Below are 72,089 nucleotides of genomic sequence, written 5' to 3' on the forward strand. Positions count from 1 at the left end.
AAGCAATTTTTAAATGTTGACTTGATATACAAGCGATGCCTTGATATACAAGTAGCGTCCTGTCACAACTGAGTATAAAAGAGAGGAGAGTCTCCTCTAAGTGTAGCAATATGGTTACATTTAATGAAGGTACAACATTTAGCAATTCACATATTTGATGATTACCACTTGCTTACTGGGCACTTAAACCGTCTTCATGCCCAGGAAAATTTTCAGCTTTCAGCGCTGTCACTCTTTGAATGACAATTGCGCGGTCATGCAACACTGTACCCAAATTAGATTTTTATCATTTTGTTCACACAAGTAGAGCTTAACTTTGGTAGTATTTAATCACTGCTGGGGTTTTTATTTTTTACAAAAAAAATATGAAAATAAGACCGAATATTTTGAAAAAAAAAAGCACTTTTATAGTTTGTTATAAAATTTTACAAACAGGTAATTTTTTTCCTTCATTGATGTGCGCTGATGGGGCTGCACTGATGGGCACTGATAGGCTGCACTGATGGGCACTGATAAGGTGGCACTGATGGACATTGATAGGTGGCACTGGTGGGCACTGATGAGACTGCACTGGTGGGCACTGTTGAGCAGTGATACAGTGGGGCAAAAAAGTATTTAGTCAGCCACCAATTGTGCAAGTTCTCCCACTTAAAAAGATGAGAGAGGCCTGTAATTGTCATCATAGGTATACCTCAACTATTACAGATAAAATGTGGAAACAAATCCAGACAATCACATTGTCTGATTTTTTTAAGAATGTATTTGCAAATTATGGTGGAAAATAAGTATTTGGTCAACATCAAAAGTTCATCTCAATACTTTGTTATATATCCTTTTTTGGCAACGACAGAGGTCAAATGTTTTCTGTAAGTCTTCACAAGGTTGTTACACACTGTTGCTGGTATGTTGGACCATTCCTCCATGCAGATCTCCTCTAGAGCAGTGATGTTTTGGGGCTGTCGCTGGGCAACACGGACTTTCAACTCTCTCCAAAGGTTTTTTATGGGGTTGAGATCTGGAGACTGGCTAGGCCACTCCAGGACCTTGAAATGCTTCTTACGAAGCCACTCTTTCATTGCAGGCGGTGTGTTTGTGATTATTGTCATGCTGAAAGACCCAGTCACGTTTCATCTTCAATGTCCTTGCTGATGGGAGGAGGTTTGCACTCAAATCAGTCGTCCTGTTCCCTTTGCAGAGAAATAGCCCCAAAGCATGATGTTGCCACCCCCATGCTTCACAGTAGGTATGTTGTCCTTTGGTTGCAACATTCTCTCTCTTACAAACATGACGACTTGTGTTTCTGCCAAACAGTTCTACTTTGGTTTCGTCTGACCATATGACATTCTCCCAATCCTCTTCTGGATCATCCAACAAACCTCAGACGGGCCCCGGACATGTACTGGTTTAAGCAAAGGGACACGTCTGGCACTGCAGGATCTGAGTCCTGATGGTAGTTTTTGTTACGTTGGTCCCAGCTCTCTGCAGGTCATTCACTAGGTCCCCCATGTGGTCCTTGGATTTTTGCTCACTGTTCTTGTGATCATTTTGACCCCACGGGGTGAGATCTTGCGTGGAGCCCCAGATCGAGGGAGATTATCAGTGGTCTTGTATGTCTTCCATTTTCTAATTATTGCTCCCACAGTTGATTTCTACACACCAAGCTGCTTGCCTATTGCAGATTCAGTCTTCCCAGCCTATAATTTGGTTTCTGGTGTCCTTTGACAGCTCTTTGGTCTTCACCATAGTGGAGTTTGGAGTGTGACTGTTTGAGGTTGTGGACATGTGTCTTTTATATTGATAACGAGTTCAAACAGTTGCCATTAATACGGGTAATGAGCCTCTTAAAGAAGAAGATACAGGTCTGTGAGAGCCAGAAATCTTGCTTGTTTCTAAGGTGACCAGATACAAATTTTCCACCATAATTTGCAAATAAATTCTTTCAAAAATCAGACAATGTGATTGTCTGGATTTGTTTCCACATTTTGTCTCTCATAGTTGAGGTATACCTATGATGACAATTACAGGCCTCTCTCATCTTTTTAAGTGGGGGAGCTTGCACAATTGGTGGCTGACTAAATACTTTTTTGCCCCACTGTAGGTGGCACTAAGAGGTGGCACTGATTGGTGGCACAGATGGGTAACACTGATGGGCAATGATGGGTGGCACTGAAGGGTACTGATAGGTGGCACTGATAGGTGCCACTGATGGGTGGCACTGATGGGCACTGCTGCATGACACTGATAGATGGCACTCATGGTGAGGCACTGATGGGCACTGATTTGCAGCATTGATAGACATTGATAGGTAGCACAGGTGGGCATTGATAGGTGGCACAGGTGGCCACTGATTGGCGGCATTGCTATTCACTGGCAGGTAGGACTGGTAGGCACTGGCAGGCGGCACTGGTGGGCACAGATACTCAGGTGATGTCTCACCCTCTTCGGACCGCTGTCCCTCTGACGCAAGTCAGTGATCGGCTTTGTTTTTCTGCTCAAGCTTTCACTTTCAGCAGAAAAAAAGCCTATTACAGATCTTTTGTTTGCATTACGTGATCAGCTGTCAGCTGATCACATGGTAAGGGGCCGAGATCGGCCCCTTACTCTGATTTGTGATCAGCCAAAACTCACTGACTCAGTGATCAGGGGGTGTGCAGGAAGCTCATGCACGGGAGGATGTCTATTGACAGCCCCCGACAAATAAGGTCCATGCTGTAGTTGTCATTCGGCTATAGTGCGGGCGAAGCGGTTAAAACAGGCACATCTAAGTATGCAGGCATCCGGGGTAAAGCTGTCCCCACAGACCATCCTCCGCACTGCCATCAACGTCGTCCTTTCCACGCTGGGCTCCACGAGCGGTTAAAGCCGCGCTTTCAGATCGCTCTACTGCTCTTTCCAGTCACAATTGCAGACTGACAGCGTTGAGAGCCGGCGTTGGAGGACAGTCTATGTGGACAGCTTTACCCCGGATGCCTGCATACTTAGATATGCTTCTTTTAATAATCAACCATGTGAGTTGCTAAATGTTGTACCTTCATTAATTGTAACCATATTGCTACACTTATTGTATACACATATACACATATTGCGCCTCTCTTCTCTTTTATACTCTGTAGCTCCTGCTGAATTTTGCTTCTAATCCCCTTGTGGAGGCTGCCATTTGTGGATGGATTTTTTATGGTTAAAAATCCTATCACATTGCTGTATTCTTTTTATATGGACTATAAACTGAAGGACTTATGAATAAATGGTTGTGGAATGAATCATTTGAGTTTCCATTATTTCTTCTGGGGAAATTCACTTTGATATACAAACGCTTTGGATTTCAAGCATGTTTCTGCAACGAATTATGCCTGCAATACAAGGTTTTACTGTACAGGATTTTTCCAAGCCCTTGCAATAGTCAACTTAGTTGCAGTAAAAAGATGCAAGGCCAATTGTTATTCCGGATGGAGCGATTTTGCAATCGGCTTATGAAGAAGGGCCTCATAAGAATCCCTTTTGATGTTGGTGTGGAATATGTAGGGAAGGGTTTATACTCTGACCCATAATCTTCATACCTTGGGACAAGACCACCAAATATGTGCAATGGTGTCGTCCTGGGAACATCCCCAGAAGCAAAGGGGAGAATAGGATGGATAAAACAAATTTTTCGGTAGTGCAGGTGTCTGTTGAAGTGTATTCCTGCTCCTGTACCCATTAAACCATGGGGTTTCAACCATCATGGATCTTTCAGGCTGTATATGCTAACTCTACAGAGCAAAACAGTTTTTATCTTTTCTTATACAGTAATGTCATAGTATGTATACAACAACATTTGTAAATGTGATGCAGCAATAGAACTTCAGGTTGAATGAGGCAGTCATAAGCTAGAGCTATCACAGCCCTGCTTGTTGAGATTTTCTGAACATGCTGCAGCTAAGGGATAATCATAAAGTATATGACATACTCTGCAACTTTTATAAAGAGGCGAGTAAAGTCTGTTTTTATCACAGCGTAATAGACGGGTCTTCAATACGGAAGATTTACAAAGTGTTGCTTTGGGACTTCCCACACAAAATATGGCAATTTGCTATAACTACGCAATTGCTATTGTAAATTATGTGCATAGGAGGGAAACAGTGCAAATTCAATTGCCAATTTCTTTCAATTGCTAGAAACAAAAGAGCAAAGCACAGTAGAAGCATGAAAAAAGCCATCAGCGTAAATATATCACTTCATTCAGCATTCCTTTATTTTTTTTCAGAATGGAGCATGTAATGAAGCAATATTCTGCAGGTATTGGAAAGATAATTAGCACAACAACACACTACATGGCTTGACTGCTGATGGGAGAAAGAGTTAAGGAAACACTGCAGTTCCCTAGCAGGGGAGGGGTTAATGCAGCACAGCTTACAGGCCCATAGTGAAGAGGGATTTTGGGGCCATGGCCTGTCATAAAATGCTTGTGGCTGGTAAATAGTTAATAAGCCTACTGCAATTCCTGGTACAGGACAAGTAATAAAGTAGGCGACTACCTGCCGAGAGACATAGGAGTAATACTCTGCATAGAAGTAATACTCTGCAAATGTCTATTAAACAATGTTCAGTCTTTCTCTCCCTCCTTCACCATCATTTCGCCCCCCCTCCCCCCTCCTCTCGCTGGCTGAGCTGGGGTGCACGCTCTGTTCTCTGTGTTTGACAAGGGAGAACCCAAAGACATAGCAACGATAGCATCCCCCGAGAGGGAAAGAGGAGAGTGAGAGGGACCCCTCCTCCACCAGGCCAGCAGAGGAAATCGTGAAGGAGAGAAGGATAGAGAAGGAGGCATGTCGCAGAGAGCTAAAGCATCCAGCACTGAATCAGCGGTGTTACAGCATCAGCACCACAGAGGAAGAGATGAGGCCTGAGCTGTGCGTCTGCTCTTGTCTTCCACAGGAGGGAGAAAGGCAGATGCAGAATAAAGGGACATTCATCCCTTCTGGAAGGTGAGGGAGATAAGAGGGGGATGTGGGGGGCAGCAAAAAAAAAAGGAAGGGATGCAAGGGGTACTGAAAATGGAAATAATATGCATATTATTAAAAAGGGGATAATGAAGTGAGGCCACACATGTATAATTGGAAGGGAGGGTTGAGTTTACATATATTGCCTTGAAATAATGGAATTAAAGCAGAGGGAATATGAAATGATCTACATTGTAGTGTTATACAGTATATCTATGCCATATGGTAGGCATATTATACATTAGTAAGCTGAAACAGTGGTAATGAGGGTGAGATTGATGGAATGTGGCCGATGATGGTAAATGATTTAATGTTAGTGGGAAGCAGACATTGCAGAGGAAAATGATATGGAAATAGCACAAGCAGATGTAACGAAAACATTAGGATATGAAAAATGGTGAAGAGGAATAGAGAAGGGCCACTGAGAAAAGAAATTACAGGAATAGCAGGAATGAAGGGACAATACCAATAATTTATCTCTCTCTAAATAGGTTGGAGGACCACATTCTCGCCGCTCTCCTCCCAGTTACACAATCAGCCCTTTCCTGTGTGGTATTTGGAACCGAAAACACAAAGACAACATCTGTTCTTCTGGTGGCCTAGTGAGGAACATCTGGGAAGAGAAAGGAAAGCTATATTAGCTTGTGCGTCTGGGATTACCTGGATGTCATTTTACGCTCGACTCAGGAGGACACTAAAGAAGGGAAGGACATTCTGTAGTTTACCACCATTCAACAACAAAGACAGACCACCCAGCTATATTAGCAGGTAAGAGGAGGTAGCAATCTGATAATCAAGACGCCTGACATGATGTGTGGAAGAGAGGGATATGGAGGATGGGGGGTGGAGGGAGAAGCAGTGTGGTTGATCGGGGAAAAGATCTAGAGCACACATGAGGAACAGAATGAGCAGGAAAAGCACACACAAGGAAATAGATGTGGAAGAAGGCCAACAGATGTCTGGAACGTGTAGCCTCAGCTTTGCATCTATATATATATATATATATATATATATATATATATATATATATATATATATATGTGTGTGTGTGTGTGTGTGTGTGTGTGTGTGTGTGTGTGTGTGTGTGTGTGTGTGTGTGTGTGTGTATATACACTGCATAGGTGTGATCTCTCCATATTAACTTCCATACTTTTAGAACTAATATATAAAATAATATAAGTAGTCAACCACCTTAAGTAAAAGAAAAATAGTAATGCATAGGTAAATGGGTAGGATAGCCAAAAATAAAATCTTCTGAGTAAAATAAATATATTAGTAAGAGAGCATCTTGCAGAGGTGATCTAAAATAGTTGAATATTTTGACAGTTATGTGATATTAGCATAGCAGTGGGAATTACCCAATACGATGCAAATTTATACCTATTATAATGAATGTCTACTTTAATTTATAATGACAATTAGTCCCTACAACCCCAATTTGTTATCTCAGTCAAAGTGCTAAATATGCTATATTGTCTAAGTTCCTCTAATGTGCCCCATGAATCTTTAACACTTGGCTCCAACAGTCACCTAACATTTTTTTGTCATGTTTGGTTGTTTCACATTTCACATATTCAGATATTGGAAAAAACATCAAAAAAGGTGTCATTGCTGATATAATTAACTCCATGAGTGACTTCAGGTTATGTGGAACCTGGGAAAAATGTTAGTATGGTGTCCCTCATGAAAAAACAGGTTTTCTTCTAACCACTGTCAGTGAAAAAAACATAAACAGTAGCATCATACATGTATCGGTATCACATATCCTTGTTCCAAAACATTCTGCATAGTGAAAAGCCAATATTATTCAACAGATGTCCAATTCAGAGCTCTTAATCTGAGATGACCAAATTTGCCATTTTGAGCCATTAATCAAAAGTTTGAATCATTGTGTGAATAATAATTTGCCATGCAAGAAGCGTAATAAACATTGCTGGCCTGTCACCATGACACTTGCCAGGCTTCTAGTTGTCAGCTTTTAAAAAACAAAAATGTCCAATATAAAAATCAGAGATGTTTGCCTAATGTATTAATGTTGTATCCATTATAATAAATTAGTTGATAGTAAAAGAAGGTGGGAACCCAAGTGTGGGGTGACACAAGATGGTATTCTATGCAGTTCCATATAGCTAAGGATACCTATTTGTATCTCTGTATGGATTTTGTAGACCCTTACTATAAAAACAGACCCCCTAGCTCCTCAGGGAAGATAAAAATTTGCTGCTGTTTAGGATGAACCTGATCTATCCAAACCTGCATAGCCAAGTACATGCGATTTTTGCATGACCTAAATCCTGTAAAACAGTCCTGCCATTTCTGAAATTAGATAATGATGATAGATCTGCAAATCTCTTTATGATAGAAGGATAATACTGAGTTTTCAAATAATGTCAAATAATGGTGAGCAGGTATGATGTTAAAAAGATACATATCTATGATTATTATTATTATAATATTTCAATTGGTTCCTCCATCAATTTATTGTAAACAGTATTGCATTTTTTTTGTCCTGGTTGACAGGCTAATATTCCTTTATGTTGTTTTTGAATGTGTATATTGTTTTTGGTAGCTTTTATTCTTTTTTCTACGGTGCCTAACATTGGATCAACACCCTATGCAGGATGAAATTAGGTAACCACAGGCACCATGAGTTATACTTCGCCCCACTGCCAGCTATAGGATGGCTCCAGGGAAGGTGCCCTTGCTTCAAACTCCTCTGTGCTTTGTTCAGCAGTACTGCATTTAACAATAGTACCCACCTGAATTATAAACAGTAGTGTCAAATGCTTTATAAGTATATAGCTTGTTGATGGATGTGGGTTCGAGGATACTGCAGTGGGACCATATCAAACCCATGTGGATTACCATGGAGTTAGTTCCTATAATGATTATTTTTTAAACCAATAAATAAAATGCCATTTTAAATCTCTTGGGTAGAATGGGGCATCAAATAATTCTATAGTCTTGTTTAAACCCTGTTGCTGCTTCATTTAAATGTGCTTTAACAGCACAAATATAATTAGTCCCAATACTCCTTTCATAGATTATCTGTCCTGTTTCTTTAGGTATTGACTCTAATCACAGAAATGCACTGCTGTCAGTATTTTTCTAAAGGTATTTTGGTAGGTTTGGTATTTTATATATTGAAATTTAATATTAACTTTGTCTATGGCAACTACCCATTAGAGTGTTCAGTGTACTCCTAAAACTGGATGAATTCATTCATTAAACGCCGGTACACATCATGTTACGCAAAAGTAAAACCCACTCCATATAGTATGGATTGTAGGAGATAGCGAGGGAACATGAATATAGTCATTTCAGTATCAGTTTTAGGATTCAACTTTGTAAAACCCCCTGCACATTGCCAATCCATTTCCTGATAGTCAGCCTTATCCATGCTGGCTAACAAATCAGATTTTCACACTAGTGATTCTTAAGTATATCTTTAAGAAAAATAACACTCTTGGTGGACTTGCAGCCCCAAGGTTTGAATAGAGATCAAGTTTGTCAGATTTTACTGCCTTTAGGGCTTGTTCACATTTGACTAAATTACTGGTGCTCAACAAACGCTCCTATAGTGTTTGTATGGCGTTAGTATGGGCATCTGACAGGCATCAATTAGCTTCAGGATGGGGTGTTTAACAAGCGTCAAACGCCCCCTAAACACCCCATGCGTGGTTTCATAGCTTTTGATGAGTGGTAAAACTGCTCCACAATAGAAAGTGACTAATTTTAACATGCTTCAACCGCACCAATACCGTGCTGAAAATGCTGGCCAGAGCGTTTGCAGAACGTTACCATAGACATCGATTTAGAGAGCAATGGAAAGGATTCAAACGTCTCCTGACTCGACATGAGGGTACAATTGTGGAGCGACGCAACGCTAATGCTTAGTGTGAACAGCACAATGTGCTGTCTATTATATCTTGTGCATAGGTGTTTGAGGGGTGTTTTAATGCCTCTCAAACGCCTGCTTTTAATGCCAGTGTGAACTAAGCCTTACTAGGCCTCAGGTATACTATTCTTCACTATACAAAATATATATTTTTTAAATGTCCTTCTTTACTTTTCTTGAACTTTACTTTTCCTGAATCTACAGTATCTCACAAACGTGAGTACACCCCTCACATTTTTGCAAATATTTTATTATACCTTTTCATGTGACAACACTGGATAAATTACACTTTGCTACTTTGCTTTAAAGTAGTGAGTGTATAGCTTGTATAACAGTGTAAATTTGCTGTCCCCTCAAAATAACTCAACACACAGCCATTAATGTCTAAACCTCTGGCAACAAAAGTTAGTAAAATGTCCAAACTGGGACCAAAATGTCAATATTTTGTGTGGCCACCATTATTTTCCAGCGCTGACTTAACCCTCTTGGGCATGGAGTTCACCAGAGCTTCACAGGTTGCCACTGGAGTCCTCTTCCACTCCTCCATGACGACATCACAGAGCTGGTGGATGTTGGATACCTTGCACTCCTCCACCTTCCTTTTGAGGATGCCCCACAGATGCTCAATAGGGTTTGGTCTGGAGACATGCTTGGCCAGTCCATCACCTTTACCCTCAGTTTCTTTAACAAGGCAGTGGTCATCTTGGAGGTGTGTTTGGACTTGTTATCATGTTGGAATACTGCCCTACAGCCCAGTCTCTGAAGGGTGGGGATCATGCTTTGCTTCAGTATGTCATAGTACATGTTGGCATTCACGGTTCCCTTAATGAACTGTAGCACTCCAGTGCCGGCAGCACTCATGCAGCCCAAGACCATAACAATCCCACGCCATGCTTGACTGTAGGCAAGACACACTTGTCTTTGTACTCCTCACCTGGTTGCCACCACACGCTTGACACAATCCAAACCAAATAAGTTCATTTTGGTCTCATCAGACCATAGAACATGGTTCCAGTAATCCATGTCCTTAGTCTGCTTGTCTTCAACAAACTGTTTGCGGGCTTTCTTGCACATCATCTTTAGAAGAGGCTTTCTTCTGGGATGAAGGCCATGCCGACAAATTTGATGCAGTGTGTGGCGTATGGTCTGAGCACTGACAGGCTGACCCCCCACCCTTTCAACCTCTGCAGCAATGCTGGCATCACTTATATGTCCATTTCCCAAAGACAACCTTTGGATATGATGCTGAACACAAGAACTCAACTTCTTTGGTCGACCATGGCGAGACCTGTTCTGAGTGGAACCTGTCCTGTAAAACGGCTGTATGGTCTTGGCCACCGTACTGCAGCTCAGGCCATCTTTATGTAGAGCAACAATTCTTTTTTTCAGATCCTCAGAGAGTTCTTTGCCATGACGTGTCATGTTGTACTTCCAGTGACCAGTATGAGAGAGTGAGAGCGATAACACCAAATTTAACACACCTGCTCCCCATTCACACCTGTGACCTTAAACATTAAGGAGTCACATGACACCAGGGAAGGAAAATGGCTAATTGGGGCCAAATTGGACATTTAGAGGTGTACTCACTTTTGTTGCCAGTGGTTTAGACATTAATGGCTGTGTGTTGAGTTATTTAGAGGGGACAGAAAATGTACACTGTTTTACAAGCTGTACACTCACTACTTTACATTGCAGCAAAGTGTCATTTCTTCAGTGTCCTCACATGAAAGATATAATAAAATATTTACAAAAATGTGATGGTTGTCCTGACTTTTGTAGCATTAACCTAAGGTGGTCTTACAGTTTCACTACCATTAAAAACGCTATTGGCAGACATGTACATGTCTAATGATGATGTTCTTCCCAGAGTTAATTATGAATCCTAAACAGAATAGGTATTTTGATACCCACGAGGAGACGTACTATAATTTAAATTTCAATAATAGCCAAGGTTTCAAGGTTGCTTTGAAAGTGTTTGGTACAATACTTGTCCAGACATTAGCCCTGGTTCTCCCACTGACCAACTGAACCTATGGCTTGGACAGACCTCAGAATTTGTTGAATTTCAGGTATATCTATAATCTACTGCCATATCTGCGTTCATGCGGACTCTTGTAGTATATGGTTACATCCTAAATTTAAGAATCAAATCTTCATTTGGAAATAACTGAACTTTTTTCAGTTATTTGCAGTCATCTTGATACAAAGATCCAAAAGGCAAAAATTTTGAAATAATTTAAGGATTCTAGAATTCTGGTAAAGATGCACTTATTTTTTTATGTGAAATCTGAATTAGTTATTTACCCATACATGGTCTGTGAAGGTTCTTACTGTATCTCATGGTAAAGCTACTAGTAGTTGGTCAAATGTAACTAGGCTTGCTCTGTAATGTTGAAGACGTTTCACTATTCATTCAAGTAGCTTACTCAACTCATGCACAAAGCTATTTGAATGAGTGGGGAAACATTTTTCAACATTACAAGACAAATCCAGTAGAATGTGACTAACTGCTACTACCTACTCATATATAACTACAACTATAATGGCTGACAGAAGTTTTCCATGTAGTGGATACCTTAAAAGGAAACAAGAGAAGATAAAAATGGGAGTTGCCATTGCTGTTTTAAAAAGTACAAGCTCCAGGCTTTCAATCTTTACTTCTTATTAGAGTTGCTGTTAGAAATCACAGGAGGGGTCCCTTCCAGCCTACCTGACAGGCAACCCCCCTGACAAAAGTGACTGAGGACATACAGTAAGTTTATCAGTACATTTCTCTGTAGCCTCAGCTGTACAGATGAATGAATAAGAAGCACTCTGAGGCTTCCTGCTCATTTACATACTGAAGCATAGTAAACAAAAGTTAACTATGCTTCAGTGATGAATGGGCACAGGAGGGATTGGTACTGATCACTCACTGTGTTTATTCGGGAAAGGAAAGGGCCATAAAATGACATATATACCGGCCCCTTCCCCCTCTCTCCATCTTAAAACATCACCTTGTGTGCCCGCAGCAGCTGCCAATGGGACAAAAGAGGAAAGAAGCCTGCATCACTGCAGGAGGAAGGGGAACACAGGGGGGCCCAGACAGAAGATGGAAAGGGGCGAATGTGCTAGAACCAATTCACCTGCAGTGCAGCTGCAAGGCGAAAGAGGAGAAGCTGGCAGTGTTGCAGGGGGAGGCAGAAGACGATTGGTGTCTGCAGTAGGACAGTACATCCAGCCCTCCTGCTCAGCAGATGCACGAGTTCCCCTTTTTTAACTGATGGGGCCTGGGCTCAGTACAGGAGAGCTGGCTGTACTGCGTTTATCAGCAGACCTGCTCCCTACTGAGTCATTCGGAACAACTTACATGTAAGGGGGCGAGAAGTGCCTAAAGCAGAAGTTCCACTTTTGGGTGGAACTCCACATTAACACAGGCGTCAGCTTGTATAAGAACAGCAAGGCTTCACTAAACTTTCAACCAGCTTTTGCAAAGCCCTTCAAGCAGCTATCTCTAAGCATTTAAAGTATCCTCTAGCTGTTTGAAAATGTTATACACAGATCCTAAGTAGAGTACTGGTTGTAATTTTAAGAAGCTGCTAGCAGGTTTTCAACAAGCTTCAAGTGCTGAAGCCCACTAGCAGCTTGTTTAAAGTGGCAATCAGCACCCCGTCAGGATCTGTGTTCAATATTTACCAATTGGAACTAAATAGTACTTTAAAAGCTTCAATAAGGCTACTTTCACACTGAGGCGTTTTTCAGGAGTTTTAGCACTAGAAATAGAGCCTGTAAAGCATCTGAAAACGCCTCCCATGTCTCCCCACTGTGAAAGCCTGAGTGCTTTCACACTGGGGCGGTGCATTTGTGGGACGTTGAAAAAAGTCCTGCAAGCAGCATTCTTGGGGCAGTTTGGGAGCGCTGTATACAGAGCTCCTAAACCACCCCTGCCATTTGAAATGAATGGGCAGCGCTGCCGAAGTGCCTGCAAAGACCTTTGGCAGCGCCGCAACACTGGCTCATTTAACCCTTACTTTGGCCGCTAGCGGGTGTTAAAAGCCCCCCACTAGCACCCGAAAAGTGCCACTAAAAACAATGGTAAAGCGCTGCTAAAAGTAGTGGTGATTTACCGCTAACGCCAGGCGCTTTCAGTGTGAAAGTAGCCTTAAGCTAGCTGAAAGTTATGCAAATGCTTTGTAAAAGTTTGCTGTTCACAGCCTCTTATACAAGCTGAAGCCTGTGTGATACAGGCCAATCACAGATTTCAGAGAGATATTCCCAAGCACTCCCATAGTAAGCTCTTTGCTGTCTCTCACATACAGAATGCTTAATTCATCAAAATATCAGTACTTGGATGATTTTATACGGTAGCCATCAATTTCATTCAAACCTGCCTTGGAAGTTTGAATCTAGGTAATTGGTGATGCATACAAGCCAAGAGGAGACAATGTTGCATGGAACAGACTATAGGAAGCAGACTCTAACTGTCAAGCGAGGAATCTACCTGGGTGGATCACAGATCTCTGTGTAAGGTAAATTTAAAGTGGTTGTATACTCAATTTTTTAACTTTTACCTACAGGAAAGCCTATAATAAGGCTTACCTGTAGGTAAAAAAAATATCTCCTAAACCTGTACGGTTTAGGAGATATTCCCCTCGGTATGCGCCGCTGACTGCAGCGGCGCATGCGCACAAGGGGATTCTCGGCCTGAAAATCCGGCAGTGGCCGGCCGGCCGGAATTAAATCTCCCACGCGCATGCGCGGGAGTGACGATATCGCGGCTCCGGCCACTCACAGCGCCGGAGCCGCGATACCCGGAAGAAACGCAGAGGGAGCATGTCAGCTCCCTCGGCATGGATCGGGCCAGATGTCGGGGCCTCATTCTAAGGTAAGTATTTCATAATGAGCTAGTATGCGGTGCATACTAGCTCATTATGCCTTTTGCTTTGCAGGTGTTAAAAAAAAAAAATTGCGAGTTTACTACCGCTTTAATGGGTTTTCTAAAGGTGGCCATAGATGGTTCAAAATTTGGCTGGTTCAGCAGTGACCAGATGAAATGTGGTCAGCGTGTGGTAAACCCTGTTCAACAGCAGTCGATCATTAGATTGACACCCATTGAATGAACAAGTCAGAAAACGTTTGTTGATCAGTGGCTGCAGCCCCTGATCAGTGTATTCTGTCAGTCTTGCTGTCTGAATACAGTGTCCCAGCACAGGGATTCCTCCATCCACCTCTTTTGTGTGGATGGAGGAAATCTGTGTGGGTTTTTTCATTCAACCCACTGGTTGAATGGAAAAAAAGAATCATCTATGGACAGCTTTACTTTAGCCAATTTGCAGTGTTTGCAAAATAGCATTACCAGTTCAATGATTGGTTTCACATTTTACCTTGCATAATGAATTAGAAGCATGATGACTAGGCATTTAGGCATATTAGCATTGCAGCATTGAAATCATAAGTGAAATTCCTTTCTATTGAAACCAACTGCGTGAAGTTTCTATATTTTATGTGTGCTCGTGTGCATGTGTGTTTATGTTTTAATAAAAGTTCTATTCTTTTCAATTGATGTCTATGGTAAATTTCTGTGTTAGAATACTGCACTGTTTAGTTGTCCTTGCCCGACTGAAGTGGTAATCCCTGGGAGGTAAGGGTTAACACTGCTGCCCAGGTTTTCCCAGGTGTTTTAGGAAAATACTGCCCCCTGCAGGGGTAAACAGATAAAAAAGGCGGGAACCACCTCTGTGGGGTGTCATAGTTAGTAATGCAACCGGCAGTAAGGTTCCAGGTCTCCCCATTCAAGCAATATAATGATGCTAAGGATGTTAACTCCTTACACTTGACCACCCCCTGTGGGATCTAGGGGTTTGGACTCATGCTTTGGATTTAAAGTGATTGTTAACGATCACCTTGTAAAACAATCCATTCAGTTTAAAATAGAAATGAAAGGCAAAACATTTGTACATAGATATTAAAAAAACATCATCAATACCTTTTTTCCCTTTTTTATAAGCAATCACATTCCCTCTGTTTTCAGTAGCATAAGAGCTGGGGGGAGGAGAATCAATAGCGTGTCAGGACAAGTTTGATCATTGGAGGAGAGCAGGCTGAGTTCATAGCATAGCTAGAGAACTGACCACAGGGTGTTCTCCTGCTTAGTGTGGTCAGTTTTTTATAGTAAAGCAGATGGACCGTCAGGAACACCAGGGATTTCACACAAAGGAAGTGATACAAAGAAAACAGGACACTTTCTCATACATGTACACGGTACAGCAGATACATATCAGGAATATGAAATGTTGGGGTAACGGACACTTTAAGGACTTTCTCACCTAAGATATGACTACTTCATGGGGCATTCGGGGGCACCAGGAGACTAACTACCGAGATACTTAGAAGATTGCCTACAGGAATGTGTATTGAAGATATCTCGTTGAACTGTTCATTTGTTACATTTAAACAACTTCATTAAAGAACATTATTGTTATTTAACTTGGCTTGGTCTGAAGTTACTTGAGGACAATCTTAAAGGGGTGCAATGCATGTATGGCACATCACAGAACAGGGCTTAATAAGGAAACAAGATAAAATAGAGAAGATGCATTTGGGAGGAGGCTACTGTTGCTAATGACTCTAGTACTAGTGTCAAGTGCATAAGCAACCAGCCGGTCAGGAAGTGGTGACTTTGTAAAGGTGATGGAGGCCCTGGTAGTGGAGGAGCTTGTATGTTTAGGCTTCTTCCCTAGTGATCGGAACCCCAATACTGAGTCCAAATTTTTAGCACGGGGTATCCTAGGACCCCTAGCCCAGAAGTCACAAAAGATGGAGTGAGGCCTTGGGAGATAATAAGCATGGGATATGTACAACTATAACTTTTCTCCAGTTAACTCTTGGAACCCCAATGTAAACCTTCTCTGTAATCTGCATTTAGGAGGGACATGCTGAGCCTTGTCCATATCCACCTAGCCAGCATATCACCACTACCTTACTCCCAGTAACAGTATGGGGTCCTGCCATGTACATAGTGCAGACTTCATGTGGGCATTTCACTTCACCTAATTCTGATGTACCTGTGTACAGGCTGGAGACCTCTGAGGCAGAAATCCACTCCAATTGCTATGGGAGACAGACCGCTCACAGAGAGATTGTCGACACCCAGGCACATGCTTAACGACAGGCTGCTGTCAGAAACCATGAATCAGACCGAAACAGAAGTACAGTTAAATCACACTTGTTTAATAATAAAAGTAAATGGAACAAAGGTTGTCAAAACATAGCCAAAGATCGGTAACCCCAATGGATAGTCAGACAAGCCAGAATGTCAGGAAGCCAGGAATCAGCATAGTGGAACATCAAGCATTAGCTGGAGCCAGAAGGAATGTCAGCCAAGCAAGCCTTTAACAGCAAAGTCTCTGTGATGTTGACCAAGGCAAAGGCAGATATAATCTGGGCTGGACGGCTTAAGTAAGCAGGACTGACGAGCAGGATGTCATCAACAAGTGAGTCACTGTGGAGAGAAAGGAGCTGGCAATTAGCGGCCAGCTCAGAGAAGGAAGGGCTGAGCCCAGCCCTGACAGCTGCTTGTTGAAATTCTGTTACCCCAGGTACAGTTCAAACTGTATTAATTTTTACAAAGATGTCTTCCAATGTGTTGATTACTTGCATTACACCCCTTGAGTAACTTCAGACTAGGTGAGAACAAGATTTCAAAAGCTTTACTTAGAAAAGTGCAAAATTAACGTCTCAAGTCCGACAGGCAAGAACAGGATTTTTCCTATGACCCTAATGCTGTGTGCTGCCCTGGCATACCTGCAAAGGTAGAGTCCATGTAAGAACAGTAGTCCATCAGTGGCATTTCCCAGTGTTGGACGAGCCCCAAGTACAGACCTTCTACGTTACAACAGTAGCTGCAGCAGGCAATATTCTTTCATTCCTCACAAGCAGGGCCGCTGATAGGGCAGTACAGTCAGCCCTACTGTACCGGGCCTGGCCAGCAGGGGGGCCCAGAAAACTTTATTCTTCCGCTTTGGTAAAAGCACTTTGCCCAGGTGAAAGCATTGATAATGCTCCTAGGCTTGCTGTAACATAAATCTATTTTACCTGGGCCCCATCAGTACAGCAGAGGAGCCCAGGAGGTGAATGCCGCTTCAAGTGGCCTCTCATGTGGCCGAGACCGGGCCCCTAATGACTGGTCAGTCCGCCCCTGTTTGGGTCACTAGTGAGTGTTCTCTGTGGGTCCCCACTTGGGAGCGGTATGCCTCATCCACAGGTTTCCTCCCAAAATCATACTCCTAGGTAGGGATGGAGTAACTTAAAGTGTAAGTAAACCCTCCTATCGTTTTCAGCCAAGGAAGTTGCCATCTTGGCCTCTGTTTAATCTGCAACTGCTATGATGCTGCACATGTGATCTTTTATGACACCAGCCATTGGATGGTTTGACATTTTAATTAAGAACACAACCAATGTGACAGCTAGCATTTCCGGCATGCCGGGAATATTAACTGTTTTTTTAAGCTATCAAATTGATGGGTTTACTTCCGCTTTAAAGTGAGAAGGGGCTAGAGCAAGGGTAGGCAACCTTAAAGAGATGAAGATCTACCTGAATAACATGGGAGAAATCAAAGATCACCGGGCACAGTGTCGCTCAGTGTTGCCTCCTCACACCTGATTGAAAACTCAAATTGCCATACTACCACTTTTCAGAGGAGCAATGTTCCTACTGCATTTGTGTATGAGCCCTTATTTGGCAGGTGCCCCCCTTAGGGCTTGTTCACATGTAAAGTTGGGGGGATGTAAAACCCTCCAGTTAAGTCACAGTTTTACTGCCCCCTACCCCTGTTAGGTCCTGGGGCAGCAGCCAAAGGTGTACACATGCCGCAGCGGGAAAGAAGCCCCCTGTTGCTTTTGGTGGGTGCTATCACCTGCCAATCGTGACCCATTTAAGTAAATTGGGCCACTGTGCAAGCGTTCTGTAACTATATGCTTCTGCGAGGTCCAAGGGTTTAAAGCAGGTGGTGAGAAAGCAATGCTGCTATTATGCCCCATGTGTTGCTTTACACTGACCTGGAGATCTCTTCTCTTCTTTCCTGCTACTGGCACCACTTTAGAGACTGCTAGCCAGGCAGTGCATTGCACTCTGTTTGATGCTCTGGGATTAGCGGGTCAGCAAGCCCAGACCGTGATCTACCAGTCACCTGGCCATGAGCTACAGGTTGCTGACCCCCGGGCTAGAGGGACTCTAATAGCACAACTAAGAAATGTTGAGCTGGTTGCCCTTAGTGGAAATACTCTACAGTTCAAACCTCAGAGTGGGACCTACAATTAGTGGCACCCGCTGCCTGACCCGCCACTAAGATGGAGTAAGTGCCAGACGGGGGTCACAGTGGCTGCATTTGATTGGCACGAGTGGCAGCATTTTATGGGCACAAGTGGTGGCATTTTATGGGCACAAGGGGCAGCTTTCGATGGGCACAAGTGGCTGCATATGATGGGGCACAAGTGACGGCATTTGATGGGCACAAGTGGCAGCACATATGATGGGCACAGGTGGCTGCGTATGATGGGGCAAAAGTGGTGGCATTTGATGGGCACGAGTGGCTGCATTTGATGGGTACAAGTGGTGGCATTTGATGGGCACAAGTGGCGGCATATGATGAGAACAAGTGGCTGCATATGATGGGCACAAGTGGCTGCATTTGATAGGCACAATGGCTGTTATTGATGGCACAGTGGCTGGATTTGATGGGCACAGTGAGGCTGCAATCGATGGTGTTTTATTTTTCAGTATTTCTCATTTTGTTTGAGCCCCCGCCAAATATTTTGAGCACCAGCCACCACTGATGCTTAGTATCTGTATTTGGCTGTAATGTGAATTTCTTGCACAGAAGAAAGGCATAGAAATCTATTTCCATACAAAAAGAACAAAAAAGATCTAACCAATTCTCCCATGAATGCCAAACAGCGCAAATAGATAAATCTATCACCGCAGCTCTCGTGTTCTGACGCCACCAGCTGTAAAAATACCTGAACAGTGCCTGAATTTGATTGGCCCATTTGGCTGACAATTTTCTTTCCAGTGTCTTTGATTTTTCAATTGAAGTTGTCACCGGGGGGCCACCCATTTTGGCTCGTTCATCAATAGACCGTTGCTTCCCAAGGTTGCAACACAAATAGCTACCAGAATGCTTAGAAAGCTGTATGATGGTGCTTGCATGTCCTATTAGCCCTACTAATAATCATTAGGTAGGATATAGTCTTACTGCTGAATTTATGACTAACTTAATAGTAAAATCATATCAATAAAATCAACTCCAATCCCAACCAAGTTATTTATCTTCTAACAAAGCATTATGAGTCATTCCTTATTCAACTGCCTATGTTCTCCTATTTTTACTTATTCCACTCAGTTCTGTTCTTCTTGACCCTGAGCTTTATTCTGTGTCAGTTCTGTAAGGATGAAAAGATAAATAATTTTGACAGCATGTGACTTCATTGTGTAGCAACTGTCTGTAATGGGACATCAGTTGGCGACTCTGTATTAAAGCTGAAGTGTATTCTGCTTATCTTTTTTCCTTCCCTGGTTCATGCTTTCCCATCTTAATGTGCAAAGGATTTTTTTTTAAATAAACCTTTCTGTTTATATACGGTACCTTATTTTAGATCCATGTCTTTTGCAAGGTGTGTGAGGATGCCATTCAGAATGAATGGCACCACATTGCAATAACACATGTAACTTACGTTGTGGCAAAGCCAAAATGCATCACAAAAGCGCATGTAACACGGGGGGGGGGGTTACCTAGGCTCTATGGGGATTTCTAACGACAGCCCCACTCACACGAGATCAATGAGAGAGGCGGGCCAGGGACAGCAAAGTTGGGGAGGAAAGCACTAGATAATGCTGGATGTCCTTCAGCCAGGCAATGAGGAGGGCTTTATCTGGCTTACTGCATCTTCTAATGCACACTGTGAGAAGCATAGGCATAGATAAGGTGGGGGCATCCTGTACAAGTGCCGCTGCACTGCTTCTCAACAGTGCATAGAGGGGGTGCCACCAAGGTGAATGGGTATTTTGTGGCACCCCCTTAGCATCTTCATCTTACAGATCTCATGATATATTATAGTTACTCCAGCCACCACTGCAACACCACCTCCGACTCGCTGCTGTCAGCTCTAGTAGTTGGTTGCTAGGACCACCCCATGTGCTAACAACCAACCAAGTGCTTGCTCCACCCCCCAACATTCAGAGGAGGAGGATGGAACTTCAGCCTCCAGACCTGCTGCCAGTGGCCCCCCACCCCCTCCAGCTTTCACTTGTGGCTACAGCCTGCACTGAGAGCCTGATTGGACTCTCTTGCAAGGGGGGTAAGATGCCTATGGAGACTTTGATTTAATGTTGGGAAGGCGGCTCTAGGGACCCTGATGTAAGGGGGGGGGGCTCTGATGTAAGTGGAGTTACTCTGGGGACCCTGATGTAAGGGGGGGACTCTGGGGACTCTGATGTAAGTGGAGTTACTCTGGGGACCCTGATTTAAGGGTGGGTGAATCTGGGAACCCTGATGAAGGAGAGGAGACTCTGGGGGACCTGATTTAAGGGGTCTGTCACTGGGGACATTTATGCAAGGAGAGAGAGTGCTGGGGACCCTGATGTAAAGTGGGGGTGAGGCTGAGGATCCTGATATAAAGAAGGGAACTCTGATGTAGGGGGCAGGGACACTGGGGACCCTGATGTAAGAGAGAGGGTGACTCTGGGGACCCTGACCAAGGGGGTGATTCTGGGGACTCTGATGTAAGGGGAAATTATAATGGGAATTCATGATGTAAGGGGGGGCAGGAAACTGAAGTGAACAGGTGGACTTGCCCTGACTGTTACACTCTATTTGTTGTTTTGTATGTTACTTATCCTGATCCCAGCACTCTGTACATTATGTTGTACGTTACATAGTCTTGACCAAAGGGTTCATTGACTCAACAGTTGCTGGTTTTAATTAAGTTATTCTTTAATGTAGGCTCAAAAAGACAAAGTGATCACTTTCTGTGTGCAGAAAAAAAACATATGTGATGAATTATTTTTTTTTTTTTTTAAACGTGATCCTTAGTTCAGAGGTTTATTTGTATCCCTGAGACTTAGTAGGAGTAGGAGAGAGTTAGTAGAAGTACCTTGTGGGTACAAGGACTGTGGTATATATGTGCAGTGTATACAGCGACTAGGCACACATTCTGTTTAATCATCTCCCTTTAAGCCCTTCCCACTGTTAGGGAAAATCTGTCCTCTGCCCCACTTACTATTGACCCCTGAACTCTGGCTCACATACTATTAACCCCTGACCTCTGTGTCCCTTTAAAGTGTTACTAAACCCGCAACAGTAAATACAGTCTGTATAGGCAGTAAAGCATGCTTGTTATACTCACTGTGGAACCTAAGGGGTAATCATGCACATGTAAAAGGCTGTTTGAACCTATCTTTTCTGATCCTCCCCTTCTTCCCCTATCCCCAATCCATCTCCGGATAGAACAGAGCCTTGGGGGCACTCTGCACATGCTCAGCTTGGTGTGTATTGGTAGAAAGATTTTTTTTTTCTTGGGAAGGTGCATGTGATCAGCACAGGGCCAATCAGTACTATTCAGACAGAGGGTCAGGCTGCAGCTGCTATATACTGCTATATATTGCTGAAAAGAAAAGGTATTTAGCCGTTTATATTTACTAAAATAATTGCTTTTCTATAGTTGCCAGCATTGTAAAAAAAAATACAGGGGCACTTTTTTTCCTGAAGGCGGAGTCTTGTTTGTAGGTGTTGCATAGAGGGGAAATAAATAAGGCGGCCCTGTGAAAAATGGGCATGGTTCAGGCGGAATATTGGGCGTGACTTAAAGGGGTGTGGTTAGAGTCTGAGATGAACGATGGATGGAGGGAGAAAGGAAGGGAGAAAGAGGGAGAGAGAGAGAAAGAAAGAGATAGGGAGGGAGGGAAGGAGTGAGAAGGAAGGAAATAAGGAGGGATGGAGGGACAGCAGGCCCAGATCCTATACCACAATAGTGTATTCTAGAAAGTTTAACAATCAGCAGATAAAGATATTCCAAACACCTGTTGTTGTGCTTCAATCATCCCGGCACAATGGTTGTTATGGTGTTAGGATGATTGAAGCGCATTATTTCTATTATTACATTGTAATATAAAATTAAATTATTCAACTCACCATAATGCAGAATCAGTGAGAGCAGTGAGTGTGTCACCTGCCACGTCGCCTGCTACCAGATGCCATCTGGTGCTCCCAGCGGAGCCGTCCTTACATCAGGTGCCCCAGCAGAGTCCGTCCTTACATCATGTGCCCCCAGCAGAGTCTGTCCTTACATCAGGTTCCCCCAATAGAGTCCATTCATACATCAGGTGCCCCCAGCAGAGTCCGTCCTTACATCAGGTTCCCCCAGCAGAGTCCGTCTGTACATCAGGTGCCCCCAGCAGAGCCCGTGCTTACATCAGGTGCCTCCCGCAGAGTCCACCCTTACATCAGGTGCCCCTAGCAGACCCCAGTTCTTACATCAGTGTCCCCAGCAGAGCCCAGTCCTTGTATCAGTGTCCTCAGCAGAGCCCAGTCCTTACATCAGTGTCCCCAGCAGAGTCATCCTTACATCAGGTGCCCCCAGGGGAGCCCAGACTTTGCATCATTGTCCCCAGCAGAGCCCAGTCCTTACATCAGTGTCCCCAGTCCTTACATCAGTGTCCCCAGTGGAGTCACAGTTCTTACATCAGTGTCCCTGCTCATCGGACACATGGCGCGGAGGTTTGGCAGCAGCTCCATGATTTCCTGTTTCCCCTTGTGTCCAGCGGAGAGGGGAGGGGTCTCCAAACTGTGCAGCCAATCGGAGAAGAGAAGAGAAATGATTGAAGAGAGAAGCTGATTGGCTGCACGGATCGGAGGCCCCTCCCCTCTCAACTGAACACATGGGGAAGGAGATCTCGTGGTGATGGCGACAATCTTTTTGTAGCCTGCTGTGGTCGTTGCCAAAAACAGTCCCGATTCCCGGGACAAAAGCAAAATCCTGGGATTTTAATTGGTACGAGCTCCGATTGGGATGGGAAAATCCCAAAATTGTGATTGTTCTGGGAAAATCTGGACTGTTGGCAAGTATGCTTTTCCATGTTCTGTGTACTGTGGGAGACCAGATATAGTGAATGCAGGGTCCTGGGTTTAGTAACATTTTAAGCCACGACCAATAATGAGCACAATGAGAACCACACCCAATATTTGCCGTGGCATGCTGCGCGCTGCACTTTCTTTTTTACAGGTAGAAGACTTATGATCTTGCGCACAGGCCCACTGCTTTTAGAAAACATGCCCATACTCAACCTTACTGAGCAAGTGCAAAGGGTACCATCTGAATGTACCAAGATGATCGATCGATCAATTTGGGTACAACCAGCCTGCCTGATTCTCTAGCAATTTTCGTTAGGGGCTGCTATGGCCACTGGTGATAATCCCCATCTTCTCCTGGCGGGGGCAGGGAGAAGACAATGGCCTGGCAGGAGGGATTCTTGCATCAACACTGTCTGTGTTGATGGGGGAATCAAGCAAATTTCTTTCCTGCAGCCCGTGGTTGTAGGAAAGAAATTTGCTCCGTGCATGGCCCGGCCTAATGCCGCGTACACACGGACGGACTGTATGGCGTACTTAGTCCGTCGAAACACATTTCAGCGGACAGTCCGCTCGTGTGTGGGCTTCAGCGGACTTTTTCAGCGTGCAGTCTGGCGTACTAAGTATTTCGGATTTTTCGAAATTCTGTCCGTCGTACTTTGGTTTCAGCGGACAATCCGCTCGTCAGTAGGCTAGTTCGACGGACTAAGAATGGCGCATGCCCAGAAAGGATTTACACGGCGGAAGGGTGCTTTGCTGTGTATTGGACTTCCTATTTCTAGTCCCGTCGTACGTGCTGTACACGTCATCGCGCAAGCTTTCGACGGACTGTTTGGGTATCCGTGTGTGGTCAAGTCCGTTCAGTCGAAAGTACGACGGACTGTCCATCGGATTGTATGACAAACTAAGTACGCCATACAGTCTGCCCGTGTGTACGCGGCATAAGTCATTTCACTACAGGAGATGAGCTGCAAGGTTGGATGGGGGCTTTAAATACATTTATTTCAATTACTTGGGGAATATAATTTCACTGAAGCAGGGGCAATAAAAAACAAAATATATTTGCTTGGTTTTATGTTTTTTGTGTTCTCTTTAGCATTTTCTATGGTATAAAATATATGAAAAATAAGAAGTGGAAGCCTTGTAACATTCCATGCCTATAATTTATCGTTTGCACCTTTTTCAATAACTATGCATAATTGTCATCTTATTTTCTTTACACAGGGCCCATTTCTCCAGTCTGGATCTTCATGACTTGCCATCCTACCTGCTGAAGTTGTGCTGCACGTTAAAACTCTCCCATCAGATATCTTCTTTCATGCCCCTGCCTTCCTTATTAGACCAGACACTGTTTCCCAAGTGTACCTGTAGCCTCAAAAGTAGTGTCTGTCTGACCTTATACCATTTTTTAGCCCTCCTGAAGAGGGGGCTGGGGAGCACAGTGAGAGGCGGAGTGTAGGGAGGGGGTGCAGGGCCAAAGGGGGTTTAGACGTTAAGATGCAGAGCTCCCCCCAGAGGAGAGAAGCTGTAGAGGAGGCTGGAGGCCTCTCTCTGAATCATGTGCTCTCGGGGGGTGGGGAAGACCACGGAGCAAGGGGGACGGAGTGGAAGAGCCGGGGAGAGGGAAAGAATCCGAGGGAGAGTACGGGCAGTCATTGGTCAACTAGAGGGAATTTTACGGGATCTCAAGCAAGTGGCCAAAGAGCTGAGAGAGGTGAGTGACTGTAAAATCAATCTCCATGAACACATTCATACCACAAAGCTTTGCTCAGCATTCAGAACTTTGCATGCAGCAAAAATAAAATGTATTTGTACTTTTATTCCCCACAGTTTTCTATTCATTAAAAACCTGCTGTTTCAGTTTCCCTCATTATAGTGCCTTATGGTGCAATAGTTACATTTGCGTATTATCTACTGTCTGAACAACTCTCTACTTACCTATGATCCCCAAAGCATTGCAAAAGGAAGCTACAATAAATCATTCGTATCACTTTTTATGGTACAGTATAAAACATCTTCCTGAAACTAGATCTGTAAAGGCACTGCTGCTTTCCGCAGAATAGCGCAGTTCAGGATGCCAGAACTCCATTATTTGAAACTGAAGAGCGTCTTATACCTGCAAGGATTAAAATGGCACTCCAGCTAGATAAGGTGGCAATACACTATTATTGTCAAAAGTAGTGTGACACCTTCCTTTACACGAACTTTAACTACTTCAGCCCCGGAAGGATTTACCCCTTTCCTGACCAGAGCACTTTTTGCGATTTGGCACTGCGTCGCTTTAGCTGACAATTGCGTGGTCCTGCGACGTGGCTCCCAAACAAAATTGACGTCCTTTTTTTCCCACAAATAGAGCTTTCTTTTGGTGGTATTTGATCACCTCTGCGTTTTTTATTTTTTCGCTATAAACAAAAAAATAAGTGACAATTTTGAAAAAAAAATTATTTTTAACTTTTTTGCTATAATGAATATCCCCCAAAAATATATAAAAAAACTATTTTTTTCCTCAGTTTAGGCCAATACATATTCTTCTATATATTTTTGGTAAAAAAATCACAATAGGCGATTATTGATTGGTTTGCGCAAAAGTTATAGCGTTTACAAAATAGGGGATAGTTTTATGGCGTTTTTATTAATATTTTTTTTTAAATGCCAGCGATCAGAGATTTTCATCATGACTGCGACATTATGGGGGACACATCAGACATTTTTGACACATTTTTGGGACCATTGTCATTTATGCAGCAATCAGTGCTATATAAATGCACTGATTCCTGTGTAAATGACACTGGCAGTGAAGGGGTTAACCACTAGGTGGCAATGTAAGAGTTAAGTGTGTCCTAGAGGCGTGTTGCTAACTGTGGGGGGCAAGGCTGTGTTTCACACATAACTGATCTCTGCTCCAATCACGGGGAGCAGAGATCAGTGACACTGTTGCTAGGCAGAATGGGGAGATGCTTGTTTACTTTAGCATCTCCCTGTTCTTCCTCTCCGTGAGCTGATCGCAGGTATCACCGCAACGATCGAGTCGACGGGACCCACGACCCGACTCACGAAGCTTCCGGCGGTGTGCACGCGCCCCCACCGCCTCTTAAAGGGCAATGTGCATATATATGTATATTTGTATATCGTCGTGAGGTGGTCAGGAAGCGGTTAACCACTTCAGCCCCAGAAGCAGGGCTTTTTTTCTCAAATAATAGGTGCAGGAATTCCCCCTTTCTGAGTCACCCCTTTTCTCTGCCTCTACCCATTTCTGAGCACCCTCTACCTACCTCCCATTACTGCCCTTTTAGAGAATACAGAACCAAGTGTCATTTTGTGGTGATTATTCATTTTTATGGAATTTGTTAATGATAACAAGAAAAGCAGTAAAATAGATCCCCTGTAGCCAGTAACAATAAAGCCCCCTCTAGCAACAATAGATCCCAACATTAACAATGGGTCACCCGCAAAAATAAAATCCCCCGGCAACAACAGAGCACCTCACAGCCAGCATCAATAGACTCTCCAGCAGCCAGTAACAATAGTCCCCTCCCTCAACAGTAGATCTCTCCCAGTCATAACTGACCCCTCAGCAATATAAGACCCACCCTAGCAACAATAGGTCCCTCACCAATAAGAATAGACCCCCCCTGCAAAAATAGATCCCCTCCTGGTAGAATAGATCCCTCAGCAGCCAGCATCAATAGACCTTGCAGCACACCCCAGCACCCCTTACCATTACATACAGTCAGTGCTGGAAGGTGCTGGAGGAACCAAGACTGCATTCCCGCTGAAAAAAAGCCCTGCCCGGAAGGATTTACCCCCTTCCTGGCCAGAGCACTTTTTGCGATTTAGCACTTGCATAGTTAGTAAGGTTGAATTAAGACACCAGTCCATTCTGAGTGAGTGTCTACAATTGTCCCTATCTCTGTACATTGCACACTCACATTGGTCCCTACCCTCAAGGAGCCCACAATACAAGGTCCCCATTCATACACTAGTGCCAATTTTGGACAGAAGCCAATTAACCTACCTGCATGTCTTTGGAGTGTGGGAGGAAAATGGAGTACCCGGAGGAAACCCATTCAGGCACAGGGAGAACATGCAAACTCCAGGCAGGTAGTGTTGTGGTTTGGATTCGAACCAGTGACGTGTTTTACTGCTAGGCAAGAGTGCTAACCACTGTACACCACTGTGTCGCTTTAACTGACAATTGTGTGGCCATGCGACGTTACAACAAAATAAAATGGACATCTTTTTTTTCCCGCAAATAGAGCTTTCTTTTGGTGGTATTTGATTACCTCTGTGGTTTTTATTTTTGTGTTATAAACAAAAAAAGTGCGACAATTTTGAAAAAAAAAGCTATATTTTTTCATTTTTGCTATAATAAATATCCCCCAAAAATATATACATTTTTTTTTTTTTCTCAGCATATGGCCGATATGTATTCTTCTACATATTTTTGGTAAATAAAAATGACAATAAGCATATATTGATTGGTTTGTGCAAAAGTTATAGTGTCTACAAAATAGGGGATAGATTTATAGCATTTTTGTTATTCATTTTTTTTTTTTATTAGTAATGGCAGTGATGTCCGATTTTTATCATGACTGCAACATTATGGTGGACACATCGGACACTTTTGACACCATTTTGGGACTATTGTCATTTATACAGCGATCAGTGCTATAAAAATTCACTGATTACTGTGTAAATGACAATGGCAGGGAAGGGGTTAAACACTATGGGCCAATCAAGGGGTTAAGTGTGTCCTAGGGAGGTGTACTACCACTGGCATGACAGTGATCACTGCTCCCGATGACATGGAGCAGTAGATCCCTGTCACGTCACTAGGCAGAACGGGGAAATGCTTTGCTTACAAAGGCATCTCCCCGTTCTTCCGCTCCATGACACGATCGTGGGCCCCCGGCGGAAATCAAATCCACAGGACCCGCGGGCATGGTCAAGGAGCACACGGCACGTTCCCACAATGCCACGGTTTAAAGGGTACGTACCTGTATGCCCATTTGCTCAGCCGTGCCATTATGTCGACGTACATCGTAAACCCTAAAAAAACAAACATAAAAAAAATCTGCAAGACAAAGGCATAATGAGTTAGTATGCATAGCATACTAGCTCATTATGAATTACTTACCTGAGATCGAAGCCCCCACAGTGGTCCTCGTTCACTGCTCCGGTGGCTGACATCGCTCCCGGAGTTACTTTCAGGTATTGCGGGCTCTGGCGCTGTGATCCTGTGCATGCGCGCGAGAGCTGCCATTAACGGCACAGTCTAATGTGACATCGGCACATGCAAATACAGGGGATATCTCCTAAACCATTCAGGTTTAGGAGATATCCAGTGTAGCTACAGGTAACTCTGTAATTATAGGCTTACCTGTAGCAAAAAGTGGTTGTAAAGGGTTTACAACCACTTTAATGGCATCCCAGTCTTAGGTCGTAGGGTTCAATATAGAGTTGGCCCAACCTTTGCAGCTTCCCACCCCAGGCCTGTAAATGGACAATAAAGTAGAGCAGATGTCTAAGGAGATTATCTATTTGTTCTTCCCACTGTCAACATGTTTCTTATCTACATGTGCACTGAAGCACACCAGATTTGTTTCTATTATTCCCCTCACTCTCCCAGTCTAATGGCCCGTACACATGATCTGAAAATCGTACAAAAAATACCACTTTCGATGCGATCGTATGATAATCAGTTAGTTAATACAGAGCTTTCGAGAACTGATCACGTCAATTCATCCAAAATTATTCGACTGGACAAGCGCAATCATTTTCTTCATACGATACCAGATTGTACAATTTTCGTTTAGTCAGTACAGTTGTCGTCTGAAAATACAATACAAATAATTTACAACACATGACATCGCTTCCGATTTATTTTTCTGTCATTTGATAATTTTCGTTTCTACTTGCAACTATTATGTGAAAAAAGTCATACGATCTGTCGTACGATATTCGGCTCATGTATACAGGCCATAAGCCTGGATTTGCACATATACGGTGCGATGAAATGCAGTGATCCCTGCGTGTGTCCCACACCACATTGCAATCGCATTGTGTTTGCGATCACCTGCGGGTGTCAATAAAAAGATAATGAAACGTCAAAACGCATTGCAAATGGAGTGCTGTTTGCCTACACAGGATCGCATGGTACAAAACGATGATGAAATTCGTATGTAGCGCAGCTCCAAAATAGGAGCCTGCACTTCTTAGGTGGGATGCAGTGCAATTTGAGCCCATTCAAAATGAATGGGCTCAAATCACACCGCACTGAATCGCATGTGAATTGCACAGGAATGTGGTCCAGTTTCTGTGCAATTCACATGCAGTGCAGTGCATAGTGGAAACCGCGGCAAGTGATGCTAAGTCTTTTATTTACAGTAGTTACATTTAAAGCCTGGCTCTGGGAAACTTGATATGATCTTTCTGGGAAACCTGCTTGTTTAGGTCTGGGGGACTTGTTAAAGCATAGCTCCCAACTGTCCCTGATTTTGAGGGACTGTCCCTGATTTGGAGCAATGTCCTTCGGTCCCTCTTTCCTCCTCATTTGTCCCTCATTTTGGTCTGATCTATATAGATGTATATAAAATGCACTTTTTATCTTTCAAAAAGTGTTTTCCAGCGCTAAACCTTTCATCTGATTTCTAAATTGCTGCATTTGTAAATTCCAAAAGCCAATAGTAATGGTAAAAAAGCACTTGTGGGTTTAACCAATCTTGTTTTTTTATACAATTCTCCTTTAAAGGGGGCGTGGCAATGGGGTGTGTCCTATGGCTGCATACTTTTTCTGGTAGGTGTCCCTCATTCCCATTTCAAAAAGTTGGGAGGTATGGTTAAAGTAAACTTACTTACCTCATCCCCCTCTCCTCCATGCTGCTAGACCAGTCCGTGCAGCATCTTCTCCCCCCCAATACTTCAACGGTGTAAGGTTCTGATGCCAATAAAAACAGATGCAGGTGTAGCGCTGCCTGCCAGGGAAGCGATGGATTGGGCAAGGTAAAAGTGCTTTGACACTCCCAGAGACTAAACAGGCAATTTACCTAAGGGCTGTTCACGTTTTTCTGGAGTTGAGCTTTAAAATACATTTCAAAGATTTTTTTTAGCAAACGTATAACTGAATTAATTGGTAATTATATCTGCCTGGGGTTCGGCTTTAATTAAATTCTTTTCCATCACAGTAGGTTACATACAGTTATTTCTAGTAAGTCTTTAGTACCAGCAATATTGGAAGTCAGTAAGAAAGGTAATGGTTTTCTATACCTGATGTCTTTAGCACTGTGCAGAGACACAAACTCCCTCCTAGTATAATATACCTTAAACAAAAGTGGTGAATCCTTACATTTTGCAGATAGTCCAGACACAACAGATTTCCCGATAGTTTATACATTTTACAGATTTCTGGTTAAAAAGGAGCACCAGTCCTATTTGTGTTAATTAAATGCAAAAACTGTAGCTGCTGACTTTTATTAGACATTCGCCTGTCCCAGGATCCAGCGCTGTGCTCACCCGACTCCCGAGTCGTTCTTTTTATCAGTGTTCCATCCCTGGCGCCAGCATCTCAACTGTGGGCACCCGGCTGTGACAGCTTGTGGCTTCACAGCCGGGTGCCCGCTGTGCATGTGCAAGCAGCGCTGCACATTGTGAATGGACCCGCAGCCTTCTGGGACCCGTGACATGTCCCAGAGGACTGCAGGGAGGGACGAGGAGAACTTTTGCTTGGATCACCACTTGGATCACCTAGGAAGTCGCAGAGGATACCTGTCCCCCCTTCCAAAAAAAGTGCTATTTCTTAACCACTTAACGACTGCTGCACGACGATATACGTCGGCACAATGGCAGCGGTGGGCAAATGGGCATACCTGTACGTCCCCTTTAAATGGCTGGGCTAGCGGGTGCACACACTCACCCACTGCTTACAGCGAAACTGTGCCCACAGGACTCCATGTCTGCCAGTGTCCTGGTGATCATGTCACAGAGCGGCAGATCAGGGAGATGCCTATGTAAACAAGGCATTTCCCCCATTCTGCCTAGTGAAATGACAGAGATCACTGCTCCCTGTCATCGGGAGCAGTGATCACTGTCATGTGAGCGGTAGCCCATCCCCCCACGGTTATAATCACTCCCTAGGACACACTTAACCCCTTGTTCGACCCCTAGTGTTTAACCCCTTCCCTGCCAGTGTTATTTACACAATAATCAGTGCATTTTTATAGCACTGATCGCTGTATAAATGACAACGGTCCCAAAATAGTGTCTAAAGTGTCAGAAGTGTCCGCCATAATGTTGCAGCCATGATAAAAAATCGCAGATCGCCGCCATTACGAATAATAAAAATACCATAAAACTATCCTCTATTTTGTAGACGCTATAACTTTTGCGCAAACGAATCAATGTACACTTATTGTGATTTTTTTTTACCAAGAATATGTAAAAGAATACATATCGGCCTAATTCGAGGGAAAAAAATCGTTTTTTACATATATTTTTGGGGATATTTATTATAGCAAAAAGTAAAAAATATTGCTTTTTTTTCGAAATAGTCGCTGTTTTTTTGTTTATAGTGCAAAAAATAAAAACTGCAGAGGTGATCAAATACCACCAAAAGAAAATTTGTGGGAAAAAAAGGACCTAAATTTTGTTTGGGTGCAATGTCGCATTACCGCACAATTGTCAGTTAAAGCAACGCAGTGCTGAATCGCAAAAAGTGCTCTGGTCAGGAAGGGGGTAAAATCTTCCAGGGCTGAAGCGGTTAAAGAGGAGTAGGGGAGGAGGCCTTAAAGTGGAAGGTGTCTAAAGAGTGAGACGAAGAGATCAAACGCATGATACCACATCCCAAATATATAAACTAGAACAATGGGGGGGGGGGGGGGACTAAGAGGTAACAAACTTCGGGACTTTAACGGTATCAAATGCGTAGATCAAAATACCAGAGGTAGAAATACAAATAAAAATATAAATAAAATATAAATAAAAATATAAAAAGCATTGTATTTTTATTGTGCTACAAAAGAATAAAAACAAAAGGAAGAACAAATATACATACATACAACAGGATATTGGAATTATTCAAACATGGTCATATAAAGCACTGCCATTCTCAACATGTTTCACTCATTAGAGTTTCTTCAGGAGATAAGAAAGAAACTCTTCCTTTCCTTTGTTCTTCCTTTTGTAACACAATAAAAATTCAATGCTTTTTATATTTCTACCTCTGGTATTTTGATCTACATATTTGATACCGTTAAAGTCCCGAGGTTTGTTACCTCTTAGTCCCCCCCATTGTTCTAGTTAAAGTGGAAGGTGTTTTGGGTGAAGCTTTAACTAACAGAGTATGAAAAAAAAGAAAAAATTACGCCCATCAATTTAATTTATATAATGATAACTAAAATTTAATTGATCAGAAAACAAGATTTAAAATGGCATAAATCTATTCCCTATTTTGTAGACGCTATAACTTTTAAGCAAATCAATCAATATTGGCTTATTGAGGTTTTTTTAACCAAAAATATGTAGCAGAATACATATTGGCCTAAACTGATGAGGACATTTTTTTACAGCCAATATCTATCTATAGGAGGGGTTTCCACCATCCCTGCTAATTAAAATTTTATAGAGTATGTGTTATTTTCAGTTTGATGTGTATTATATGTGAATTTGTTGTAATATTGAAGCCTACGGAGATTTCCATACATTAAAGGATTTCACCATTATTGTTGTTATTGATCAGTAAGTTAGCGCTGCACTTTTTTTTGTAGTTTGGGAACACATAACAGTGCTTAGCAGCAGGCCTTTTACTGACACTTTTTTTATTTTACCTCCAGTAGTTTATTGTAAATAGTAGTAGGTGATTACCTATTATACTAAGTGGAATAAATAAACATCAACAGATTTCAGTTGTACTCCACCAGGCTGGCCCCCCCATGGACAATGTGCCTGGCTGCTGAGTTTGTCACCCCATCCCTGCACTCATTGCACCGATTGGCAGCACTGACAGGCAGCAATGATTGGCACTGATAGGTGGCACTGATTGGCACTAATAGAAAGCACTGATTGGCACTGTCAGGTAGCACTGATGGGCCCTGATTTGCACTGATAGGTGGCACTGATTGGCAGCACTAATGGCACCGATAGGCTGCACTAATCGGCACTGATAGGCAGCACTGATTGGCAGCATTTAGTGACACTGATTGGCAGCACTGATGGGCACTAATTGGCAACAATGATGGGCACTGGTAGGTGGCACTGATTGGAAACACTGATTGGCACTGATAGGTGACATTGGTTGGCACTGATATTAGGTGGCACTGATTGGAAACACTGATTAGCACTGACTTGCACTAACAGATGGCACTGATTGGCACTGACAGATTGGAAGCACTGCTTGGCACTGACAGGTGGCACTGATTGGAAACACTGGCACTAACAGGTAGAACTGACAAGTGGCACTGCACTGACAGGTGGCACTGATTGGCACTGACAAGTGGCACTGATTGGCACTGACAAGTGGCACTGACAGGTGGCACTGACATAGGAGAGGAAGTTTCACACTGAGCAGATATTGACGCTTATTGAAACTGTGTGTGAAACTGACATGTAATGGAACTTCATACAGAGAGAGACCGGCTGTCAAAATTCAGTGGTGATGTTGATGGGCGGGACCCAGCAGCTATTAAACACCAACCAATGATTGGGCTGCTTAAGAAAGGGGGCGGTCCACATACATGTAGCGGCCCACCCAGATCCCATGCCATTGGCTGGTGTTTGATAGCTGCTGGGTCCCGCCCACCCCCGACATCAACATCTTGTCACTACTGGCTGCCGCCCCTCTTAAAATGCCGCCTGGGACCATGGGCCCACTGGGTCTCATGGTAGGGCTGGCCCTGGATGCCTGCCTTTACACGCACATTAACTTTAATGGCATCCCAGTCTTGGTCCGTAGGGTTCAGTATTGAGTTGGCCCACCCTTTTGCAGCTATGCCAGCTTCAACTCTTCTGGGAAGGCTGTCCACAAGGTTTAGGAGTTTGTCTATGGGAATGTTTGACCATTCTTCCAGAAGCACTCATCCATGTCTTTATGGACTTTGCTTTGTGCACTGGTCCAAATCATTTGGTGGAGGGGGGTTTCTCAGGGGTTGGGCTTGGCCCCTTAGTTCCAGTGAAGGGAACTCTTAAGGCATCAGCAGACCAAGACATTTTGGACAATTTCATGCTCCCAAATTTGCGGGAAGAGTTTGGGGGTGGCCCCTTCCTGTTCCAACATGACTGGGCTCCAGTGCACAAAGCAAGGTCCATAAAGACATGGATAAGCGAGTTTGGGGTGGAGGAACTTGACTGGCCTGCACAGAGTCCTGCTCTCAACCCGATAGAACACTTTTGGGATGAATTAAAGCAGAGGCTGTGAGCCAGGCCTTCTAGTCCACATCAGTCCCTGATCTCACAATTGCACTTCTGGAAGAATGGTCAAACATTCCCATAGACACACTCCTAAACCTTGTGGACAGCCTTCCTAGAAGAGTTAAAGCTGTTATAGTTGCAAAGGGTGGGCCAACTCAATATTGAGCCTTATGGACTAAGACTGAGGTGCCCGTAAAGTTCATGTGCGTGTAAAGGCAGGCGTCACAATACTTTGGACAATATAGTGTACATCCATATCAGAAAATCTCAGACTAGTAAAAACACAGCTTTGACCCAAGAATGACACATTTTTTTCTAATAGGATTTAATTGGAAAACATTTAAATCCTGGTTAAACGTTGTGTGAAACCTGGGTGAAAACATTTTAAACAAAGACCTGTTTTATTTGAATTCCGAGCCTTGGTAAAGCTATATTAGCGTGTACCAAAAATAGAAATTCAGGCCACCTGGAGGATTTTGACTTTCTTCATATGACTACAAATTATTTTAACCTAATCTTTAATGATGATTATTCTTGTGCTGAGGGCAGTCAGGCGATAAGCACCATTTAATGGCTGATTTTATGAATACACCAGTCTTTAAAGGGGTTAACCAGTAAATAAATAAATACCGTAAATAAAGATGATTCTAGCATATTTAGGGCAGCATGTGCCCAGTTAAAAATGCCCAAAACACAGACTTCCTTTACACTCAAAGCGTTCTTCCTTGGGTGCATACTGGCTTAAACGTTAGTACCCCTCGGCGTACCCTCCGGTGCCTTTCTGTCCCTTATAGAGTTTTACAGACTGCTGGCAGTGGGGCTGTGCCTTCTGCTCACACAAGTATGCATGAGGCCTGACAGATTCACCTGCTGGGGATACTGCTGGTGTATTCTGTGATTGTGGCTATACTCTCCTGGGGTTCTCGGCTCTTGATTGGATAGATTGATAGCAGCCCAGCCATTGGCTGCTGTCAATCAAATCAAATGACGCAAGCACTGGGGGGCGGGGTTGAGCATTGGGCCTTTATGGACGCCGAATGCTGGACTCCTGAGCGCTGCCGCAAGGTAAACCCCTCGGGGAAGCTCTAATCCGAGGGGGTTATCTGATGTGGGGTGGACCCGCAAGAGCTGCCGAGGGACCCCCGAAGAGCAGATTTGGGGCCGCTCTGTGCAAAACAAGCTGCACAGTGGAGGTAAGTATGATATGTTTGTTATTTTTATTTATTTTTTTATTTTTACCTTTACAATCACTAATCAGCCTTGTTACTACAAAAATATATCTGAATCATCACTGTTTGTTTTAAACTGAAAAGGCCACATTAGTGTTCATACAGGCAAACCCTGAAGACTCATTTCTTCAGGGAAGCCTATCCTTCCTTCAGCTAATAACCAAATCTTCCATTTCTCCCATCAGTTCATCCCTCACAGTTATTACCTTTTGTTCCACCAGCCCCTCCCTATTAGATTGTAAGCTCGCAGGAGCAGGGCCCTCCTAACCCTCTTGTATTAAATTGTATTGTTGGTGTATTGTCTCCCTTTGTATTGTAAAGTTGTTGGCGCTATATAAATTGTGTATTATTATAATAACAATAATAATAATAATAAGTATTCTTAAAAATGCTGCTTCCCCCTTTTCTTAATTATCTTGCATAGCCTGTATAAAAAAGAACAGTGTAAATACTCTTTTTTTTTCCAGTTAGGTCCGGTCACGCAATCCAGCAGTAAGGGAGCGCTTGACAATGGCTGTGAATTCCCAGGGCTGTGACATCACCCATAAGCCCCCATTGTCCATCCATTGTTGGTGCTTCCTCTTCTCCCCTGCAGTAGCTACTTTCTGACACAGGGGAGCCGGAGCTGGTGGATCACATGGCTGCAGCAGAGTGGAGTAAAAAAAAGGTATCTACACTGCTGTTTTTATACAGGCTATGCAGGATAGGCAGGAGAAGGGGAGACAGCATTTTTAAGAATAATTTCTAAAAACCTTCTCTTCAACCTCTCTTATTCGCTACCTTTTGGTCTGTTTGATACACCCTTGAAAGTATTTTGTTGTGTCTGTTTGATAAGTGCAAAAAATACATGTTGATCTTGTCCTGTGTCCTCTGCAGAGTTTCTGTGTTTTTTTAAAGAGCCCATCTAGTTCTTAAATATTTTATTAAAAGAGAAATATGGGAAACATTTTTTTTCCTGAATCGCCGGCTCTAAAACGCCGATCGCTCAGTTATAACAGCTCCGTGAGCAGAGAGCTGCTGACCGTAAGTCACCAGCTCTCAGCTCTGCTCCCTCTCTCCCCCCCTGCACTCACTGGAGCTCTGGGCTGTGGAGGGGACAAGAGTGGCCACCTTTGGTCACGATCCTTCCCGAGCCTGGTCCGGCTCTGTGACATCAGCCGACAGCGGGTTTCAGCCAACAGTGGGCTTCAGCCCGCTGTCTTCTGAAAAGGGGTCACGGGAGTGCAAAAGAACTGCACTCCTGTGATCCAATAATACAAACAGAGAATTCAGTGCTGCTACCCATATAGTCCATCCTCAACAGAGCTCACAGGTGCCTGATACACAGTCGCCCATATGAGAGTAATGATCTATAAAGAGGATCCGCACAACCGTTGTTGCAATAAAATCTTGCTTTTATTCAGAAAACGGTACAGTACGCAGGTACAGTCAGTTTACGCATTTCAGCCTACACTAATTTAATCATAACTATGATTAGTTAATTGAGACTAATGCCCTGTACACACGGTCGAACGCTTTGACGGAAAATGTGCGATCGGATCTTGTTGTCCGAAAATCTGATCGTGTGTGGGCTCCATCTGACTTTTTCCGTCGGAATTTCTGACACAAAGTTTGAGAGCATGATCTAAAATTTTCCGATAACAAAATCCGATCGTTTAAATTCCGATCGTGTGTAGACCATTCCGATGGACAAAGTGCCACGCATGCTCAGAATAAATTACGAGACAAAAGCTATTGGCTACTGGCCCGTTTATAGTCCTGTCGTACGTGTTCTACGTCACCGCGTTCAGAACGATCAGATTTTCCAACAACTTTGTGCGACCGTGTGTATGCAAGACAAGTTTGGGCAAAAATGTTTTCCGACTGATTTTTCTGTCAGAATGTCCGACCATGTGTACACAGCATAAGAGGGGTACACACTATGAGAAAGTCAGAAGAACGGTCGTCCGCATTTCCACAAAGGTGCATGTCATCTTGTATTAAAAATCCTCAAACCACAAAGATAAACCTTCTTTCTTGTGCACGATTTCTATGTTTGTTGCCACCTTCCTCCGGGTTATTCTTTGCTTCTGGTCATGCGTGTTTTTCTTTATTCGATTATTTTCGTATGATTACTGTACACATTGAGCCAAAATCAGATGTTGTGTTCACTTACGATAAAAATGATCTAGTTTACCTTTGTTTTTTTGTCTGAACAGTCAGAATTGGCTGCCGAAAGTACTATACTAATGATAAGATAAAAGATAAACCAATTGTTTCTCGTAGAGTTTTTCTTCCAATTTTCTTGTGGTGTGTACCCAGCTATAGTCAGGTTGAAAAAAAGTCCATCTAGTTCAACTAATAGGAAAACCTCCATAGTCCCAATCCTATACCCACAGTTTATCCAGGGAAGTGCTAAAAAAAAAATGCATGATCTAATTTGCTTCAGCGGGGGAAAAATATTCCCTCCTGATTCCCCAGGAGACAATCCAATATTCCTTGGATCAACTACCCCTGGTGTTATTACCTCTAAATGTTATATTTTGTGCATTTAGCAATGCATCCAACTCCGTTATAAAACAATCTACTGAGCTGGCCAGAACTAGTTCTTGAAGGAGTCTATTCCACATTTTGACAGCTCTTACTGTGAAGAAGCCTTTGCATAAGTGAAGGTTAAATCTCTTTTCCTCCAGATGGAAAGAGTGATCCTTTGTCCTCTGTGATGACCTGAGATTAAATAACTCTACACCAAGTTCACTGTATGGACCACGTATGTATTTATAAATTCACTTTGGCTAATCTTTCCTTGTAGCTGAACTTCTCCATGCCTCTCATCAGTTTGGTTGCCCTACTCTGCGTTTTCTCTAGTTCTCTGATATCCTTTTTGTGAACTGGTGCCCAAAAATGAACTCTGTATTCCACATAAGTTCTTATTAATGATTTGTAAAGGGGCAAAATTACGTCTCTCTCTTTGGATTCTATACCTCTTTTTATACAAGAAAATGTTTTGCTAACTTTAGAAACTGCAGCTTGGCATTGCACGCTATTATTAAAGGGGTTGTAAACCCTTGTGTTTTTTCACCTTATGCATTAAGGGGAAAAAACTTCTGACACTGACCAGCCCCCCAGCCCCCTCGTTTTTCTCACCTGAGCCCATTCGTTTCCTCTGCGGAGACGCACTCTACCTCTGTGCCAGTCTCAGCTCTTGATTGGATAGATTGATAGCAGCGCAGCCATTGGCTCCCACTGCTGTCAATCAAATCCAAGGACACGGGCGCCGGGGGCGGGCCAAGTCCAGCATTCTGTGTCTATATACGCAAATGCTGGACTCGGGAGTACGCCCGCACGGTAACCCCCAGGGAGAGTGCTTCTCCTAGGGGGTTTACCGATGCGGGGGGGAACTGATAGCGCCAATTTACCTCACATACTGGACGTGTGAGGGGATGTGTCAAGCTCTTTTCACTTCACAAATCCAAGTGTACTATATCTACAGCCACTCGTCTACGGTTTTGCTTACTTCCTCTTAAAAAAAAATCAGATTTGTTTGACAACTCCTGTCTTTTGGGAATCCATGCTAACTATTGACTAAAATATTATTTAGTAGCCAAAACTCTTTTATTTGGTCTTTCATTAAACTCTCAAGTGCCTTACTGGCGATACAAGTTAAACTAACCAGTCTAGTAAAAACTTTGATCTCTTTTTAAATATAGGCAAAAATATAGGCGGTATATACAGGTGTTTTATTCACCTTTATTCTGTCTAAGTGTTTCTGGACCATTTTTGAGCCATTGTGGATCATTTGGGGCTGTGTCCATACTATCCCTGTTAAGGACTTGAGCTCCCCCATTTTCCATTGTATACACAGAGCTGAAGGTATTTAATAAATTTGCCTCCTCTTTATCCCCCGTCGCAATCTCATAATTATCTTGTAAAGGGCCTATATGCTCAGATCTGACCTTTTCACTATTAATATATTTGAAGAATAATTTGGGGTTTGACCTACTATCTTTTGCAATCTATTGTTTGTTTTCAATTTTTGTGTGTATTTTTTACATATTCTAATATGTTATTTGTCATTTTTAAATGATGATAGTGTTCCTTTATTTTTACATTTTTTTAAATGATCTTTTCCTATTATTTCTAGCTATTTTCATTTTGGACATGAGCCACATAGGTTTTACTTTTAGCCTTTTAATGCCTGGTTCACACCTATGCAGGTTGTAGTTGATGCATGTTGCGTTTTTCAATACACATTTTTTGGTCCATTGAAGACTATGGAACCAAAAACACAATCTGTTGATCCCTGGCCCTTGCTGTAAAATGCACAGATGTGAACGTGACCCATAGGAAACCATGTGAAATGGACTGTAGTGTGCTTCTGCAAAACTGAAAATGCACTAAACAATGCATAGGTGTGAACCAGGCCCAAATATTTTGCCTAAGGGAATATATTTTTCAATGTGTTTGCATAGTCTTTTTTAAGAATTCCCATTTCTGTTTTTTAATGACAACATTCTCTCTCAGTTCTTATCTTGTGCAAATTAATTAGCCTTTATGTTGTGGAGATCCTAAAGTAGGAGTGTTTGAGTAGTTTAGCAAATTACACAGATCCTCCTTCCATATTGTAGGCTACTAGCATGCAACTGTGATTTAGTTTCATTGGCATGATGGGAGGAGTTGGTTTAAACATTGAGCTTACACAGATGGCATGTTTCCATGGAAATGATATTTCTGATATTTAAAGATCAGGATCAGATGCAAGAACAACATTGCTGTTTATTCTGGGTTGCACAGTATAGAACAGACACCATTTGTATTACTCAAAGTATAAAATAATTTTCCCATTGAAATGTCCATATCTGCATCTATTTATGTTTACACTGTCTAAAATTAGGCTTGTACAGTAAGGGGAAAGAAAGTATCTTTGATGCCCAAAGTAACAAGGCAGAATCCTGCTGTTATTTTTCTAGGACAAGTTAGGGAATGACATAAAAGGACCTGGCTGTTACAGGAGCATACACACTAGTTTTAATAAATCTGCCCTATTTCTTTGTGTACGCTTAAAGTATAAGTAAACTCAACCACCAATATAGCATATATGTTTTAACATCATAATGTAATTTTAGAACTTGTTTTAAATATTGTTTAAGCGTCTCGTCAATTTATATTTGGTTTATTTTTTGCCAGAACGCCTTCATGTTGTAACTATGGCAGAGTTGTATTCGGTTAAGGACTAATACCTTGGAACATTGATTCAGCTATGTTAGTCAGGTTGAAAAAAGGCACAAAGTTCATCTAGTTCGACCAATAAAAAAAAATAAAAAAATCATACAATCCCATATATATATATATATATATATATATATATATATACAGTATATATATATAATCCTATACCCACAGTTGATTCAGAGGAAGGCGAAAAACCCCAGCAAAACATGATCCAATTTGCTACAGCAGGGGAATAAATTCCTTCCTGATCCCCTGAGAGGCAATCTGATTTTCCCTGGATCAACTTTACCTATAAATGTTAGTATCTAGTTATATTATATGTATCTAGAAAATAAAAATCCAGGCCTTTTTTAAAGCAATCTACTGAGCCGACCAGAACCACCTCTGGAGGGAGTCTATTCCACATTTTCACAGCTCTAACTATGAAGAAACCTTTCCGTATTTGGAGATGAAATCTCTTTTTCTCTAGATGATGTCCTCTGTGATGACCTTAAAGTAAATAACTCAACACTAAGTTCACTATATGGATCACTTATGTGTTTATACATGTTGATCATATCCCCCCCCCCCCCAATCTATTCTTCTCAAGAGAGAATAAATTCAGTTCCTCTAATCTTTCCTCATAGCTGAGCTCCTCCATGCCTCTTATCAGTTTGGTTGCTCTTCTCTGCACTTTTCTCCAATTCCCCAATATCCTTTTTGAAAACCATTGCCCAAAACTGAACTGCATATTCCAGATCAGGTCTTACAAATTATTTGTACAGGGCCACAAATATATCTCATTCTCTGGAGTCCATACCTCTCTTAATACAAGAAAGGACTCTGCTCGCTTTGGAAACCAGTTTGGCATTGCATGCTATTATTAAGCTTATGATCTACCAAATCCCCCAGATCCTTCTCCACTATGGATTCCCCCAGTTGTACTCACCCTAATATATATGATGCATGCATATTCTTAGCCCCCAAGTGCATAACTTTACATTTATCAACATTATACCTCATTTGCCACATAGTTGCTCTATTAAACAGTGATATATGTGATATATGCATTGCATTTTTCTGTTGCATTTATTAATAAGACACAAATCGAACAAATATAAATAGACCTGGTGATCCTTCCATAAAAGTTCTTTGTTCAGGCACTTTCTATTATAGGGTGACAATGTTCTGCCCTTGTGCTCCTACATTGTTACCCTGTCACATGGGTTTCCTATGAATGTCTAGGTGACCATTCCAGCACAGGTCCAAAAGTGCAGGTCCACTCTTGTTACCATCAGAAAACCCACCCTAAAAAATGTCAAGCAGCATTCGCTAGAGTGCTTGTATACAGGAAGTGGTTGCATGTATAAATAGATGAACTTTACAGACAAGAGGGTATATCATATATAAATATATAAATGATGGAGGCTGCTTTTATACAGGGCAACATCATTTCAAGGCAGGAGGGCTTTGTATAGCAAGTCCATCATATAGAACAAACTCAGTTTCTGCTGGTCTGAGCCATTAACTAAACTCCTGTCAGTTTCTTGCTAACATGGTACCCCCTAATCTGTTCCTCAAAACAAACAGGCAGAGCTTGTACATTGATCAGCCTTTTCACCCAGCAGCGGGCTCCCATAGTCGAGAAAGTAAGTGAGAGGGCCCTGAGCATCAGTCAGCTCACATATATAGTTACATAGTAGGTGAGGTTGAAAAAAGACACAAGTCCATCAAGTCCAACCATTCAGGTGGTTATCTAATAGTTTCTTGAAACTATCAATGCTCCCCACTGAGACTACTGCCTGTGGAAAGGAGTTCCACATCCTTGCCGCTCTTACAGTAAAGAACCCTCTACGTAGTTTAAGGTTAAACCTCTTTTCTTCTAATTTTAATGAGTGGCCACGAGTCTTGTTAAGCTCCCTTTTACAAAAAAAGATTTAATCCCTATTGTATATAAATATATGTGCACAGCTGAGACTAAAAATTAGGTCTGGCTACCAGGTAAGATGTGGACTAAGGCTGGCCATACATTATGCAATTTTCTTGTTCAATTTTCTTTTAGATTTACCAAAACCATATAATATGAGGTCATACCTAAACACTTTCAATGTGTATGCAGTCAGGCAGGCCCTTGCACTACACAGTTGAAGGTAAATCTAAAGAAAATTGAACAAGAAAATTGTATATTGTATGGCCAGCCTTAGGAATGGAGGCTTTATTCCCACCTAAAGCAAAGCTCTAAACATCCTTTGGGCTCCAGCAAAGGTGTGTGCAGCTTATTGCATTAGGGCGTTCACCCCAAAGTGCGAACATATACACATATGTATATACATATACATACACACAGACACATACATTCTTATAAATACATTTTAAAATGTATTAAAATGTGGACGGTGCGAGTAGAGCAGAGGACATGTCAGTAGGGCAGAGGTTGGTGTCAGTAGGGCAGCTGTTGGTGTCAGTAGAGCAGTGGACTTTGCCAGTAGGGCAGAAGACGGGGTCAGTAGGGCAGTGGATGGTGTCAGTAGTTTTTTATTTTTATCATTTTTTTAAATTATATTTTACAAATGATTTAATAATTTTTTACAATATTTATTTCTTTTTCACCGTTTTTTTTTTTAAGAGCCCCATTGGGGGGCTTTGGTAAAATATCAAGGTCTAAATATACCCCTGATGTCTCACTACTGAGATGGGGAAAGGGACTGAGGACAAAGATTTACCAGTTCCTTTCTCTTCAGATTCAGCTGCACTGAACAGTGAATGAATGGGAAGTGCTCTGCGCTGAGCAACTTCCTCTTTATTTACAAACTGAAGCATAATAAACTGTGTATACTATGCTTCAGTTATGATTGAACACAGTGATTGATGAGAAAAGGAAGGGGCCCATGAATTATATATTTACCAGCCCCTTCCCCCGCTCTCCATTCTGAAATATTTCCTGTAGTAGCCAGCAAAAGAGGAGAGAAGGAAGGTTGGCAGCACTGCAGGGTAAGGGGGGTGTGACATGGGCGCCCAGGCAGCACTGGGAATCTGCACCACAGATTAGGCACATGCCTATGGGCTCCAGGAAAGAACAGAACGTATTAATATTCGGAGAAAACTACAAGTTTTTTTTTCTCCAAATCAGTCATCCTGGAGCCTATCCCCATGTGTAGGTGAGAAACCTAGTTGACACATATATACCATCCACAATCCTGCCAGCCAGTGCCTAACAACATGGTCCTGTGGCCACTCATATTGTAGCTGCATTTCAAAATGTATGCACTGTTATAGTATTTATAGTTTATTTCTCCTTATTTGCTTTATTTTGTGCTTTTTTTAAAGCATATAGATTATTTTAACCATTTTTAGTATCTTTATATAAAAGGCACAGACTTTATCTCCATAAAAGTCTATTAACCTGTAATTGTGGTTAACTGTGAAACTGCATAAGGTGACTACTGAGAGCAGAAACACCTGTTATTTGAGACACATGTAAAAAAATGTTGCTTGCTTTACTGCCTTGGTGTGCAGTATCCTATCTGTAAGCATACTCAGAAGGCCATTAACTCAAAGACTGAGGTTTGCCAGCCCTAGCCTCCAGTGGTGATAAATGCCCATTAAGAGACATTAGGGTTAATGTATTTAAGGTGAAAGTGGCTGTTGACTTTGCAAGGGAAGTTGCACTTTGCAAGCGAATTTGTCCCAGAGCTTAGCAAAAGTGGTGAAGATTCAATTTGCAAAGAAGACCCAATAACGTGCAAGGGGAAAAAAATGCATTTGTGCTGGCACATGATTAAATGATGGTAGTCAGCAGTGCTTCAACTAATTTACTAAATTCTAGGAAAAATTCTCTTGCAAAGTGCAACTTCCCCTGCAGAGTCAACAATTTATTTACCTTTAGTAAATCAACTCCATTGCCTCTGATACATCAATCTTCAAGTAGTGTTTAAAGCACCTTGACTACTTGCCGACCGGGCCATAGCCGAAAGACGGCTACAGCGAGGTCGGCTTATTCTGGGAGGGTGTCCATGGACGTCCTCCGAGAATGTTGCTCTCGTGCGCCCCCTGGGGTGCGGTACTGGAAATATCTATGACCGTCGAGTCCGGAAGACCCGGCGCATCATGATAAATGACCGCTGGTATCAGGCATTTACCATGTGATCGCTCTGTCAAATGACGGAACGATCACTTGTAAACAAACCAACGTCATGTCATGACGCCGGTTCCTCCCTCCACTCTCTGTATCGATCTGTACAGTGCGAGGGGAGAGGGGGAGAGATCGTTTGTAGCACCTCAGTGCCAATACTCTACAGTACTCTGCCCATAATCTGCAATACTCTCCAACACTCTGTCAATACTCGCCAATACTAGCCAATACTCGCCAATACTCGCCAATACTCGCCAATACTAGCCAATACTCGCCAATACTCGCCAATACTCTACAATAAATTTTAACAGAAACAAAGAATTAATTTTTTTTATTCACCGAATTTTAAGTCTTTTTTGATTTATAGCGCAAAAAATAAAAAATCCAGCTGTGATTAAATACCCCCAAAAGAAAGCTCTATTTGTGTGAAAAAAAGGACAGAAATTTTATATGGGTACAGTGTTGCATGATTGAGTAATTGTCATTCAAAGTGTGAGAGCACCGAAAGCTGAAAATTGGTCTGGTTAGGAAGGTGGTTTAAGTACCCAGTGGTTAAAATGGGCTTTATGGATACTAAAGTGGCCTCTTAGTCAATTATCATATGCCATTAACATACCTTAATTGCTCTTTAGGGTATCCTAAAGACAACTTTAAGTGAACTTGTCCTTTAATTAATTTCTTCCACCCCTCTGAGTGTATCCCACCCAGTAACATACTTACCTTCCCTCACAATCCAGTGATGTTCATTGTGCTGCTCAGCCTGGCACCACACAACCTTCAGGCAACTTTTCTTCATATTGTGCATGTGCACCATAGCACCCTTCATTTCTTTGGGATGGTGGTACTCATGGCGGCTACAAACCATAAAAAAAGGAGCCCAAACTTGGGCATGCTAGATTTTATACTTTTACAAATGCACAGGATGTGTGAACATGACTTTGAATACTTACTGTTACATGTATAATAATGCCCTACTGGTATGAACCTGCTTTGTTAGGGTAATATACACACAAACATCCCTTGTTTATGGTTGAAAAAAAATCAGTTTGAAAATATTTTGTAATTAACTTGCTGTGATGGAAAGAACTAACCCTGAATATGTATATTTTAGGTGGTGGAGCAGATAGACAGACTTACCTCGGACTTTGAGTTTGAACTAGACACTGATGACTGGACTCCAGGAACTGTTAGTAGCACATCCAGCAGTGAAAAGGGAGGTCCTCTCTGTGACCTGGGACCCCTGGATTTCCTGAGTTCAGACAGCTGGGAGTTCTGTTCTTTCCTAGAAGCCTCCACACCTTCTGACTCTGGAGATGGCTCAGACCGCCCCCCTGACTTCAGGCTTCTTAATGGAGGAGCCACACCCAATGGGCCAGATTCGTCTAGTGAAGAAGCTCCCGTGGTGCCACCACAGAAACCCCTTCCATCAAGGACACCTGGTTCCAGGGACCGGGTGAGGTTCAGTGACAAAGTTCTATACCATGCACTCTGCTGTGATGACAGCGAAGATCCCCCCTATAGCCAGGAGACCCCTCGGGACCCTCCAAGAGCATCTGTCCCTTGTGCTACTATACGGAGCAACAAAGGGGGAATCTCTGGGGTCCGAAAGGGGACCAGGAGCTGCAGTACCCAGACAGTGTGTGACAAGAGCACCCAGACTGTGTTACCATATGTGCCAAAAAAGGGGAAGAAGGAGCAGAGTTGAATGGTGGAATAATGAGGATAATAGATAGTATGGGAGATGTAAGTGTGGAAGCAATCAGGGCAATAAAGTGGGGTTTTAAACCATCAGAGCTATTTGAATGGGTGTACTGTACAAAGACATGACAGCAAGACTGCTGCATGTACAGTGAGGGACAGCTACATAAAATAGGTGTCATGGTGACATCTGCACACTAATCCTGTATGGGCAATATATGGTGCACTTTTTAACCTTTCTTATGAACTGTGGGGAGAGAGGACAGTAGAGCGCGGCCTCTCATAACCCATCCTATAACCTCACATTTCTTGCTGTAACCTCATATGTCTTTCTGTCCCTGAGCCAGCAAAATCTTCACATCACCTATATACTATTAAAGAGAGAAGAAAACACTGTGTCCATTGAGTATTTTTAACAAGAGAGGCAGTCTGAGTAGGTTGACTTAATAAGTTGTCACTGAACTGTGTGCATTGTTTTAACGTGTATGTTTCTCTTACAACAAGACTTTTCCAAATGAAATGCAATGAGCCTTAATGCTCTTAAATGGAATGCAAAGGACGTACGCAGTGAGATGAAAGCAGACTGGAAATGCACTCAGCAAGGACATACTTTTATAACTGGGGTAATTGCTCTCCAGAGGTCATTATATACTCTGCTGCATCTTACCAATTTCATAGCTGTAGTGCCATTGCATATCCAGTCCATTAACCTTCAAACATGAACGTTCTGTGCTTTAGAGAAATGGAATACATATATTTTTTGTGTGTATTTATAAAATAATGATATATATATATGTGTGTGTGTGTGTGTGTGTGTGTGTGTGTGTAGATATACACAAGGTCAATTGTGGATCAAAACTGTAGTTCTGTAATAAGATGTGTTTGTTATTGCACCAAAAAGCAGCCAGGAACTAGGTTTGGCCCAAGTTGAGGCCATCATGGAACCATTGTTGAGGGCATGGGATTTTATATACCGTATTTGCCGGCGTATAAGACGACCCGGCATATAAGACGACCCCCTAAAAACCTGCACAGTTAAAATGTTTTGCCCGTACTCACCGTTTAAGACGACCCCCGATTCCGAGGCTTCCGACGCTTCATATCCCTCTTCTTCTTCGTTCTTGCTGGAGCCATTTCCTTCTTCCTTCTGGTGCTGGAGCCAATCACGGCGAGCAATGTATTCTATTAATGAATACAAAGCCTGCTGGGATTGGCGGAGGCTGTTACATCATCAGCCCGCGCCTCACTCTCAAAGCCAATCGGAGCAGGCTACTGTGTGTAGCCTGCTCGGATTGGCAGAGATTGCTGCTCCAATCCGAGCAGGCTCTGTATTCATTTGAATACATCGCTCACTGGGATTGGTTCAGTGGTATATACTGTATGTAGCCGAAGCTACATACAGTATTACCGGACATCTAGAAGGCATCCCAGCAGCTGACCCGGCGTATAAGACGACCCCTCCTTTTTGCTCAGTTTTTTTAAGTGTAAAAGGTCGTCTTATACGCCGGAAAATACGGTATGTCTCTGTACTTGTAAAGCCATGTAATGCTCCAGCTGTGAACAAGAGTGGAAATTGGCCATTTATTCCACCATCAGATTCGTAACAGGGCTGTCGCACCAGGAGCTAAAGCTGGTTATACATGGCTCTGTTTTTTTGTTTTTTTTGATCAGCCAGTGAACTGATCAGAACAAATGAATGGATTCCCCATCCACATAAGCGAGGTAGATGAGGGAATCCTTCCCGCTGTGTTATTATATTCTGACAATGGGAACTCCTCTGCTGTCAGAATACAATGATCAGTGCTGCAGCCCATTGGTAGTGGTGGCACGTCCATGCAGGGCGCAGCGGCGCCGTCGCCCCCCTAATCCATGCATCTGGCCCCTAATCTACATGCAGTGTGCCGGAAGCATGGATTCCAATTAGTTTTTTTTTTTTTTAAGCATGTGATTAGAGGCTGAGGATCTAATTGGCTTCAAAATAGGGTAGACTCCCATGCCCACCAACTTGTATGACAATAGCAAATTAATATTTGCTATTGTCTTCCTGATTCAACTCCTGACTAATCAGGAAGTCTTAGGAAACCCTGGACAATCGTGTCTCAGGGCATACTTCCAGTTCGACCGGCAAGAGAATGTCTCTCTGTGTGCTGCAGACAATGTCTTTGAAGTCCGGCCAGGAGAAGCAGTCAGAGCGGGCCCGGCTCACCCTACCTCTTGCCTCCTAAGGTAAGTCATCGGATTGGCACATTCACCTCCATCTCCTGCAGGGGTAGGGGAGGGGAATCGCTACCTTCTGTCTCCCACGTGGGGGGGGGGGGGGGGTTGGGGATCGCAGCCGTCTGTCTGTCTCCCACGGAGGGTTTGTTATTTAGGTTGCCACCCCCCCCCCCCCCCCCAAAGAAAAATTTTGAGCATCAGCCGCCACTGTCTATCGGCTGCTGGACTGACTGAACACAAATTTTCCAAAAAGCCTGTTTGTGAGATGTCGATCATTTGATTGACCTCTTACGAATGGGAATGGCATAGATGGATTCAAATTCAGACAGTCCCTGCTGAACCGGTACAATTTAGATCACTCTATGCACAGCTTTGGTATTTGAACACCAATTAGGGAAAAATGGGAAAATCAAAAGCAAAAAGGGAAAAATTAGGAAATGTGGTCATGAAATATGCAGAAAAAAATCTTAAAAAGGGCAGGTAATTTGAGGGCCAATTGGGCACAAAAATAGCATTTGTTTCCTTCAGTTAATAAAAACTTTAGCATTAGCCTTGCCCAACATGCCTGTTCTGACAGGGCATTTTTTTTATACTGTCTGCAGCATGTTAGGAAAACGGAACATGATTTGAGTATAACCAGGTGACAAAGAATATCTATAAACTTGTATGTTACTATTCAGTCTCCAGTACTGAAATGTATGAATTGTTGTCTTGATGGTTCACAAGAACCTTTAGGTCCAGACTAAAGAGTTGAGGAGATTTGTAGAAGGGGTGGTAAGCAGGAAGAAAATATATAGAGAGCTAGAAGGGAATGAAGTAAGTTTGCAGATGTTGACAGATGAAGAGGAGATATGAGACAATTCTGCCAAGGATGGGACACTATTCCTCTCTACTAAACATGAGGCACTATTCTTCCCACTCACGCCGGGACATTTTCTACTCCCACTGGCCACAGCTGCCCCCCCCCCCCCCCCAAGGTCTGAATGACAGTAAAGTGGGTCTTAGTTTAGAAAGATTCGAGACCCCTGCTGTAAAGGATAAAAAAAAAAACCTTACTTTGTACAGTTCAAACCCATATTGTGACCAAAAACTTACATACTATACATTTGGCAAATGCCAGAATTATCTTTTATGGTCTGGAGGGCTGGAGAAATTAGGGGTACTGGTTAGCTAAAGGCTTGGTTATCTCTTCACCATCTGAGATGTCATAGGCTGAAATATGTTAAAGTATATTTAAATGCTAAAACTGATGGTTGGGTAAATGGGTCAAGAATAGGGTCCCTGTATGTTCTAGGGATAGTGCCTCGATATTATTGTTAATTGTATAATGCAGTGGTCATCAACCCTGTCCTAAGGGCCCACTAACAGGCCAGGTTTGCAAGATAGCTGAAATACATCACAGTTGATATAATTTGCTGCTCAGTGATTGCAGTATTCTAGTCTGCATCTCCCCAAGGTAATACATAAAACCTGGCCTGATAGTGGGCCCTGAGGACAGGGTTGATGATCACTGGTATAATGGATGTAAGTAAATCTGCAGAGATGCTTTGTGCTATACATCAAAACCACGTGCACATACATGGCCAAATCTTTGCAAACAATGAGGGGAATTTACTGGAGCTGGAGTAGCCAGAATCTAAAGTGTATGGCAACCAATCAGCTGCTATCTTTTATTTTTAAAGCATAACTGAACAAGCTAAGGATAGAAGCAAATTGGATACTATGCACATTTTCTCCAGATTCTGTATGTTCCAGTTTAAGAAAATTCCCCCCAACTTCCTCAGCTTGCGCATTTGTTCTAAAGTTTTGACAAGTATCAGGCCTTTTCCATATTTTAGTTAATTAATGTGCAAACTTTAGCCAGTCTAGAGGTGTTGCTAGGATGGTTAAAGACCTGGGGCACAACTAGGCACTAAAAGAATATGGATGATGGGGCTCGCTATGAGTGCCATGGGGAATGGGGGTTATGGACACATTACTAATGGAAGGAGCTTAAAGGGGTATAGTCAAATAGAACTTGAGGCTACTCACTGTGAAGTACTCCTGTGCTACAGTCTTTGGAGTCAGTTCACTAAGAAATAATTACCGCATGGATTTTTGATCCAACTTGTGGTATTTATTTCAAAAGTATTCAATGCACAAAAAACACCAAAGAGGCATCCAGAAACCCCATAAAAAAGTGTCAGGGAGCCCAAACCCCGAGGCACCCAGCTGGATATGTGGGGCATTTGTCTGTGCTAGCGACACCCCTTCCACAAACATTTCCATGGAAAATAAGCAGCAACATATATAGTAGGCACTAGGGATGAACACCCCCGTTCGGTTCACACCAGAACATGTGAAGACATTTTATTTTAAATTTTGGCGCAGGGTTCCCCTTAACCACTTCAATACACTATATTTTATATACTACACTGCCTGAATATAGATTCTACACTGAATATCTAAGCTACGCTAAATGCAGAGTATATACTAGGCTGTATATATTATATATATATATATATATATATATATATATATATATATATATCTCAAATACACTACCTGTTCTGACTGAATATAGATCCTACACTGAATATGTAATCTATGCTAAATGTAGATTATCTACATATATATATATATATATATATATATATATATATATACATGCACACATGCATACTAGAATGTATATATATATATATCAAATACATTACCTGCACGCCACTAAGCTGCCTAATATCTCATTCATTACACTATACGGCCGCCGTGTAAGCAGCAGCCTTATATATTGTGGGGCCGTGGACTTAGCCTCCTGAGCCATGTTTGGCCAGGTCTTTGGTCAATTATGGCTCTCTCAGCAGAGCGCACTGTTATTGGCAAAAGCATGCAGGTCAGATGCATGCTTTGGCCAATCATCATACAGCAATGCACTGCGATCTCACAGTGCATTATGGGGTGTTACGTGGCGCTCTAATTTCCCACCAACGTCCCATATGTTAGGTTCGTTTTTGAACAAAAAACGATGTTTGAGACGAACTTACATTGGATTCGAACCGTGGGCTCATCCCTAGTAGGCACTCAAAGGGCTTTACCCAGATGAACAGGGACTACTGTACAAAAGTTTTATCATACAGATGTTTTGATATGTCAGAGCCCAACTTCTCAAGGCAAAATGCAATGAAGCTATTAAACTGTCTTCCTTGTTTATTTTAGGAATGCAGGCACTCACCATTTTTTTTGCCCACTTTTATTCAAAGAAAAAATCACGGGAAAGGATTACCTTGAGGGGGTTTTCAGAATTTCATTGCCATAACTCAAATACCTGCAGCCTCCTTGCTTCCATTTTTCAGCACTGCTGTTCTGGCACCATACTTCTGGCCCCATGTTTGTATCTTCAGTCTCGACAAAGCATTGTGTTCACTTGTACATTCTACATACCTTGCAGCTCCCTGCTGCACTTGTCAATACCTTGACATTTCAGCAGGAGACTTATAACTCCTGGGAGGAGCCCTGAGCTCTGCTCATTTGCCAAGTAATAAGGCCTTTGCACACCTGCACAAGTAACGTGCTAGTCACCATCAATATGTGGACTGGAAACTTCTTCTCCACTGCAAGTGGCGCTCAAACGCAGTGGCAATGCAGAAGGAGAGTGGTGAGTCATGGGGAACAGGGTTCCTCTATGGTTGTTTGTGCACTGGGGCAGCGATCCAATTGGATACTGGTCACTATTGTGACTCACTCTGGTGGCCATTTTGGGTGTAGCAGTGTCTATTTAAGACAATGACCCCTGGGTTTGGCACACGTTTACAAGTGGGTAGAGTAGGGAAAGGTACCCAATCTGTTAGGGACAATACTAGCAATAGGGAAAGGTTCCTGACAAGGAGGGAAAGCGTAGGGTCTCATTTCTCTAAAAAGATACTGGCCGTTGGCTGGAACCTACTTCTGTATTTTCTGAGAGTGCCTGGCTGGATAGCTGTCCCACCGGGTTTGTTGAGAACTGTTGCAGCATTACTTCAATACAAGTTATATATTACACCTGTGTTAATCATTGCCACTGCACCACGCTGCACCCCACCTACACACCCAAAACTGTATGAAGCTTCCAGGCTCCTGAACCTAAACCTGAATTTACTGATGCAGGAGGAAACTGCAAGGCCAGTTTTCTCCTAATGCAGCACACATCCTGGAGCCCTTCAACCTGCATGGGTGAGAACCCTGGGTAACAGGGAACCCATGAGTGAGAACCCTGGATGACTATGTGACATGGAGAAACTCACAATATCAACAGTATACTATACTCACTATATCTAAATTGACTTCACCTGTCAGCTGACTTGAGCCGACGATAAATGGATCAAAATTGAACCAGTTCAGCGGGGATCAGCCAAATTTCATGGTCAGTCCTGTTGGGGAACAGTCGTTCTACTAATCAGCTGTTTACAAGCAGGAAAACGTTAATTCTATCCCTGCTATCAGATTCCCTCACCCCCCTCGACTGTGAATAAGGGTGAATTGGTTTAATTTTTCTTTAATTCAACACGCTGGCTGAATGAAAAAACTGAGCCATGTGTGGTCAGCTTTGGACAGAAGATTGCATATATTGCAGCAGTGCAGAAATACTATCATGGCCAGCCAAAGGGAAAGGATGACACTAAAAATAGCTTTATATTAAAATATATAACAAAATTATCAAAAGCAATATAATGGTATGAGAAAGTCATTATAAATGATGAGTCTACATCGGTTTTAAAGGACAATTGTATTTTAAGCAAATTTTACGCTTACCTTTTATGAAGAATGGACAGAGACATAAAACAATAGGGAGGGGGTCTTCAAAAGATAATATATAAAATATTAGAATCTTGTAAGCATTAAAATGATCATATGTGGATTTATTAAAGCATTATTAAACCCAAAACTAAAAATGTAACACATTGCAGCTTACTAATCATTAGATGGTGGCTGCCTTAATTTTATTTTTTAGACTTTTCCCTGTTTTCACCTGGTGATCTGGCCAGTAACCCACCTCACATATTACAGTGCCTACACTTTTTTATTCTAATGGGAGGGGAGTGTAAAGCCTGGTATGCACTATCATTTGTTTTTTCATTCAAACCTGTGGGCTGAACAAAAAAAAACTGAGACGCCCACTAAGCTATGGTGTTCTGCCACTGCTGTAACGGCAGCCGTGGCCTTTGGTCAGTGTTGATTGCATGGGGCTGACCTCAAAACACTCCTTCAAAAGAACAGTTTTTCCTCCACATGGGAAGGTTTTGGATCTTTTCTACCCAATTTCTTTTCACAAGATCCCAGCTTTGAATTTTGGACTTTTTACGTATAATTGCTGAAACACTTGCACAAGCTGTTTTTTTCTTAGTTTTTTTGTTTTGTTATACACTTTTGTTTTTGCTATTCATCATTGCTTATATCACTTTTAGATCACTATTGAACCAGCCAATATTCGGCCAGTGTACTAGGCTTCAGCTGTACTAAATATATGCATTAAACATACTGAATCCAAACTCCAGCCAACACTAAACATATTGAAGCCAAACTCTAGCCAACACTTTGTTACCCGATACAGCAATGATCATTGTAAGCACCCATCTGTTAAAGGATAAGTCCACCCTAACACTAAAATTTCTACATCTACAGACATCCACAATCCAACACTAACCTATCTATCCCTGTAAAGAAGAAATCATTATACATACCTTTTCTGAAGCCGATCCGACCCAATCCCACACTGAGCTGTCAGCGGCGGCTTCGCTGTGGAGGCGGGTGCAGAGGATACAGCCAACAAGGGAAGCCCCATAGAAAGTATATGGGTGACGTAATTTCCCATCCATTTTACAGCCGTTGTCAGCTGTGTCCTCTGCAGAGCATCTGCTGCTGGAGACCAGACCAAATCGGCTTCAAAAAAGGTATATATACTGATTTCTTCCTTATAGGGCTAGTTAGATTAGGCTTATATCATGGATGTCTATAGGTGTAACGATTTTAGTGTTAGGGTGGACTTCCCCTTTAAACGGTTTGTTTTAAACCTTTAATTATTGCATGTGCAGAACAGCTTGTTCTGTTGAAAAAACAACAGATTACTGACAACATCATGAGGTGAAAATAAAGGAAAGACAGACTATAAAAGAAAATTAATGCAGCCACCACATCTAAGAATTGGTAAACTGCAGTATAATAAATGTTTGCTTTTGGGTTTAATACTGTTTTAAAAGAGATCTACGACCAAAGCTTTTTGGGCCACACTTCTTTTCTGGGTCACAGGAGTGAACTTTGTTCTGCACTCCTGTGACCCAAATTCAGTGACAAGGGCAAAAGCCCAGTGTCAGCTGATATCACAGAGCCGATCGGATGCAGAGATCCCAGCTGAGAGCCTGAGGCAGCCACTTCCACCCCATCCATGGCCCAGCACTCCAGTAATCACTGGAGGGAAAGTACAATGACTGACAGACACCGCTCTCTGCCCAGTGAAGGCCAAGAACTTAGCGATCAGCGGTCATATGATTGCTCAGTTCTCGGTCTTAGAGCCAGAGGGGACAATTTCACCATTGGACCGATGCTGTTGCCATCTAGGTGAGTATGTATGTTTGATTTTTCCCAGCTAGAGGGGCCATTTTCAGCATTGGATCAATACTGTTGCCATCTAGGTGAGTATATAGGTTTGTTTTTTCCCAATCCCACATTTCTCCTTTAAACTCTCAATTTAACTTCCCAATTGAAGTCCCATTTTTTCCAGAATTCTAATTACTATGCATTTACTCATTTCAAATGACCTACTTCGTCTTGGCCAGATCTACCATTATGCACAGTAGGCCTATTCATATAGTTAACACAGTAAAGAGGTACCTTTCCCCTGTATGGTTACATTTTGTATGCATTTTCTCTGCCAAAAGTAATACAATACAATATGTATTGTAAACATTATTTCATATTTCACAATGTTCTGAGCATCCTAGCAGGTAATCCAAGTAGAGGACATAGTTGTAAATGCCAATTTCTGTGTCCATACAGGCTCCAGTGCTGGAAATCCAGTCCCATCTGTCATGTAATGTCAAGGTGCTCCACTTCCTGTAATTTTCTCCTATTTTCCCATACTTGCTCTGCTGAGCTTTAAATTACCTTCATCATGTACACTGTGGTCTCTCCCCCAATTACCAGCTTTGATACCAAGCTACATCAGATTCCAGCATTCATGGCCCAGGACCTCCAACCGACTTGGAGAACAAAGTTGAGTTAAACTACCCCATGCCAGAAGATGGCCTATGGAGTTTACATTTAAGCCAAAAGGACAAGGAACACACTTAAAAATACAGTGGTAATACTTGTTACCAGGACAAATAACATAGTTGCTCAGAGTGAAATATATAGAGTAGGGTAGAGTATGGTAATTTGTCATTTTTGTGTCTCTAGAAAACAGCATCATATAATCCTAAATTCCTCTTTTAGGATAGATGGGATAAAATTGAATAGGGTTATACTAATACTGGGACTCAGTTGGCCTGACCTAAAAAATACAGTATGTAACAGATTAAAATAAGAAGCTGTTATCCATATTAATAAGTTGGTTCTCTTGTGTAATCTTCCCAGTTCAGGACACATCATGAAATGGAATCTTTATTGGTTGCTATAAACAAGGATTTTATTTTGCTCTAATCAGAACTCATAAATCAACAGCTCTCACTGGTAAAGAATGAATTATCTGAAAACTAAAAATGTGAATATAGGGGTGTATTAATAAAGCAGAAAATGAATGATTGGCCAGTCCTCCACTACTTACTCGCCTCTGGATGTTTGCCATTTTGCTGTAGTTGTAAAACACATTTGTCAGCCGGTTTCACACAAATTCAATAAATGGAGTCAGAACGCAGATCATCTGGACATCCCCTTCTTTGCTGGGATGCACAATGCTTTATATCAGGGGTCTCAGACTGGCAGCCCTCCAGAAACTACAAGTCCTATTACACATTGGAAGGCTGACAGCTGTGCCGCATACACACGATCGGACTATCCAGCGGTGAAACCGCCGGACTTTGCAGCGGACTTTGCAACTTTCCAAACAAGTGGACCTGCCCACACACGACCGGACTTTTCCCGGCAGACTAGGTCCAGCGTACAATCTGCCGGACTATGGCTGAGGATGGCAGAGGATGCTGGGACTGTGACATCATAAGGGTTGGGGTCACCATGTGACATCACCCGGTGACCCTGCCCCTTGTCCCTATAACGCGTCCCGGCCAGAGAGATAATAAATTATTTAAAAACTTGTGTTGTTTTTTTATTTACACTTTTTTTACCAGGTGAATGGGTGGGGTACATCGTACCCCATACTCATTCACAGAGGGTGGGGGGCCGGGATCTGGGGCCCCCTTATTAAAGGGGGCTCCCGGATTCCGATAAGCCCCCCGCCCACAGACCACAACAACCAACGGCCAGTGTTGTCGGGAGGAGGCCCTTGTCCTCATCAACATGGGGACAAGGTGCTTTGGGATGAAGGCCCCCCCTTCCCCAAAGCAACCCCCCATGTTGAGGGCACGTGGCCTGGTACGGCTCAGGAGGGGGGGCGCTCGCTCGTCCCCACCCCCTTTCCTGACCGGCCAGGCTGCTTGCTCGGATAAGGGTCTGATATAGACTTTGTGGCGACCCCCACGCCGTTTTTTCGGCTTAGGGCTTCTCCTTTAAGTCCATACCAGGTGACGGGGCCAGCGAGGTGTCTCGCCGATGGAGGCGGCAACATTGACTTCCTTCGCTAGTCCCGTCTACCTGGAGCCGCGTTCAAAATGAACTGACTTTTCTCCGTGTGTGGGCAAGTCCGTTCATTTCAAAAGTCCGGGGGACTAGCACACAGACGGGCGGAGTGTCCGCCGGACTGCCGAGTCTGGCAGACAATTTTAAATCAAAACTCCTTTCTAAGTCCGCTGGACTTTTGGGAGAAAAAAGTCAGCCGGAGCCCACACACGGGCGGATTGTCCGACCGACTCTGGTCCGCCAGATAGTCCGATCGTATGTACGGGGCATTGCAAGCATGACTCCCATGGGCAAAGACATGATGGGACTTGTAGTTTTGCAACAGCTGGAGGGCCACCAGTTTGAGACCCTTGCTTTACACTGCTACAGCACACACGGCCATGAACACATTTCTCCAAAACTCAAGGACTCTAGAAGGAATAGCTCCCTTGAGATGCAACTAGGCTTTATGCTGAGTAATTTTTTTTTGTTAATTTGTGAAAATATAAAGGAAACAATCCCATGCCATATGACACTGACATACAAAGAGAGCTGTGACATGGTGCAAAGGGAGCTCTCTTTTAACAGAATTTTGTGGGAAAGCCAGTGGAAATTCAGCAAAACATTATATGTAGCTAAGCTGCAATATTATTATTATTTTTTCCAAATGTTTTTATTGGTAAAATCAAACAAAGTGAAATGTTACATTATACATTGTACAGATTATGTCAACATAACTGAACTGTTAACATCAACTGAGGGCTTAATATAAGAGTCCAGCGATATCAGATACAAAAAGTCCCAACATGTTCCTTGCCGCGTGGTAGCGGATCTCTTACTTTGTAGCGGAGTGTGTCCTATGTGGGTTATCAGAAAGTGTGTGGCGTAGAGAGTCGTTGTGTCTCTGGGTTTTACTGAGCGTAATAGTTTCCGGGGCTTTGTCGTAAAGTGATACCCAGTAGTAGGGTTTTGTAGGTAAGTGCTCAGGTTTGGTGAGATGGGATTATGTTGCCTCATTTGGGTCTGTTTGAGGTGTCGCAATGAGTGTTTATGTAGGGTATGTGGGGTATATGCAATATTATTTTTTGAATCGAATCTTAAAAACTTTATCATTAATTGTGCTTCTATCTGCCACCCACAAAGGGACTGGGTTTTTGTTAATATGCATGATCACTGTTATTGCTACATTTCTGCAACCCTTGGCCAAAACAAAAAAAAAGAAAACAGCTCCTCTTTTGTAATAGCAGGTTACCCTACACTGCACACGTAGCGCTACCCCTACAGGAGGTAGATTTGGTCTCTGTTCTTTTGCCGTGATTCGTGAACAACCTCAGCTGCTCTGACACACTAGGTTAAGCAAATGGATACTGCAATGCTATTGGAAACACAGATAAAAATATCTTGCACATATCTATGGTTCAGTATCAAAAATCAAACACCAACTACAGTGCCTTACAAAAGTCATCACCTCCTTGGCATTTTTCGTGTTTTGTTGCCTCACAACTTGGAATTAACATGGATTGTTTTGAGTATTTGCATCATTTAATTTACAGAACATGCCCACAACTTTGAAGTTTTTTTTTTTTATGTGAAGCAAACAACAAATAGGAAAAAATAACAGAAAAGTCAATGTGCATAACTATTCACCCCCCTAAAGCCAATACTTTGTAGAGCCACCTTTTGCAGCTATTCAAGTCGCTTTGGATAAGTCTCTATGAGCTTGCCGCATCTTACCACTGAGATTTTTGCCCATTCCTCCTTGTAAAACTGCTTTAGCTCCTTCAAGTCGGATGTTTTGCAGTGTGAACAGCAATCTTTAAGTCTGACCACAGATTTTCTATTGGATTGAGGTCTGGGCTTTGACTAAGCCATTCCATTCCAACACATTTTCATGTTTCCCCGTAAACCACTCAAGTGTTGCTTTAGCAGTGTGTTTGGCATCATTGTCCTGATGGAATTTGAACCTCCGTCCTAGCCTCAAATCACACACAGAATGGTACAGGTTTTGCTCAAGAATATCCCTGTATTTAGCACCATCCATCTTTCCCTCAACCCTGACCAGTTTCCCAGTCACGACTTCTAAAAAAACTCTCCAAAATATCCACAGCATGATGTTGCCAGCACCATGTTTCACTGTGGGGATGGTGTTCTTTTGTTCTTTGGGTGATGTGATGTGTTGGGTTTGCGCCAGACATAGGGTTTTTTTGATGGCTAAAAAAGTTACATTTTAAAGTCTCATCAGACCAGAGCACCTTCCTCCATACATTTTGGGAGTTTCCCACTTGCCTTTTGCAAACTCAAAACGTGCCATTTTGTTTTTTGCTGAAAGTAATAGCTTTCTTCTGCCATAAAACTCAACTCTATGGAGCATACAGCTTATTGTCGTCCTATTTACAGATACTCCAATCTCTGCTGTGGAACTCTGCAGCTCTTCCAGGGTTACCTTAGGTGTCTGTGCTGCCTGATTAATGCCCTCCTTGCCCAGTCCGTGAGTTTTGGTGTGCGGCCGTCTCTTGGCAGGTTTGCTGTTGTGCCATGTTCTTTCCATTTGGTTATGATAGATTTGATGGTGCTCCTAGGGATCAAAGATGTTTATTTATTTTTTTATAACCTAACCCTGACATTGTCCCTTACTTGTTTGGCGAGTTCCTTGGTTTTCATGGCAGTACTTGGTTAGTGGTGCCTCTTGCTTAGATGTTGCAGCCTCTGGGGCCTTTCAAAAAGGTGTGTGTATATGTAATGACAGATCATGTGACACTTAGATTGCACAAAGGTGGACATCATTTCACTAATTATATGACTTATGAAGGTAACTGGTTGCACCAGAGCTTTTTATGGTCCAATTATCATTTTTTTATTTCTGAAAAATATTTTTATGTATATATTTTTCTAATTTTACTTCACCAACTTAGACTATTGTGTTCTGATCCATCACATATAATTCAGATTAAAAAACATTGAACTAAAGGCTATAATGTAACAAAATAGGTAAAAAGCCAATGGGATGAATACTTTTGCAAGCCACTGTATATTGTCAAAGACTGAAGTAAATGGCAGTTATAGAAGTTATAAAAACTTTAAAAATAAAATCAGATTTTAAAAAATGTCAGTAAGTACATATATGAGCAAGTATAGACTCAATCAGGTTAATCATAGTCAGGGGCGGACTGACAACTCATGGGGCCCCCGGGCAATAGGAGATTATGGGGCCCCGGGCAGTAGAAGATTATGTGGCCCCCGGGCAATAGGAGATTATGGGATGGTGTGTGTGTGTGTGTGTGTATACACAGTATACACACACACACACACACACAAACACATACTGTCCCTGGTTTTATTGAGGCTGGCAACCCTGATGGGGCCCCCTAGTGGCATGGGGCCCTCGGGCAGTGCCCGAGTGCTCCAATGGTCAGTCCGCCCCTGATCATAGTTCACTAGACACTATGATCACTAGGTTATAGCAGTTTAGAGTGGAGCTCTATGTGACCAGATTAGAATAAACTTGGTAATCCACAAAATCTGCAAAAGGTAATGGAATAGACAAAAGAAACAGCAATGATGATCAATGCTACAATATTTTTTTTGTAACCAGTAGGCTATAACCACTCTAGAATGCCCTGTATATGGATGGATAAAATGCAAAGTAAGACTCTCTAAAGAGGTACCTCTTACTATGAGCAATAGGCAAAGTTCTTATGTATAAAGCAGCTGAGTGGGCAGTCCTTAGCACTAGTTCTTCAGCCTGCTAGCGTTGGGGCCCAGTCTTTACAGTGGTCCACATAAGTACAATGGCAATAAAATCTGTATACGGTGAATAAGACTGCTAGTTAGATGGTTAGTCCCTATCTGCTCAGTCTCTGCTAGCAGCAGATAATGGCAGTAACATCCTCTCATTACTTCCAGCAACATAGCAGCTTTGGTCCCATTGCTCAGATGTCAGCTCACTTCTGGATCTGCCTGGAGCAACTTCAGTCCTCAGCACATAGGATAACAGTGCTTCAGTTTCTGCCTCAGGCACCAGGCTTATAATCAGTTCGGGGTGCACACTCTGCTCCTCTTGCAGCAAAAGAGAAAATATCCAGTCTTCAGCATGGGAAAATGCAACCCTTTCTCCTACTTGCAACAGTCTCTCTCTGGGATTGCAGTCTACTAGTCTATTAGCAGAGATCCCCTTTCAAACTAGATCTCCCATAGTTCGGTGCTGCCAACATTCAAGTCTCTTGTCCTCCTTCTGCTTGTCAGCTCCTCCTGCTGAGTGGAGGCAAGGTAGTGTTAACCCATTCAGTGCCAAGTCCAGTGAAAATATAGAAAACATTCAACCACATTGTCCTAAATCGCTCTCCGTCTCTAGCCAAGCACCTGGCCACAACCTATAAAAGAGTGGACACATGCAAAACATTTTTTGTTTCATTTATAAAGGGTTGAACAATAGATGTTCCTCCATTCCAAGGAAAGTACAATGTAGGCAACAAATTAATTATATTTTCTGGTCTATTTAAAACAGCTTATTTCTGTTTTGTTTATTTCTACACACATACATCATAGCATCCACATTTGTGGCCATACTTTTTTGTACCCTCTCCACTTTTTCCCAAAGAATTCAAGTTTTAAACTGTAGAATTTATACAGTTTGTCTTATTTTCCAGAAAGCAGAGGGCAGGAGCTGAATTTACACTCTGCAGGGTTTAGTGGGAGCTCACTGGAGGGGAGGAACACCCCTGCACACACAAACACAGGAAGAGACTTAAGGCTGTCAATCACAGGCTGTATGCTGGAGCTCCCTCCCCTGTCACTTTTTTGTCTCTTGGTGTCAGGAAAACTTGTCAGAAATTACTTCTGTGGATGGCAAAAGAATGAGGCAGCAGAGAAAAATTATGCTTAGGTGCTCTGGACTGAGACAATTACAAACTATAGAGGGATATGCTTTGTTCATATTTCATGCCAGAGGTTTAACAATCACTTTAAATTATTAAAATGTATTTATGAAACAGTAAAACAAATGAAAAGCAATCAAGCACTTGCTGTAGCTCTGAAAAAAACATTTGTCATTGCCATTTAATTGTGGCCAAAACTGTATATTTGGCCATTATAAGGTCAAGCTGTGGTTACTGCTTAGTAGTGTTTTATAGTGATTGTACTTCATTGATCATTTCTTTCTCTATAAAAAGTCTACATGTCTACTGAAATTCAATTTTAACTACTTGCCGACTGGCTCAAGCCGATATATACGTCGGAAAATTGGCACAGGTGTGCAAAATCACATATCCGTATGTCTCTCTGTCATCGGCGGTTAGCGGGTGTGCGCCCGCAGGTCCCATGGACTCTATGTCCGCCGGTGGCCCGCAATTGTGGTGTAGTGTCACATTTTGCTGCCTATCACAGGATGCTGCGGAAGTGACGTTGTTGCCTACTGCGCATGCGCGATGCGTTCCAAACACTCGCGCCGTGCGTTCCAACATAGTTTCGGCAATACAGTTCAGCGAAACCATCACATAATGTTACGGAAGTGATGTTACACACAACACAAACACTGGGCCACGTTGTTGCCTACTGCGCATGCGCGATGCGTTCCAAACACTCGCGCCGTGCGTTCCAACATAGTTTCGGCAATACAGTTCAGCAAAACCATCACATAATGTTACGGAAGTGATGTTACACACAACACAAACACTGGGCCGTTCGTTACAACACTAATACTTCCCTTGTTACCTAGTAGGTTTTGCATTGCTGGGACTTGTAGTGCCTATCCTGAGCTACATGCTTCAATCTTCAGTGTCCTCATCCTTATCCCCGAGCTTCAATGTTCAGTGTCCATCCTTATCCCCAGCTTCAATGTTCAGTGTCCATCCTTATCCCCGTGCTTCAATGTTCAGTGTCCTCATCCCTATCCGCGAGCTTTAATGTTCAGTGTCCTCATCCCTATCCCCCTGCTTCAATGTTCAGTGTCCTCATCCTTATCCCCGAACTTCAATGTTCAGTGTCCTCATCCCTATCCCCATGCTTCAATGTTCAGTGTCCTCATCCCTATCCGCAAGCTTCAATGTTCAGTGTCCTCATCCTTATCCCTGTGCTTCAATGTTCAGTGTCCTCATCCCTATCCCCATGCTTCAATGTTCAGTGTCCTCATCCCTATCCGCAAGCTTCAATGTTCAGTGTCCTCATCCTTATCCCTGTGCTTCAATGTTCAGTGTCCTCATCCTTATCCCCGATCTTCAATGTTCAGTGTCCTCATCCTTATCCCCGTGCTTCAATGTTCAGTGTCCTCATCCTTATCCCCATGCTTCGATGTTCAGTGTCCTCATCGAAGCAGGGGGATAAGGATGAGGACACTGAACATTGAAGCTCGCGGATAGGGATGAGGACACTGAACATTGAAGCAGGGGGATAGGGATGAGGACACTGAACATTGAAGCTCGGGGATAAGGATGAGGACACTGAACATTGAAGCACAGGGATAAGGATGAGGACACTGAACATTGAAGCTCGGGGATAAGCATGAGGACACTGAACATTGAAGCTCGGGGATAAGGATGAGGACACTGAACATTGAAGCACAGGGATAAGGATGAGGACACTGAACATTGAAGCTCGGGGATAGGGATGAGGACACTGAACATTGAAGCTTGCAGATAGGGATGAGGACACTGAACATTGAAGCTCGGGGATAAGCATGAGGACACTGAACATTGAAGCTCGGGGATAAGGATGAGGACACTGAACATTGAAGCACAGGGATAAGGATGAGGACACTGAACATTGAAGCTCGGGGATAGGGATGAGGACACTGAACATTGAAGCTTGCGGATAGGGATGAGGACACTGAACATTGAAGCTCGGGGATAAGCATGAGGACACTGAACATTGAAGCACAGGGATAAGGATGAGGACACTGAACATTGAAGCTCGGGATAAGGATGAGGACACTGAACATTGAAGCTTGCGGATAGGGATGAGGACACTGAACATTGAAGCATGGGGATAGGGATGAGGACACTGAACATTGAAGTTCGGGGATAAGGATGAGGACACTGAACATTGAAGCAGGGGGATAGGGATGAGGACACTGAACATTGAAGCTCGCGGATAGGGATGAGGACACTGAACATTGAAGCACGGGGATAAGGATGGACACTGAACATTGAAGCTGGGGGATAAGGATGGACACTGAATATTGAAGCTCGGGGATAAGGATGAGGACACTGAAGATTGAAGCATGTAGCTCAGGATAGGCACTACAAGTCCCAGCAATGCAAAACCTACTAGGTAACAAGGGAAGTATTAGTGTTGTAACGAACGGCCCAGTGTTTGTGTTGTGTGTAACATCACTTCCGTAACATTATGTGATGGTTTCGCTGAACTGTATTGCCGAAACTATGTTGGAACGCACGGCGCGAGTGTTTGGAACCCATCGCGCATGCGCAGTACGCAACAACGTCACTTCCGCAGCATCCTGTGATAGGCAGCAAACTGTGACACTACAGTGGCATGGAGAGGCAGAACGGGGAGATGCCTATGTAAACAAGACATTTCCCTGTTCTGACTAGCAACATGACAGGGATCTATTGCTCCCAGTGATCAGGAGCAGTGATCTCTGTCATGTTCTAGTGAGCCCATCCCCTACAGTTAGAACACGCTGAGGTGACACAGTTGGCCCCCTTGATCACTCCTAGTGTTTAACCCCTTCGCTGCCAGTGACATGTGCACAGTAATCAGTCGCTATTTTTAGCACTGATCGCTGTATAAATATCAATGGTCCCAAAAGTGTCAAAGTGTCCGATCTGTCCTCCGCAATGTCACAGTCATGATAAAAATCGCAGATCGCCACCATTACTAATAAAAAATATAATAATAAAAATGCCATAAATCTATCCCCTATTTTGTAGACACGATAACTTTTGCGCAAACCAATCAATATATGCTTTTTGCTTTTTTTTTTTTTTTTACCAAAAATATGTAGAAGAATAGATATTGGCCTAAACTAAGGAAGAATTTTATATATATATATATATATATATATATATATATATATATATATATATATTTTTTTTTTAGCAAAAAGTAAAAAATATTGCCTTTTTTTTCAAAATTGTCGCTCTTTTTTTGTTTATAGCCCAAAAAAGAAAAGCCGCAAGGGTGATCAAATACCACCAAAGGAAAGCTCTATTTGTGGGGAAAAAAAGGACATTTTTTTTTGGGGTACAACACTGCACGATTGCGCAATTGTCAGTTAAAACGGCGCAGTGCTGTGGGGGTAATAAATCCTTCCGGGGCTGAAGTGGTTAAAACAAAAAGCATGTTGATAAACCATTAACACCAATTTCATTGGTTCTTCATTTTAAACTTTTCAATATTAATTTGTCCTTATAAACCACAACAATTTTCTTTATTAAACTGAACTGAATTTTCCTTCACCATAAGACAGTGAAGGATCTGGTCCTTCTTATACCAGCTGAAAAAATCTCCCTGTGCATTGATAAACACCTCTAATTGCTTGAGACAATTGTTATCATCGCCCAGCATGTGAGAAATGGGCCGATAATCATAAGCGATGCTTGAAATCAGGAGCATCTCTTGCTTATATTTAGCAGTTCCTGGGGATCCTAAGTATAGCTAATCCTACAGTATATTTTCTGGGGATCAGCCATCATGTGTGATTATAGCTGTTTCCAAGCAAAGTAGATGTGCCAAGGTGTAAACAGTATGTAGAGACGGAGGGTGCACATAGTAGGAATGTTCAAATAGGCACATTTTAGTAAATGATTTTTGGAAACTGTTAGCTGCTGCATAAAAGAATGCCCCCAGTTGATGGTAGAAATGCCCAGCTAAAGCCAAAAGCTTTTCTAAATGTTCTCCTCCATGGTATTTTGCTGCATGCTAGATCCAGATATAACAGATGCTTGCCAGTCATAGGTGAAGAAGGTTTAGAGCTGTATAATGCAATGAATGTTATGTGGACCCCTAGCACCTGCTGTTTAAAACAGTGAATAAAATAAACTGTACAATTCTAGGAAAACTGTACTAGTGGAGATATTAATTTTGATCATAGTGCTTTTTCCATGCATAGTTCCAAACGCAACAAGCACGACCAGACTTCTGACTTCTGACTGAGCTAATTGTGTGCAGAAAGTGAACTTGTTTTGTCTATGCATCCCTTGCAAACTGGTTATATCTACCTTCTTTTCTCATCCCGTAGCTCCATTTGCCAGCCAGAATGAATTGAAACACCTGTTATTTGCAGGTATAGGGAAGTACAGTGGGGAAAATTATTATTTGATCCCCTGCAGATTTTTAGAAGTTTGCCCGCTTACAAAGAAATGAAAGGTATATCATTTTTTATCATAGGTGTATTTTAAACTATAGAGACAGAATATCAACCAAAAATCCAGAAAAAACGCATGATACAAATGTTATAAATTGAGTTGTAGTTTAGTGAGTAAAATAAGTATTTAATCCCCTACCAACCAACAACAATTCTGGTTCCCACAGATTGGCTACAGTATGTGCTAATGCGGTACACAGATTAATTCTGTGTACCATCAATTGCCCTCAGTCTGAAGCTCCATGCAAGATTTTACCTCATGAAGTAAGAATGATCATGGGGAAAGTGGGGGATCAGCCCAGAACTACACAGGAGGAGTTTGTGAATAGACTCAAGGCAGTTGGGATCAGTCACCAAACAAACCATTGGTAACACAATAGACCCACCACGGATTGAAATCCTGCAGCACCCTCAAGGTCGCCCTCCTCAAGAAGGCAAAATGTACAGGCCCGCCTGAAGTTTGCCAGTGAACATCTACATGATTCAGAGAAGAAGAAAGTACTGTGGTCAGATGGGAGGGAGAAAAATGCTGACCATAACCCCAAGAACAGAAAGTGGTTGTATAGTCAATTTTATAACTTTTACCTACAGGTAAGCCTATAATAAGGCTTACCAGTAGGTAAAAAGAATATCTCCTAAACCTGTATGGTTTAGGAGATATTACCCTCGCAATGAGCCGCTGACTTCAGCGGCGCATGTGCACAAGGGATTCTCGGCTGAAAGCATGGCAGATGCTGGACTTTGCCAGAAAGAAGTCTCCAATGCATATGCAGGCTCCATCGCTGTGAGTGGCTGGAGCCGCGATACCTGGAAGACATGCCGAGGCAACATGTCAGCTACCTTGCCCTGGACCAGGTGAGTTACCGACGCCTCGTTCTAAGAGTCAGAAACCATGAATCAGACTGAGACAGAAGTACAATTAAATTACACTTGTTTATTAATAAAAATAAAAAGGTAAATAGAAAAAGCGTAGTCAAGCATAGGCAGAGTCCAGTAACCAGATCGGGTAGTCAGCCAGGCCAGAAGTCAGGGATCCAAGTAGAGCAACAACAAGCAGGACAAGGAGCCAGAAGGGATGTCAGCAAGCCAGTCTTTAAACAAACCGCAGGAGATGGTTTCTAGTGATGTGACCAAGGCAGAGGTGAAGTGAGCTGGAAGGCTTTAAAGTGGAGGTAAACCCTTCTATCGTTTTCAGTTATGGAAGCTGCCATCTTGGCCTCTAATGATTCTTCAACTCCCATAATGCTGCACTGTGAAAGCTAGCATTTCCGGCATGCCAGGAATGTAAGTGTTTTTTGAAACTGGGTTTACTCCCGCTTTAAGTAGGCAGGTCAGACAAGCATCATCAGGAACAGCTGGTAACTGTGGAGAGAGAAGAGAGCTGGCAATTAGCCGACATATGAGCGGCCAGCCCAGAGAAGGAAGGGCTAAGCCAGCCCTGACACTAAGGTACGTATTTCTTAATGAGCTAGTATGCGGTACATACTAGCTCATTATGCCTTTTGCCTTACAGGTGTAGAAAAAAAAATTGGGGGGTATACAACCGCTTTAAGGGTCCATGCACACTGGGCTTAACAAAAAATACCAGTTCCCTTGGCAGAAAATAACGCTCATATAGAGAGAGTTTTGTACAAGTGTTTAGGCACATTTTAGGAGCATTTTGCTTTTCTTTTATGCTGAAAAACTCATCTCAAAAACATAATACATAAGGGGGTTTTTTTTCTGCCTCTAAAGGCTGAGCTTAAAATATGCCTCTACGGCTGGGTTCACACTTGTACGACAAACGCTTTGACTTTGGGAGCACATGTCAAATGACGTGTGAAAATCAGCATGAACCCAGCCTAAATGTTCGATGTGCATGGACACATAGGATAACATTGAACTGTTTCTACACGCAAAACACAAAACTCCTGTAGAAGCAGAATTTTTTTTTAATCCCAGTGTGCATAGACCCTTACGATAGTCTCCTGTTAAAATTAAAAATGAAATCTTAAGAGATGTAAAGGAAGCCTATCCCACCTCTTAAGTACATCAGTATTTCATCCAGTTATTGTTGTAGCACAAACGTCCATCCAAGGTCTTTTTCTGGTCATCGGGTATTTAAGAATTCCTACTCATAATGCAAGAAAATAATTCCTAACATTTACTGCAAACCCCTTGGTGTCACCTCTATACAGAAAATTTCTTATTATGATTATTATTATACAGGTTTTATATAGCGCCAACAGTTTGCGCAGCGCTTTACAACATGAGGACAGACATTACAGTTACATTACAATTTGGTACAAGAGGAATCAGAGGGCCCTGCTCGTTAGAGCTTACAATGTAAAAAATAAAATCGAATTCTTATAAAAAGGTCATTCTAAAATGTTTCTTCCAGCAATAAATCAGTGTCACACCTTTCACCAGAAAATATGATTGGTGATAAGAGAGATAGAGGAAGTTACAAAGTGCAAATTTTAGTACACTTTAGTGAGTTGCACCAGGGGCAAGTTGAAGGGAGTCAAAGCTTAAAGCCGAAATCTGACTTAAGAAAACATTTGAAAAAATTCCCTGCATAAGTAAAAATTGAATTTTTACATCATACTTACCTTTAAAATACTTTTCTTTGAGTGCATCATGGGACACAGAGTCAGGCTAATATTCATTACCTGCTGGGTTATATTTCATCATTAGGTGAATGGACACTGGTAGACCCAAAGTTCTTCAGACAGGAAGTGATCCCCTATATAACCCCTCCCATACAGGAAGTACTTCAGTTTTGTAGCAAGCACTGAATCCTCAAAAAAAGGGGAGGGATCTCTGTCTCATGATGTACTCAAAGAAAAGGATTTTACAGGAAAGCAACACCCAGGTAAGGAAAAATGAACCACTGCAAGTGTTTGTTCAGAGCCTGCTCTGTGTCCCACTGCTACCTTCTCGAAGCACCACATGCTTGGCCTGCGCAGCTTAAATAAGCTGGGTGTGCGCTGGAACGTTCTATTAATGTGCGTGGTCCCAGCGAGCGGGTGTGACTGTATTCGCGTACAACGCAAATCTTCATGTGCCCAGATAAAGGCTATTTAGTTTTGCATGTGTGCGCTGTAATATTTTTGTTCAGATAAAGGCTATAGCACATATGCAGCTAAAGCCACGTGCGCCATTTCCGCCAAAGAAATTGCTGAGCCCAACAGCTGAGCCCAACAGCGCTCCTGCGAATGTACGTGCGCCATGCCAAACCAAGACGAAATGTCACACCGTAGTGCGCCATCATACAGGTAAAAAACAGCCAAGCACAAGCAAATTAAAAATAAAGGTACACTTTGCAAACACCCACAGCTAGCCCAGAACTCCCCTGTATGGTCACCGCACACAGGTGTCCAGCCTTTAGCTAACTTGACACCCCACAATAATAAAATAAAGGCGTTTCACTTATCCGTCCAGGCTCAGGGCCATTTAGAGACTAAGGGCCCAATCTTCACCCTTCACGGAGGGTTCCTGTCACTTGGACCTTCAAGGACTGGGTACCCTTTCATGTTTAGGGTGCACTCCCTTGGACCTGTACAGCACCCTGCAGGAAATGCCTTAGCACTGTAGTGTCCAGGATTACCACTCTGCAGGGTCCAGCGCCTGTAGGCCACGTAACAGGCAAAACCTCGCAGGATCTTGAGTCTTCTTTGCAAGGTTCGGGTACCATTTATTTAAGCATAAAAGCCTGTGTCAAATGGATCCAATCAGTCCCTTGATTCATTTTTGGAATCGTTTGTGGGACTAGAGACCTGGAGCTCAGAGAGCTCAAAAAAAATGTGCCATCCACCTTGCAGACATTGGTAAAAACTGAATTTCTTCCTGCATGGGAGGGATTATATAGGGGATCACTTCCTGTCTGAAGACCTTTGGTCAACCAGTATCCACTCACCTAATGATGAGGTATAACCCAGCAGGTAGTGAATATTAGCCTGATTCTGTGTCCCATGATGTATGAAAAAAAAAAGAAACAATAAAAAACACTTTAATTGTAATTCTATCTCCAGTGCTGTCCCTAGGGTTGCCACCTTTTCTTCAAGCCAAACCCGAACATTTTAGCGACACAGGGCACATTTGTATTCGTAGTATATACTATAGGATTATAAAACACCTTTGGGTGCCCCAAGGAGGAGAGTGGTAATGCAGCTCGCAGTGGCAAACAGTGGGTGTGGCCAAACTGCTTTTGCTGACATCATGCCCCCCCCCCCAGTGATGCCAAACCTGCCCCCAGACAGAGTCCCGCAGCTCCCGGATAGCAACAGATTCTTTGTGTGACTATCTCAGTTACTTGGGGGAGCACAGCTCAGTCTAAATAATGTGTCCGGGTTTCAGGCAGATTCAAACCCAGGCACAAGATTCCAAACCCGGACACAAGATTCCAAACCCGAACTGTCCGGGTGAATCCTGGACAGGTGGCAACCCTAGCTGTCCCCTGAAGACTCATTGCTATTCGATCCTCTTCAAGGTTCCAGTGTCATTCAGCCCACTTCCTTTTAGCCCAGGGATTCAAGGGAATGCCTCCTGGGGGCATGTCATTAAGATGCTCTTGTCTCGGGTCATTATGTGGGCAAAGCTGTCTGCAGAAATTAGAATTGGCCACTGTTGGAAGAAATAGAAGACCCATAGGGTTGATTTAGTAAAGCTGGAGAGTGCAAAATCTGGTGCAGCTGTGCATGGTAGCCAATCAGCTTCTAACTTCAGCTTGTTCAATTCAGCTTTGACAAAAAAACTGAAAGCCGATTGTTGATGGTCATCTGTGAAGAGCTACACAAGTTTTGATTAAAGCTTTCTACAATGTCTGTCTGCTAATTCTACTAAGACTGTAGGTTACAGCTATCTTGCCACAACTGGGTCAGTTATAGAGATCACACTTGCAGTGCAATTTGAGAGGCACAACATTGTCACCAAATACCTCATGAAAACAGGTACAGGTGGCACCTATGGCTGACTGCTGTGGGTGGAACTCTAGGAAAAACAAGAGAGCAGGAACTCTGTAATACCTACATGGGTGACAAGGGGAGCTAGAGCATGAGATTTCCCAGGGGGCGAAGTCTATGAGCCAGTGTTCACCAGAAGCCCCTAGTGGTGGGGATGGATTTAGCTGCAGTCTGGCTCCAGGTCGCGACCCCTAGGGCCTCCCAGTTAATGCTCACGGTAGACTACAGGGAGGTAGAGTTGAAGCAGCAGACAGAAACAAC

The 72,089-nt window shown here is 42.7% G+C and overlaps 1 protein-coding gene across 2 annotated transcripts; it reads left to right on the forward strand.

The window, feature by feature from the left end:
• The first annotated feature begins 4,613 nt into the window (after positions 1–4,613).
• Positions 4,614–47,019, forward strand: INSYN1 (inhibitory synaptic factor 1). Of its 2 annotated transcripts, XM_077472921.1 has the most exons (4): positions 4,614–4,964; positions 5,471–5,747; positions 24,204–24,693; positions 46,042–47,019. In XM_077472921.1, exons 3-4 carry the CDS (start codon positions 24,538–24,540, stop codon positions 46,633–46,635), a joined length of 750 nt encoding a protein of 249 aa, XP_077329047.1. In that variant the 5' UTR covers positions 4,614–4,964; positions 5,471–5,747; positions 24,204–24,537; the 3' UTR covers positions 46,636–47,019. The 2 variants fall into 2 exon arrangements, with proteins under 2 accessions (XP_077329047.1, XP_077329048.1); XM_077472922.1 differs by lacking the exons at positions 4,614–4,964; positions 5,471–5,747 and adding an exon at positions 36,076–36,275 and having other exon boundaries at positions 24,553–24,693.
• Positions 47,020–72,089: the final 25,070 nt, after the last annotated feature.

Source organism: Lithobates pipiens, unplaced genomic scaffold, assembly GCF_037356315.1.
Source record: "Lithobates pipiens isolate NorthernLeopardFrog02 unplaced genomic scaffold, aLitPip1_a1.2 Scaffold_8, whole genome shotgun sequence".
Lineage (NCBI taxonomy): Eukaryota > Metazoa > Chordata > Amphibia > Anura > Ranidae > Lithobates > Lithobates pipiens.

Excerpts from the sequence above, each read along its gene's own strand:
- INSYN1 (XM_077472921.1), top strand. The coding sequence starts at position 24,538 with ATGTGCTCTCGGGGGGTGGGGAAGACCACGGAGCAAGGGGGACGGAGT. Across the intron at positions 24,694-46,041 it reads TGGCCAAAGAGCTGAGAGAG|GTGGTGGAGCAGATAGACAG; the intron begins GTGAGTGACTGT and ends TGTATATTTTAG.